The sequence below is a fragment of the Rhipicephalus microplus genome, chromosome 8 (genome assembly GCF_043290135.1).
Source record: "Rhipicephalus microplus isolate Deutch F79 chromosome 8, USDA_Rmic, whole genome shotgun sequence".
NCBI classification, from domain to species: domain Eukaryota; kingdom Metazoa; phylum Arthropoda; class Arachnida; order Ixodida; family Ixodidae; genus Rhipicephalus; species Rhipicephalus microplus.
In genome coordinates, this window is record NC_134707.1 from 73,043,379 (window position 1) to 73,115,467 (window position 72,089).

At 44.1% G+C, this 72,089-nt stretch overlaps 1 protein-coding gene and 1 long non-coding RNA gene across 2 annotated transcripts; one reads left to right on the plus strand and one right to left on the minus strand.

Moving 5' to 3' along the window:
• Window positions 1–4,460: 4,460 nt before the first annotated feature.
• On the minus strand, window positions 4,461–11,478 carry LOC142768604 (uncharacterized). The gene is made up of 3 exons (XR_012885354.1): window positions 11,235–11,478; window positions 9,387–9,464; window positions 4,461–4,697 (listed from the first exon to the last, which is right to left on the minus strand). It is a non-coding gene; the product is annotated as an uncharacterized LOC142768604 (long non-coding RNA).
• A 10,470-nt stretch (window positions 11,479–21,948) lies between these two features.
• LOC142768605 (carbohydrate sulfotransferase 11-like) lies at window positions 21,949–52,068 on the plus strand. Its single transcript, XM_075870618.1, has 3 exons — window positions 21,949–22,167; window positions 26,864–27,510; window positions 51,420–52,068. The coding sequence occupies exons 1-3, from the start codon at window positions 22,066–22,068 to the stop codon at window positions 51,667–51,669; spliced, it is 999 nt and encodes a 332-aa protein (XP_075726733.1). The 5' UTR covers window positions 21,949–22,065; the 3' UTR covers window positions 51,670–52,068.
• Window positions 52,069–72,089: the final 20,021 nt, after the last annotated feature.

The following is a 72,089-nucleotide window of genomic DNA, read 5'->3' on the forward strand; positions in this document are numbered from 1 at the left end:
ACCCGCCACGCCAAACAGCAGCCAAGCACTGTGCATACCAAAGCTGCGCTCCAGACCACAAAGGTTGGTGATAAGCAGTGAGCTGGTAAGCCACTAAAATCCCTAGTATCACTTGTGTTATTCTACACTGGGAAACCAAAACAGCACCAGTGACTGCAGTCATTTTCAATGACAAAACGGAAGTAAACTTACACCTTGCTTCACTGCCGGCAAATAGTGACCACTATAATGAAAGTCGGTATAAGCAATGAAGCAGCCACATGGTCGCAAATCTACTGCCAATAGAATGTGAATACCTAATGAATACGTGCGGATAAGTCATAGATGTTGCAGTGCTGAAACATATAATGCATGACTAACAGTGCATTTTTTAGCCACAAATGGTCGTAATTCTTGCAGTATGATCACTGCTTTTTTGAAGTGATCTCTCTTGACCTGTAGGACAATAAAGTGTTGATGAAGTGAGCCTATGTGCATATGCGTAAAACTGTAACAATGAAATAAGGAATGGCAACTTTATACACACATTGTTCCTTGTGCATAGGTTGGTTTTAAATTGTTACCTTAAACTCAATCTCTGTAAGGCCTAACATTCTTTGCATCCGACTCTATTGAGTAATGTCCTTAATGAAGAAAGCGGTAACTAATTTTTTAACGTCATATTGTGTTCTGGATGAAAATGTTCACAAATTTCCTTCCGAGGCCTTTTGATGCAGTGTGCAAGCATTACGAGGAAAAACATCACAGCATCAACATACCCAAATAAGCTACCAGATAACGAAGGCAAGGGAAGTGTAAAAGAATTTAGTTTTTATTTTCACACTGGAATCACTCTTTGAAGGTAGCTGAATCAAATCGTGCTGTCAAAACAACGTGCGCCTCGTGATGCCTGTACTGAAAAACTTCGAATATCATTCCGAATACTCAATTACTGAAGCGTGTGGAATTGTATGGTCCACTTTAGTAAGTATTCCCTTATTTTGCACTACTTGTCATACAAGCCCGAGCCCTGTTTAGGTATGGTGGAGAATGTGGAACAATTTTTTTTTATTTTAGCTTGTGCCCCAAAGCAAGTCACACTTTGCAGCCTGGTAGCTGAAAAATAAACTCTCGAAATATACCTGGCGGCATATAGGCAGCTATCACAAGAGCCTTACAATGAAAGACTTTGGACTGGTAATACAATGGATGTCGTCGACTTGTTCCCCACCATTAAGTTGCTCGTAATCAACATTTGCTCATTTGCGTCGACGCATTGCTACGGCCTGGAGAAGCAAATCATGAACTATATCGTGCTTTCGTGCTCTCTTTAAATCCTTTTTTATTGGCATCCCCCTATGAGTTGTCCACTTCTGTACGCTTTAAAGGGTAAGGTCAATTGAAGTCTGAGCTGACCTGTCCAGTAAGGAAGGTTTGGTTCAGTTCTGTTGTTGCTGATATCATCAACAACATCTCGTAGCTCTTCATACGCGGATGAGCCGTGTTTCCAGAAAAAGCAAGAGCTGAGTCGTTCACGGGTGATTCGTTCATTAAGAATTCGTTACAGATGACATCCGCAATTTTGACACTTAATGTATTCGTGTAAGATGTTTCTTCACAGAGATGCCATGCAGTCGTAATCTTCAGGTAGACGAAGCGGCTGTTGAATGTGGTGCAAAGCTTGCACAGCCAGCAACAGCTACTTCAAATCGCCAAATTTTATATATATATATATATATATATATATATATATATATATATATATATATATATATATATATATATATATATATATATATATTGTTACGCACAAGGAGGACCAGGACGCATACGGCTGAAGGGGGCCGTTTATTTTGGTCGCGAAGAGAAGCGCCGGAGCGGCCAACAGGTTGATGATCGCAGTGTCGTCGTCCTCTTTTCTTTATATATATATATATATATAATATATATATATATATATATATATATATATATATATATATATATATATATATATATATATATATATATATATATATGAAGGTATGGGATATGGCACAACGGGAGCGTTGTCAACAAGGATAAATATATTTATTTCCCAACAGTTTCGGGAGGGGACCTCCCTTCATCAGGGGATGAGTTATATATATATATATTTCGAGCGAAAGTCTTTCCACCTTCACAAAATTATGGAGAAAAACGTCAGGTAACTTTTGCAAATTAAATAATTTTGGGTTCAAATTGTTCACAGAATCTATATTCGCAAGAAGTGGTCCGTGTAAGCTACTGCCGAGGCCACAACAAAATGGAAGAACTTACCACAAAACAAGCAAAAAGATTACATCATACAAGCGCGAGCTTCATTTAGTACAACTTTTAAGAGAATAGCGCTGTGAGTGCATTCAGGATTCCTTGTAATATATAGCTATGAACGTGTGCTCAACGTTATTCAGGGCAAAATTGTAGGCCAATATTTCAAAACTGTACTTATTACAGATAAAAATGCATCTATTCATGGCAATACAATCTTAACACAAAAGCAGTGTCTGTTCGATTGAGTACTATACCATGTTTCGGGTGCCCGGAACATAAAAAGTTACGACTACTATGACTACTAATATTATTCGTTCAGTTGTGAGTTTGCTCGTTAGATATACATCAATCGGAACGTTCAATTGTTAAAAGTCACGAGATTTCAAAAAGAATGTTCGGTAATAGTATAGAATAAAGATTGAAACGACGAAAACGACAAAAAATTACTGGTGTTCTTTTCCCAGAGCTATTCAGACTTACTCTAGAGGCACCATTACGAAATTCCTCATTTAGATGCAGTTAGGTGGCTTAGTAAAGTGCCCTAACATTTTGTGTTTGATTTTAGCTGAGTAACGTGCATTGCTTGGCCCTTTGTCAAACTGCAAAATTCAGTGTGATGAGCGCAGTATTGTAGTTAGCCTCAATTAAACGACACGCGTGGACAAACAGGCCAGAATTTCGGGTGAATAACGTCGGATATAGGCCATACAAAACCATGCAAAGTCATCAGGTGCTTAGTCAACATGATGGTACTTACTATTGTATCCGGCCGTAAGTGGAGGCTGAAAAGTTGGCGTGAGTGAGTGAGTGAGCGGATGGGTTTCCACAGCATGACAGTGTGTCTAGCTAACGTTTTATTCTGAGCGGTAATCAAGAAAAAGATAAGCGTGCAAAGTGTCCCAGAAGAGCTCGGCTAGTGAAGGTAGAAGGACGAAATGAATTGGTATACTTGAGATTATTTCTAATAGTTATTATTAACATACTGTAGCAGTTACGAGCATGTAGCAGCCACTTTTTGGAAGACCTTGTAGCATTTACATAAATAAATTGACTTATGCCCAACGTATCTACGTGGTGGTCAATCGTAACAAATGAACAAATAAAATCGCAGCTTTTGTTCCAATAATTGTGGCCCTTTTTTCTGTTGAAACAGTCTGAATATGGCGCATTTTTTTCAAACTTTCGAAACTCCTGGAAAACCACCATATTGAAGACATGCATTGAGCTGCACAGGCATGCGCATAATGCAACCTTTTGTTGGTTTCGCGTAGCTCGTTATAGATGGCCAATATGGCTGTGAATAGTTTTGGAGTTAAGGTCACGCATCTAAAACCTCTCATACCAAAAAAACTGGCGAAAACCTTGAAAATGCATCTTTTAAGCAAAATAGAGAGCTTTATCAATGAGAACACAGGCATAACTATAAAACCAGTTTGGAAAACGTTTTTTTTTTTTTTACATTCGCACTCATCTTGGCAAATTCTTACTTTTTAGTTCTCATAATAGTGCCGCGTATATGCCGTCATGTATGTAGCTATTATGGATAATTTCAATATCACTTTTCGTTCTGTTGGTACAAAAAGCTGTTGAGCGAATTCGGGGTCATCTTCTACAGAAAATTTCAGCAACAAGATGCTCCTTTTTTTTTTCAATTCACTACATGATATCCCACGTTCCATATTTTTCAGCGTGAAAAAAAAAACACTTTCGTATTGCATACGAGCCTCACTTTTAAAATGTACCGTCTGAGAGGGTTTCCTGCATGATGAATACGTCCGACTTTGCTGCTGAATTCGAGCAAGGCACTCACGTATTCAAGTTTTTTTTATTATTCATTGTTCTTTGCTCTTCTCAGTGAGAGGAAAAGGCAGTGCAGAAATGTTATTTTTTTTTCTAACACGGCGCAACCTATCGCCAACCGGCATTATTTTCGACTTGATAAATGGAAAAAAATGAAAACTACCGTGTCAGTGGAAATGGAAACTAGACGTTCTTTGTGATACGCGAGTGCACTACATCGCAGTTAAGCCACTGATTAGAACATCTGAAAAAAAATGCTGCCTGAGTTTGCAGCAATCCGAGCAAGCATCTTTACAGCAGAATAGGAAGATTTTCAACACTAATCTATTTCTATATAAGTTTATAAAGTTGTGTTTATGTTCCTTCTAGGTCGTCGCTAGGCTTTGACCTGAGATGCCAGTTGTTTTTCGTTTATTTTTAGCCCAGAGAGATTCGAGTCAAACCACAGACAGTCCCACACATGGCACATGCACGTCATAGTTGCTGTAGACATTCCCTCGTTTCAGCTTCTTCTAGCAGCTGCCTCGGTCGTCCCGACTTGTCTAGTATTCCCACGGTGTACAAATTCAGGGTCATGTTGTACATATACGGGGCTGTCACTTCCCACTACATGACGGGTCGCAGACCTGCAAAATTTGCAATTAGAAGAATAAAAAATGTACAATATATTGTGAACTGGTTTGGACAGAAGTCACATGACTTGGCATATACAAGACAGAATGTGGTCATTTGTACATAACTAGCCTACCGTTTTTTATACTATATTGAAGAAGATTTTGTTGGTTCTCTAGTGTTTTGAAGGAATGACGTCGCGCACTGCTTAAAGACAAATACTCACTAACTTAGGACACAGGGGCGCAGCTCTTGCAACGTTTGTAGAAATGTCCTAGTATATCCATTGCCCTAGTATATCCATTGCCAAGTCAACACCCACTCATCTCTCGACCCCACCTGCCCCTGCCTTCTAGCTAAGCAACGTGATTTTGCCAAAGCCGCTTTTATCCTTCGCACAGCCATGCGCCGAGCCACTCAGCCTTTGCCATCCTCCTCTTCAGCGCATAAGTTCCTTTCCCTTCCCGCAACCTCACGCCCCGGGCTCCTACGCCGCTTAGGTGAAGGACACACCTCCTGTGTGCCCTTCTTCATCAAACGCACCTTCACCATATTTTGGTAACGAGAGTCGCTCCTTCAATCTGCGACTGGCTGTGTTGGAGCGTAACGAGCGAGAGCAACAGTGCGCCTCAGATGAGCTACAACAGAAAATACTCGAAGTGACGCAGACACACGCAACTACCGCAACCTCACTTACCTCTCAACTCACGGAGATAAATAATCAACTCGCCACACTCAGCCCCCCCCCCCCCCCAACCTTAGCTCCCATGAAACAAAATTGGCCGACATAGTCGAAACCACCACCACTGCGCATGAGACTCGTTTGGTCCAGCTGGAAAATTCAATTGTCCGCAATTTTACGACCCTCGAAACCCAATCCATGCAACTGGAATCCTTCACCTATATGCTTAACTCTCTGCAAGAGTCGCTTTCCCTGGCAAAAAAGGAGGAACGCGCATGCGCAGGCGTCTTCTCTTTTTCAAAGACCTAGATGGCACGTGAAAATTACCTCGAGAATTTGCAGTGGAAATGCCGCAACTTTCGTCATAATAGGACGCCTCTCCACCAATATCTTGTCACCAGCCCAACATTACCCCATTCTCTTGTTATACAGGAGACTCTGACGGCCCTTACCGTCCCGGACTACCATGCATATAAGCTACGACGGGAACGCCACTTGCGTTCATTTATGTACGCAATGACGTTTTCGTTCAACCACTAGACACACCCTTCGCCCTCATGAAATATTTAGTTGGTGTGGTCTATTACCGACCATATAACCGTATTTCTCGCTCTGATGTCCTTTTACAACCCACCTGTCACATCTTCTTTGTTTAGTGCTCTTAGCAAATTCCTCCACTCCCTTTCAATGACCACCCATATCCTCCTTGGGGTGAGGGTGACTTTAATACTCCCCATAGGCTCTAGAATTACCCCCAAACACTCAAATCAGGTTGCCGTCTACACTGCCTCACCCTGGAACACCATATCTCCCTTCATAATACCCCTGACACCCCTACTTGAGCGGGCACAGTTTCACAGCGCTCTACTACACCTGATCTCACTTCCTCTCGGAGTTCCCTTCATTTTCACGGGCAGGCATCAGATGAAAGCCTTTTCAGTGATCACTTTCCCATACACATCACCACCCACCTTTCCGACAGCAGGCGGAAACAACGAGCCGCTCACAATGACTAGGAAGCATTCCGTAATTACATTTCTTCTCACTCCTTTGAAACTTACGACGACTGAACGTCGCGGATTTCCGCAGCAATGACATCCTGTAGTCACTGCGCTCGTTTTCGACTCCCCATTCCTGACCCCGATCCTCACTTCATCTGTTTATAGCGACGTCATCAACGTCTGAAACGCTCCCTCAGCTCCTAGCCACATAACGTCCAACTTTCTTCCCGCAACGATGCTCTGTGGGCTGAAATCATCGCTTACGGCACTTCCCTCGAGCATTCTCGCTCAAACACGCTGTGTGACGGGCTTGTATATGCACTGCTCTCGCGCTTTACATGGTCTTTGTTTAAGTCTCTTTTAGGTACGAAGCGTGCCTTTGCATCGACCCTAGCTAAAGCTCTCATTCAAGGGACTCCATCTGATGTTTTTGACAATTATATCTCCGTTTCTTCCACCACCCGTCACACCTTCCTACCCAGATTACTGTGGCGAGCTAACCCGTACCTGTACCGGGCATTCACGCTCAGGGAGTTGGAAGCTGCCCTAGCCACCCAATCTACCCACTCGGCTCTCCGCCGGGATGAGATAACCTACACTACGTAATCTCCCCGACAACGCGAAAGATATCCTCGTAGACGCATTAAACAAAGCACGGAACAGCGGCTCTCGTTCAAGGTCTTGGACATCCTCTCTAATTTGCATGATTTCGGAACCGGGCAAGCCTCCATCTCTCTCTAACCTTCGCGCTATCTCTTTGACGTCGTGCGTTGGCAAGGCTCCTGATCGAATGGCCTTGACTCGACTGTCTGATTTAATTGAGGTGAAAGAGTTTTTCCCTCCTTCTCTTATTGGCTTCCGACGCCACGTATGTGCGTAGGACATGCTCCTTGTTCTTCAGCACACTTTTCTTTCGCCTACTCGTAGTCAGATCCATACTCTTGTAACCGTCGATATGCGGAAGGCTTTCGATGGCGTCAGTCATGACCACATACTCGCTTTGCTCTCCTCTCTGTCATGTGGCTGCTGCATGTATTCTTACATCCGGTCCTTTCTTTTCAGTCGAGTTGCTCGCTTTGGAGCTGATACTCCTTTGTCTAACCCACACTCCATCACCCAAGGTACTCCTCAAGATGACATAGTATCTCTTACTCAACTTATCTGGATATGCCCCCCTTGCCTCCCAACTGTCCCAAATGCCTGACCTCCACCATATTTTTATGCAGACGACATCACTCTCTGGAGTACGTCGGGATGTTCCGGCGACGTTCAGAATATTTTGCAACGTGGTCTACACGTTATCGTTTCCTTTCTCGCTATTGCTGGCCTGTCTCCTGCACCAAGGAAATCTGAGCTACATTTCCTAAACCGCTCCTTGTACCAGCGCTCCCACAACACCTTCATCTCCCTAAATCTTTCTAGCTCTCTCATCCCACTGTTCTGAAATGCAAAGTTCTTGGGTTCCCATTGCACGCGACAGAGAGCGCGTAGGCCCTACATCACGCTGTGAGGACTTGCCACTAAGTGACTCATCTCCTGCGACGCGTTTTCACTCTACAGTCGTGGCTCCACGAGGCTCATGCGTGCCGGGTTGCACATGCGCTCGTCCTTAACAAGTTCTTGTGTTTTGTACCCTACATTCAGTTCACCCAAACGCAACTCAACATACTCGAAAGAACTCTATTAGGCCACTACAAGGTAGCTCTAAACCTCCCTGTCACTACCTCCACCACTATGCTCGTTGCCCCAGGCCTCTTCCATCCATTACATTCTTTTATTTCTCTACACAATGACTCTCAGATGCTTCTAACCTTCGCATCCTTCCCCTCACATCTAATATGCCTCCCGTTCTTCACGCCGGCTGGCGTCATGCAGCAGCAAAACAACATTCTCCTCCTCTTTCTACACAGGGAGGTGCCTACACGGATGCTTCATACATGGCTCTTTGGGGCTCGTGGGGCTACGTTATCTACCATCCTCAGCGTTCGGCACCTGACATGCACACCAGCAGGCCATAATTGCACCATACAAATGTACTTTCGCTCGAGGTCCGTTCCATGGTCCACGCCATGCAGTCATTTTCTTCCCGGCCTCCTCTCCCTGAGTACACGATTTACTCTGACTCTCACGCCGCCATCCTTCACATACAGAACAACACGTTGCCCCCTGCTCTTCAATGGGAGGTCGAGCGAGCGGTCTATGCTCTTCAATCCTCCACTGTTTTCCTCCGCTGCGATTCTGGGCTGTCGGATATTAGCGTAAGTGAGCTTGCTCATCAGCTTGCTTGCGATATATTGCACCGGGTACCGTTCATTCCTTGGCCCACACCTTCGGCAGACAGGGAGAGCTCCGCGAATAACAATGGGCTGATCTCCTTGTGTCACACTTTCAAGAAGTTATATTTCTAGCTCCGGCTCAACAAGCGTCTCTACCCTCCCCCTGATTGATCAGTCACTGCACTCGAAGCTCGAACTCTACAGCACATCCAAATGAATTGCTTGATAACTTCCTCTCGTCTTTTCCTTTTTAAATATACGTCTAAACCCTGCTGCCTCAATTGCCCCTCCCCATATTCCGACCCGTCACACTGCCTGTTGTACTACCCAAGTGCTCAGCAGTCTAGCTGTTACCCTCCCCTATCCCTTTCAATCACCTCCTGGCTCGACTGAATCGCTGCCGAAGGGGAAGAATAACAGCGTCGACTGGTCGTACACGCGGTCGAAATGCTGGGCCTGTAAATTGCGGCGGAATAAAAGTCTATTACTACAACTACTATCTGCGTGTATGGTTCACAACGAAAGCTCTACAAAGTTGCGTTATACGCATTTCATTTGATACGTTTTCAGGCAGTAGGTACGGAGTTATGCATGGCTTAGTCGGAATTCACGTTCTTGTGTTAGCTGCATGCGGTGTGTTGCGCCTATAAGTGAGACGGTTGCTGGTGGGACACATTTACGCGCACTCCTCGTTACCTTGTGGTCAACACTGTGAAACTGAAAAAACAAAACAAAAATACAAACCGTGAGAAGACTTCGGAAGAGGACGCTGATTTGGCCTACCTCGAGCTTGTCCAACAACATAGAAGGCTGGCCCATACCCTAACGGCGAACGAAGTAAGAGTAAGCTCAGTGAGGCAATGCAAAATTTTCCTGAGACACATTTATTATTATTTGTTCAATATACTGCATTGTGTTTGTTCACAGTACTGAAATAAGTAGATTTTATGCATACCAAGTTTGACAGCTATTCTTAAATTCGTAACAATTCTTGGCGAATGCCGGGCATTTTGGCTGTTTCTATCTCTCTATATAGCCGCGTAACTCTGAACTATATTTTTGTCGTCTTCTAATCTTGAAACACACGAACTTTGCATCGCAGGGCATCAGCATGTGTTGAACATGATAAGACTAGTGGGAGATATTTGTCGCGTGTTTCACGCGGCTCTTTTCTTCATGCACGCGTGGCACATGTCTACAAACCATGGCTAAATGATTGCGGCTATATAAGCCACAGGTCATAGGCATTTTTAACAAAATGGGGGGTGGCGATAACAAGCCTCTTTTAAGGACATTTACGCAATTGCATTATGAACCTTTTATCGCAGTCATGGCAGTTGTCGGCAGGGCTCTTGGTGACAGAAAACGTAAAGGAATGGACACAAAATAAATGGCGGTGAACCTGAAGAATTTAGAGTTGTGCGGACTTTTCTGTTCTTTATTTGCTTCCCTTTTCTTTCCTCCCTTCTTTTTTGTTCTTATTTCAATTTTTCTAGTGTTTGTTCGTCTTACCAGTAATGACTCCTCTTGTTCTTGTTCTTTCCTATCTTTAGGTTTCTATTTGCATTTATTTTGTATTTTTTGGCTATTTCTTTTTTGCTATTGCTTACTTGCCCTAGCCTCTAAAGTGAAATTCATGTATTAAGATCATAAAAGCACTCGAAAAACAAGACAAAAAACGACCCTTTCACATCACGACGCACCGTTGTATATGCCATACGTGGTTCCCCTGCGTTAAGATAATCATCCAGGCACTCGCAAAAAAAAAAACACGAAGTAGACTTGCTTCAATATCATCGCCAAGGTGCTTGAAGGACAAGAGAAAAAAAGTTTTTTTTTTTGCGACAACCGCTTGCTTAATATAGTACAGATAGCTACTTGGGGTTTTTCTCGCGGTACGCTATTAGACGACGACACTTTATAATCACAAAATACGACACTATGTGACATCATATGACAGCCTGGCTTCCTTAAGTACCCCTCGATTGAAATGCCTCAGTGGAAAAAGAATATGCTAATATTCAGCAATATAAAGCCTTTTATTACCACGGTAACTTGGGCGTAGATTAAATACCGACTTATGTTGGCCTTTACAAAATATTTCTTATTCTACCTAGTGTCATACCACAATTATTCCTAACGTAGAATATTTAGTGACAAATGCTTTTTGAAAAAGCAAAAAAAAATTTTTCCAGCCTTCAACTCTGCGATGATTTGGCGGAGCATCAAGCACACCATCATGCGACAAGGCGTTTCACGCCATTTAAAACGCACAACTAAGGGCTTAATTGCCACATCCGCAAACGTTTCACCATTACGAAGATTCTTTGCCATTTGTCACTGACAGAAAGAGCCTTCATGTCGAATAATACGAACATATAACAAAAGTGAAGCACTTTCCGCGTTTCCATCTTTAGTACAAGATGGTTTCATAACACAGTACCCGAAACAACAACAAAAGCGCACTGTTGCTCTCGTGAGGGCGCAAACGTTCCGACTCATATTGCGCCTGATGCAGCCTATATTCAGACTGGAGCATATTCTGCTTGCAGAAAATTGAGGATTTCAAGCGTGCGGCAGAAAAATACTTACCCCCTCGACCATTGCGATTCAACGCAACTACATTCACGGGAAGTTCTAACATTGACAGTAGGCAGAATAAACCTTGAAGGAATAAAATTCTCTGGTTAAAGACCTGCATCACAATTTTCTCATTAAAGACGTGGTGGCATTCGCTTGCTTGAGCAACCTTTTACGTGTTGAGGACAACTCCAAAAAAAAGGCGGACTAAAAAAGGAGTTAGCGAGTGCCTGCTAAAAACTTCGGTTCAATATTCACAAAGTGTGCACCTGCAATAACAGCTACTTGGAACATGCATGCTCTTACCTTCGTTTATACATTTCTGTATGCCCAGACAAAGGCAAGAATGCACGATACAAGAACGAAGCCTTTTTTGTTACTTGTTCTTCAGGCGTGTTCAATCTGAAGCTATTTTTGATGCTACATGAGTAAGATGTGACTATAATCTGTGCGGCACTACTTTACGCATTTATGTATGAATAAAGAAAACTGGCTAACCTCCCTGTCCTTTCGTTTTCTTTCCCTTATGCATTGATGAAGTATTAAAAGACAAATATTTCTGCGCTATTGTTCAGGCTTGCTTTTTGTTTTGATGCATGACTTCCATTGTTGCCAATCGTGAAGTACAGTGTGCTTTGTTTAGAGTAACGGAGTTATACTTCCCCTATCAGGCTTGTAAGTTGTATGCAAATCGTATAACATTGTTGACGAAAGTGTAACTTCATAATTTCATAAGTCCCTCCTTGAAATCTCTCCCTGAGCATAAAGCAACAGCGATAGCGGCTGCTTACAGCACGGGCTTTATTTCAGCAACATCAATACATAATAACAATATGATAATAGCAATCTCATAACTACTCAATAAAGATCCGAAGAATTCATGCAGTTTTCACACTTTTCTCAGAGTGCTGGAAAACACGCATAGGCAGTTTGCTTTGAAATATTCTGCAATGTCTTTCTTACTGTTGTAAGCAACATTTTACGGTCGTAAGCAAAGTCTACATTACGTATACAATCCTCCGCAGTGCAGCCGCTATCATAAAAAAACTGCTTGCGAACATATACATGCAACACTAACACTGTGGTGCATTTACTTATAAAATATGTATGCCAGTACATACCCACCAAATTGCGCAATTACACACTCACGTATAGAGGTTGATGGACGCCCGGATACTACCATTTGCTTCAATGTGGCAAGATGTTTTTGGCCATGTGAGAATAAGATGAGTGTATTATTTTGTCATCAATATTATATCTAATATTATTGTTATATCATTATTAATTTTCCTATTATTATTTATAATGTTGTTGTCATCGTATCTCGCAAAACGTCCTATGTGTCAATTCTATACTCTGTTAATACTGTGCCGTTATGTAAGGTTTATGATATCAGTAATCTTGGTGTTCTTTTTGATAGCACACAAAATTTTCCTACTCGCATCAAATGTGCTGCCAAGCGAGCCCTTAGTTCTCTCTATGTTGGCTGAATCTCTCTCGAGAATTCAGTTCTCCTACAGGCTTCTGCAGATCATACACCGCGATATGTCTTGCTCAACTTGAGTATATATACATATCTGATCTGGAATGGCCTTGGCGAGTCCAGCACTAACACCACTTAGCAAGTCCGTGAAAAATTCATAAACACTTACACCCATCATTTCACGGAAAGGACTGTGGGTCGCTTTTCAACACTGCTATAATATTATCCTTGCCGTCGCTTAACTGCCAACGAAATCGCGCTGAGCTGCTATTTTTTCACAAGTTGTTCAGGGTAAGATAATTTGCCCTCCTCGGTCGTAATCATTTTCGAATTCTACGTAAGTTATCCAGAGAGAATCAACCATTGCATGCACCTGCCAGCTTCTTCAAACACTCTATCCTTAACGGAATACCGAGTCTTTCTAACGTCATTTTCTTGATTTGTTGTGTTTTTATAGTCAAGAGTCATTTTTTTATTAGTGAGGTTTCCTCACTAATAAAACGTTTTACACAGGTACACACAGGTATAGTTTTACACAGGTATAGATTCTTACCTTTCCCGTCTTTCAGGAAGTCTTCCACAATGTTGTGTATATTCCACATTATTCTTCAGTCCGGTTCCATGAATATCTTCTGTTTTATTTATTGTTCCTATTGTCCATTTATCTATTTTTGTTTGTGCGTTTTCACTCTTCTTCTTGACTTCCTTTTTTGTAGACAGCCTATAATCTACTGTTTTTCATTGCCGTTTCTTGTTTGCGTGCGCCAGCATAAAAGACTTTATGGTTGTGCCTGGATACGTTAAATAATTGATTGATTCACGATTGGTTGATTGAAGATCCTTATTATTAAAACGCTAGAAAAATAAGGTAAAATTCTGACTGGAATGCGCCTTGGTAGCCAAAGTACATAAAGCAGTAATTGCAGCGTTACCGAATGCCTGTCTCAAAGGTGATCCACCTGCAGGTTTCTGGGTCTACGGGGACACTTTGAGCTTTATTCTCCCAAAAACGTCTCCTGACCCCACTGAAGTTGTTTGCAAGTTTGCAAAAGATGCGCATAGTGAAGATTTTACAAGGGCGTCTGTCGGAGGGGTGAAAATTTCGAGGAACGTATTTTGCATACAACAGTTGGTCGACGCAGCAGACAACAAAGCGTGCCAAGAAAGCAGACAAGAAAGCAGACAAGAAAGCGGGCCCAGAAAAATGTGCATTTTGTGCTTTTCTACATTTCCTAAAAAATATTGATGTCAAATTGTTTTGTATTCCCTCCTTTTAACACTTGAGGAATTACCAAAAATAAATTGCGACTTGTGCAATTACAAATGAAAAACAGTTGAATATCTCTATCTCCAAGGGTGTCATGAGATTTATGAGCCCGCGTTTTAATTTGTCTTTCTTCGCCGACTTTTCTCATGTTGTTATGATTGCGCGTGTTTTTATAAGGACACGCAGTGCGAATTTTCTGCTAGTTTGGTTCTTCAAAGTAGGGCGCATTCCTCACGGATCAATAAAGGAACAACCTAAATGTAGCCCATAATTTTTTTTCCACCATCTACATCTAGGCTAATATATGTGTAATTTCGACTGGAATGCTTTCATCAGAACCAACATTATTGTTACAGATGTTGCAAAATCGTGTGGTTAAAATTAAGGAACTGCACATACCCGTTTAAAAAGTTACACAAAATAATGTGATGTCGCGTTTTATTCAGTGAGCACTGCACATGTTTTTCTGCAAACCTACAAATTAAACTCGGCTAATGCATGAGGGCATGTTATGTGTAAAAAAAAAACTAAGGCACCGTTAGGCTCTGCTTTTCAGAGTTGAACGCAATAGCAATATTCTGTCCCTTTTGCGTAAAATAATCACTCAGTGTGAACTTATTATTGTGTGAAGCTACTTCAACAATTTCAATTGTTGAACACTACTGTGTAATTGAAAAATTTGAAAGTTTTTTGTCTCAGCGAAGGTTTCGCACATGGCTGCATTCTGTGTAAACAAGGGCAGGACAGTTTGAACTACAAGTGACACTATGTTTCTTAAATGAGTTGCGGAAAAAAGTTGAAGTACAAAAGGAAGACACCTGGACGCAACGCACTCTAACAACTAAAACCTCCTTGAATAAAACAGACATATACATATATATGCTTACAAAAACATGTGCGGTGAAAGAAAATGATTTTACGAGCAGACATATGGTAAAAATGAATCGCTTCCAGAAAAGAGGTAGGTGGTTAACGCACCGATCTATGTGGCCAACACTGTGCAGTGCCAGCCACTAAACGTACTTGAGACAACACTGCCGTAGACGTACACGCCAACCGCAGGCTCGTTGACAAGCCTTCCTACAGAGATGGTCTCGCCAAGAAACTCCCGTGCACCTCGGAGCAAGCTCCTCTATCTTCGTTCGCTTCGTAAACACGGTGGTGATTTTTCCCTTTAATGCAAGTGTCAGTCAAACATAGGGCTTAACCGTACCTAAATATGTGAAGCTGGTACCGAGTTCACTTTGGTCTAATAATATTAGAGGCAGTGCCGGCGAATAGTTTCTTCCTGCGTGAGATACGAGCTACACAGTATGTTAGTATTTGTTAATACTTTATGACCAGAGATACCGTTCTTTATGCTGGCTGTGGGTTTGCCGAGTGGACTAAAGGATGGTGCACACCGGCTACTAGCAGCGTTCGCGCGACCACTTGCGACTGGTCGCAAACAGTCGCGAACTGTCGCAAACGTTCGCAAAGCGACTGCTTTGGATCGTCGCTCCCTGACCGATTTTTCAGTCGCGCGATTGTGGTCGCAAAGCTGCTGGAACCAATCAGTGATGCTCAATTTTCTTTGTTTGTTTTTATCTTTGCGCTGGCGAAAACGGATAAAAACAACAAATGCGGCGCACAGGGTTTGCTCCGCTCGCTCAGCTGGCGGCGATAAGCTGATCGGCGCTGGCCTCAAGAGTTCTCACTTATAACGAGATCCGGACGTGACTATCCGCTATTGCGACTTCTGGTCACCCGCATGCAGCCTCTGCTGGGGTTAACATCAGTCGCTTTTTGGTCGCCAAACACAAATGGTCGCGCAACCGCTGCTAGTCGGCGGTGTGCACCATCCCTAATGCTGTGTGATCAGCAGGCATTTAAACATTTAAATTTGAAATTTTTGTCTACTCGAGTGAGCCGTTATGGTTCTTGACTGCTGACAAGGAGACCAACAATGAGCGCTGGCGGTGGTTGTCGCATTTCGATGAAGCTGAAATCCACCAAACTCGTGTATCTATAGTTAGGGGGATCCCAAAGGCGCTGAAGTTGTCGCAATACCTATAGCCCTCAACTGCAGCATCACTGATAGCAACTTCGTGGTTTTGACGTGGGAAACCCGGACAACTAATATTACTATTATTTAGTGTGCAAATAAAATTGTTCGTTTTTCTTAATTGGCAACCTAAAATATGGCCTAAGACATATTAAGAAAAAATACCGCATAAGACAGAATGGGTTGACTGACGTTTAAATTACAACTACGTGACCACGTATGGGAAATTAGCTCGAATAAAGGTGTCGTGACCACTTCAGTAAGTTTTATGAAAATGACCGTCGACACCGATGAACTTGGGTTGTACTACTTCAAACTGAAATGACAGTGTCCTGCTTGGGGGGGAGGGGGGTACGAGAAAGTGAAGCTTTCTGCTATACTGACTTCCCCAACCACACAGCTTCGCTGGTCACCCAACAGAGCAAATTGGCTGTGATGTTTTCTGTCTCGAAAGCGGAATACGTAACTCTGCTTTCTGTGTAGGCCGCAATCGGCATTGTTGACGCGCTGGGGCATCAAAAAAACTCATCGTGCAGCCACGCACACAAAACACCTCGAAATAAGTCGGCGAAGCATTTTGTGCCCTAGTCAGCAATTCAGCTGCCTCAGCATTTACTAGTTTTCGTTTAGGAAACAAATACTGTTGCACTTGCGAAAAAAGCTGACAGTCAGGAACTCTCAGTGGAGCTCATGTTCGACCTAACTAACTTTTGCTGCTAATGCCGAGCTTTTCCTGGAGCTGGCGAGTTGCCCAGTTTTTGCTTGTAATACTATATATGCCCACACTTACATATACTTGCCTAGACTTGTTACGTGACTGCCTGTTGCCTACGTTGCTTTTCGTTGAACGAGCCTAGCTGTCACGTGGGTAATGGCGAAAACCTGTCACAGGAAGCGCTATTACGCGACTGAGCGTAAATTTACTGGGCTTCCCTGAAACTGCAGACTGAACAAGTTGGTTCATCTTAAGATATAATTATCAGTGCAAAAATACAAAACACTCAAGAAGAAACAAAGACACAGTGCTGAACCCACAACCTATTTGCTACTTCGAACGCAAGGCCTTCTTTATGGCACACATTGAAGCAACAAAAAATAATGATAAAAAGATGTGAAGAAAAGTTTTGTGCCAACTTAATACGAAAAACAATATAATCAAGAAAAGCTGACGAATTTCGGTTACTTCATTGCGTGCCATGAAAAGGGTCTTGCGTTCAAAAAAATAAATGAATCGTGAGTTCAGTTCTGTGTCTAATTCTTCTTAAGAATATCGTCTTTTTACCCTGGTAGCTATATTTTTAGTTTATTAGAGGGACTAAGGGTGAGGGCATTTGTAGCCACGAGACTAGTTATTGCAGATTTTCAGTCACGGGAATAGTTATGGTGATGTGTATTCGCGTGCCTGTTTGTTACGTGATTTGAGTCTTGCGACTAGATGTTGTGAAATTTATATCACGAGAGTTACGTGATGGTAATCGATAGTTAGGTATGCTTAATTGTTACGCAATGTGATCTGATTTTCAATCTTTTAAAAGACTCATCGGTCACGTATTTGTATTCCACGCTGGACAAATCAGAAAAAAGTATCGGCGAAGCCAAGCGGAATTTGATAGGCACAAATCAAGTGCGTGCCAGTTTAAGACAACAATCTTGATGGGAATACGAGCAGAATCAAATCAACCAGAAGAAGCCAAGATAACAAAAATAAGACAAAAACAGGAGAGGTATTACCCCCAAGATGATGTACCAACTTTCCCGAAAAGCCACCCTGTTAAAAATTTATTTTTTCACTTCCCGTAGCTATGAAGCGCTTAAGGAGCTCCGATCAGAGGGTTCAGGAATTATTGTGCTGAGCATGTGTACCAACATGAACATTATTGTTTATGCTGCTGTTTAAAGAGTCAAAACATTTATTTAGCTTGTTTTAGAGCCTTTCGGCAGAGGACGGGTTGTAAACAGAGCTATCAGTCACACCATGCGCGTCAGGCACACATGAGGGACGTCGATGCCGCGCGTAGGCGTGCAATTTCGGAGTGCATAAGCGCCGACTGTGAACTGATATTGTTGATTTTTTAACCAGTGTTTGAGAACTGATATTGTTGATCTTTAAGCCATAGGGTGCCTGTCATGGCAAGCAACAAGAGGGCAAAGAAAAGAGGACACATAAGCGCTCTGTCTGGTCTCTTGGATCCTTGTTGGTCGTGCTCATAGGAACGCTTTCATACGTTTCTTGAGTATCAGAATACTAATAAGGTGTCGTACAGTAGATGTTCATTGAACTGTCTGCCCAAATAGGTACTTTCGGAAACATTTAGAAACGACACTGCTTTACGTATTGACTGTAAAGATGGCGTCCTTCAGACAAAACATTATATTGTTTTATAATATCATGTAGTAGTATGCTTGAGAGCAGGTTTTTTAGATAAAAAAAAGCAATGATAATAATAATGAATTATTATTAATATTATTATTATTATTATTATTATTATTATTATTATTATTATTATTATTATTATTATTATTATTATTATTATTATTATTATTATTATTATTATTATTATTATTATTATTATTATTATTATTATTATTATTATTATTATTATTATTTAACGTGCCCTGTAACATCCGTAAGGTCTCAGTGCAGGCACACGCGAAAATAGAACAGTATAAAAACAATGAAATACACTCTTCAGAAAAATGAAACAAACAGTGAAAACATGCAGAAAAAAATCTGCGTAAAATGGGAAGAATAAACAGACAATATTAAAATCATAGAAAGGAAGGGAAAAAAAAGAGTGGTGAATACACACAACTATGTTGAAACCTTCCTGGAAGACGGAAACATGAAAGACTCTGTACATTGTGAAGAACTATTTAAAGCAGTGCAAAGATGAGATAAAGCCCCGCCGCGGTGGTTTAGTTGCTAAGGTATTCGGCTGCTGAAACGCACGTCGCGGGATCAAATTCTTGCTGTGGCTTCTGCATTTCTGATGGAGGTGGAAATTTTGCAGGCCCATGTGCTCAGATTTGGGTGCACTCTAAATAACCGAAGGTTGTCAAAACTTCCGTAGCCCTCTACTATGGCATATCTCATAATCGTATGGTAGTTTTGGGACGTTAAACCTCACATATCAATCACCAATCAAGCTCAGCTAAAAACAATGATAGTAGACAGTGAAAAGCATCAAGATCATGAGAGTTAACGTTAAAGAAATTTTGTGTTCTATCAATAATAGAACATGTAAAGAAATTTGCACGTACACAAAATGGTCAATTCTCCCTGATTGACTTACGTGCAATTCGATATTTTACACAGCTGAGAAGCAAAGGGTTAGATATCATACCGCCAACTACTTTGTAAACATATAAATTCAGCGCGATTTATGGACAGTGATCTGATATCAATGATAATATTGTGGCAGTGTTGATACACTATGCAGAGTAATCTTTAGCAAGACGATGGGGGTAAATCCTTATGAATTCTTTCTGGGCTTGCTCAATGGCGTCACTGCTAGAATTCACGGCGTTATTCCAGGCCACAGAAACTTATTAAAAGAGGAAGACATATGGCAGCACTCAAATTCCGGAAAGCTGTAGGAGAACTGAATTTTAGAGAAATTCTGCAAACGCGACCCAGAGACGGAAGATCTCGTGGGGCAGTACGTTTAGCATGAGCAAAAAAGTACAGGATGCTTTCTAAAATAACAGCTAAATCACTGAATTCATAAGCCTTATATACTGACATAGAACTGACAAAATATCAAAATGACACGATAGATGTTTTGTGAGATATACTCATAAACTTGGCCTTTGAAGTACTCTGAGAAAGGTTATTATTGTTACACCATTAAGACAAAGAACACTAATCTCACTGCAGCAAGCGACAGTGGTTAAGTGCGTGAATTTTCCTAAATATCTTTATGTAATATGCATAGAAGAGAAAAGAAGAATAACGAATTGCAAAATGAACATTGTTAACATGAATTAAAAATACAAGCGGGTCTAATACCGACTCTTCAGGGACCCCACCAGTAACTTTGTACAAGGGAGACGTCTGGTTGTTTACATAACGTGATTTATTCAGCAGATAGCTGTGAAAGATATTCACAACAGACGAGTCAACATTACAGATTGCATTGAAAATGGGTGGCGAAACAGTCAGCAACACCATTCATTTCGACACCGTCTTTCGTCCAGTCCAGTTCAGTAGCCTGAAGGACCTGTCACTTCGGTGAGACCGTTTGCCTACATACTTCCAATACTCGGCTTGCCAGTCGGACGCGTTTCATTTCTTGTAGTTCAATGTATGACGAAAGAATGACATATTATGTGGTTGCCTGCTGACACGTCCTCCCACACCCCCATGCCCAACATCAATGGAGAGGTCCATCGCGAAGCTTGGGGTCTCACGTTCTGTGCCTTCGTAGAGAGGTCCTCTTCAGACGATCGGCATCCCGTGGAGGGCTGGACAGAGAGGAACAAAATGACCCGATATTGCGAAATTACGAAATTTTATAAAAAATTGGGCATATTTATTCACCATGCACCCAAAACTCGACAGATCCGAAGCGGGAGTACGGAGGCATATGCAAACCCAGGCCCTCCCCAACCCCATTTATTATAAGAAGACATACCCAGATATCTATTCAGATGATACTTCCGAATTTCGCGACTGGAGCCTCGCCACGGTGGTCTAGTGGCTAAGGTACTCGGCTGCTGACCCGCAGGTCGCGGGATCAAATCCCGGCTGTGGCGGCTGCATTTCCGATGGAGGCGGAAATGTTGTAGGCCCGTGTATTCAGATTTGGGTGCACGTTAAAAAACCCCAGGTGGTCAAAATTTCCGGAGTCTTCCACTACGGCGTCTCTCATAATCATGCGGTGGTTTTGGGACGTTAAACCCCACAAATCAATCAATCAATCGAATTTCGCGGCTGGACCTACGCATCACTTAAGCACATTCTCTGGGATTGTGGAGTTTTAGCAGGTGAAAACAGTCTCTCAGCTGAATGAGGCTGCGGCATGGTGTGCGACTGCGCTCCAACCTTCAAGATCCACTGTGGCCCATTCAGCAAGTCCGTGAGGTGGTGAGGAGACCAGGTCTCTGGTCCTCCTCGAGGGAGGCCTACGCTCAGGCCACGAATTGGCCGGAATGAACTTGTTACCACCACCAACTCTTGTTCCGTTTGTATAGGCGTTTAGAGTGAGTTCGGCAGAAACTGAACTTTTCCTTTTCTTGCTGAATGAAAAATATTAAGCCTTCTTGTGTGCGCGATCTTTATACTTCAGAGAACTTGTAAGTTCAGGGGAGAACCAGTTAGCATATTTACAATGGTAACAACAACAACAACAACAACAACAATAATAGTAATATTATTATCATTATTATTATTATTATTATTATTATTATTATTATTATTATTATTATTATTATTATTATTATTATTATTATTATTATTATTATTATTATTATTATTATTATTATTATTATTATTATTACGAATACCACTGTATGATTACGAGAGTCGCTGTAGTGGACGGCTGCAAAAATTTTGACTATCTGGCGTTGCTTAACGCAGTGGAGCATTGTGAGGCGTTTAGATACAGAAGAAAAAGAAGACGCCTATTTATCTCTACAGCAGCCATTTCCGTGGATCAACTTTTATCATCTCACAAAAAAGTGTGGCAGTTTTTTATGGTTTTTTTTATTTCCCAAGACTGCAAGGCATAACTGACAGCGCTCGCATCGCTATTTGTAGTGACGCACCTGACCTCAAAAAGACGTGACGCTTTCGAAGGAACACATATTTCCTCAAATACGCCACGTGCGTGGCAGCTGGCGTATTTTGCGAACGGCGCTTTGCAGAAAGAAGAAGACCAATAAAAAATATTAACGCGAAGCATGCACATTTCACCCCGCAACAGCATTCGAAGCCGCGAGCGCTTCACAACGGTGCCAATCAACGACTCGCACAAGACTTCCACAGTATGCTAGCATTTTACCGGCCGAGCGACACACTCCGAGCTTGCTCAAACCCGGGGTTTTCTCCATGGCGACACCGTCAACTAAATCACTGGTAATAGCACTTGTCGTGGCCGCCGTCATGCTCGTTCAACTGGCATTCGTCGGAAGGCATCGAATGTTCTCTCAGGTGTGTTATAACTGCGCAGAATGTTATTAGGTTCCAAATGTTTTCCGCTTTATTACCAGCTGCTCAAGTGATATTAGCAAATGTCGGGGTGGCGAAAAAACTGCTAGATGAGAGAAGGCTACCTGTTTCTTTATAGCTGCCTTTAAGAGTGTGTGGCTCTCTATGCTATCTGTAACCACAAATATGGCGTCCTCAATTACCACTGCTTGTAGCGGTAATTGGTCTGACATTATCACTCCTAGTGTTCATCATCATCATCAGCCTGACTACGTCCACAGCAGGACAAAGACCTCTCCCATGTTCCGCCAGTTAACTCGGTCTTGTGCTTGCTGCTCCAGTTTATATCCGCAAACTTCATAATCTCATCTGCCCACCTAACCTTCTGTCTTCCCCTAACCCACTTGCCTTCTCTGGAAATCCAGTTAGTTACCCTTAATGACCAGCGGTTATCCTGTATACGCGCTACATTCCCGGTCCATGTCCATTTCCTCTTCTTGATTTCAACTATGATATCCTTAACACCCGTTTGTTCTCTAATCCACTCTGCTCTCTTCTTGCTCTTAAGGTTACACCTACCATTTTTTTCCATTGCTCGCTGCGTCGTCCTCAATTTAAGTAAGCTGAACCCTCTTTTTAAGTCTCCAGGTTTCTGCTCTGTAGCCAAGTACCGGCAAGATACAGCTGTTATATACCTTCTTCTTGAGGGATAGTGGCAATCTACCTGTCATAATTTGAGAATGCTTGCCAAGTATGCTCCACCCCATTCTTATTCTTCTAGTTACTTCAATCTCGTGGTTAGGCTCTGCGGTTATTACCTGCCCTAAGTAGACATAGTCTTTTACAACTTCAAGTGCACTATTACCTATCTCGAAGCGCTGCTCCTTTCCGAGGTTGTTGTACATTACTTTCGTTTTCTGCAGATTAATTTTAAGACCCACCTTTCTACTCTCCTTGTCTAACTCCGTAATCATGAGTTGCAATTCGTCCCCTGAGTTACTCAGCAATGCAATGTCATCGGCGAAGCGCAGGTTACTAAGGTATTCTCCATTAACTCTTATCCCTAACTGTTCCTATTCTAGGCTTCTGAAAACCTCCTGTAAGCACGCGGTAAATAACATTGGGGAGATTAGGTCCCCCTGCCTTACACCCTTATTGATTGGTATACTGTTGCTTTCTTTAAGAAGCACTATGGCAGCAGTTGATCCCCTGTAAATTTCTTCCAGGATGTTTATATATACTTCATCGACGCCCTGATTCCGCAGTGTCTGCATGAAGACTAATATTTCTACTGAATCAAACGTCTTCTTGTAATCTATGAAGGCTATGTATAGTGGTTGGTTATATACTGAGCATTTCTCTATTACATGATTGATAGTATGAATGTGGTCGAATGTTGAGTAGCCTGTTCGAAATCCTTCTTGTTCCTTTGGTTGATTGAATTCTAATGTTTTCTTTACCCTGCTTGCAGTTACCTTTGTAAATAGCTTGTATACTACAAAGAGCAAGCTGATCAGCCTGTAATTTTTCATGTCCTTGTCATCTCCTTTCTTATGTATCAAGATGATGTTAGCGTTCTTCCAAGACTCTGGTACTCTTGCAGTCAGGAGACACCTCGTAAACAGGGTGGCTAGTTTTTCTAACACAATCTGTCCTCCATTTTTCAGCAGATCTGATGTTACCTGATCCTCACCAGCAGCTTTGCCTCTTTCCATGCTTTCCAAAGCTTTTCCTACTTCTATCATTACTGGTGGGGTGTCATCGGGGTTACTGCCAATTCTTATGGTATTATGGTTGTGGTTTTCCCGGCTACTGTACAGATAACTCCAATTATGAAGTGCGAAAAAAATAAAGCAGCCCCACTTCCCGGTCACCGGTTAAACAGAGGATCTGGGGGCGTCTCTTTCGTTATGCCAATGAAGTCGTATGTTTTGCCAACCTTTCGGATTATTGTTTTATCACTGCTCTTTATTAAACACTTTTTGTTCGGCTCCGAAACGCTAGTACAGTAATGTTGCATCTTGATCGCACCATTTATACACAGAAGTTTACAAAGAAGCTCTAGCATAAGACGCTCCGTTTCGTTGTATTATTGCAATGTCCTAAACGCTTTTGATTAAGTTTTGAGGTAATAGTATATCCACCACCTTTTGCAACCACAAAGTATAACGTGACATTGGTGGGACTGTGGTAACACGCACCCCATTTGTAGAGTAGAGTAGATCGTTGCAACGGTGACACACATCCACGTTGTGAGATTCACCGAGAACCAGCTGACTGTGGTGGTGCTCCTTTTCAGTGCGAGTTTTAAGTAGTGAAATATCGCCAATTTTCGGAGCACAAACGTATTCAATATGATGAAAAGTTTTCTCTTGGCCACACACGTTTTTTCTGAAACATACCCATTTTTTGGGCTAACTGTTGCCTTCATTTTTAGTGGAGTAGGGGTGACTAGCGAGACTCACCCAGTGTCAGTGGTGCACACAGGATTGCGCTGCCCTCAAGGCTTGGCATGAATCCTGGACATGAAAGGCTCGACAAACAAAAAAACTATTATGTCACACTTACTGCAAACAGAAAATACCCAGGTTCCGGAGTGGTTGTCCTTGTTTGTTTCGTTGCCGTATTTCATGTGTGTAGTTTTGTGTGCGCGCCAATGGTGTATTATGTTGTCGATTATTTTAGCTATGAAAAATAGCAATTTGGAACACACGTAACGAAATGAAGATATTATTTGATGCGTAGAGCTTGAAGGAAAGTTTCTAACTCTTGATTAATTTTGATATCCTTGAATAACTCGGCTAACTTTACATTTAGCTCCCACTGACATAGCGTGGCCGTAGCTCAGCATTAAACTCCCGCTCCCAAGCTAGCCGACTCAATAGATTAGTCGTTGAGCTACCACAGTTTCTCATTGCACCTGGAAGGATACAAGTGAAATAACACCTCCTCGTCAAGGTGTTCATAGAAGCACTGTCACACACTGGTGACACTCACTACTACAACGAGCTTTTTTTGTCGCTCTGCTCGTTTTTTACAACGCAAGGAGGACCCGAGAAAAAACTTCAATCTTTCTTAACCTAATGCTGGTGGTCATTCCTGCTATTCAACATGAGATTTTGTCTGAATCAAGCCGTGGTAGGAGCCACTAACAGAATACACCTTTCGTCTCGTGACGAGCAGCTATGAGGACTAAAAGTTTCTTTTGTGAGGTGCGAATGTGAACAGTGAGCGTTAACGTATTGAAAAACAATTACGACGACTAACAGCAGACATCCCCGTGCAGTGTATGGGAACGTTAAGGTAGAAACTTCAGGACGTCTGCACAGGGACCTGTAGTTAATCAGGCGGAATTCGTATCAACCAGCTTTCACGGTTATGGGAGCTTCCTCAACCTCCGAAGAGATTATCACCGAGTCCTTTGAACTCACTTTTGCTTTGAAAGAAGGCAGGAAAAGCGTAGCATCTCGTCCTTCATTAGCAGCTGTTTTAAGCACAATACGCAGTTAAGAGCCGCCTAAATTGAAACTAAACGTTGTGACATGCACTACTCCTGCTGCTCAGTCCTGTCAAAGAATGTGCGAGAGGTGTTTAGGCAGTGATACACCCCTTTTCGTCTGCGGAATCGAGTACAACAATTCTGTTCGCGTCGTTTGCTCGAAAACAATCTTTGATACGGCCAATCGCAGCCAGCGCCAGTCAATCTACTTGTTTGTTTGTATGAATGTTTGTTTCTTTGGCTGATTGTTTGGTTTTTGTCTTTCGGCCCCTATTTTGTCTGCCCTTAAGTGAGTAATCACTATTATTTATGTCAACTCACCAGATTCATTTCTGATTTCAGGTTATCCAGTGTCGGCACTCTTATCACATAGAAGCCACACAAGTTTAAATTACTTTGCCTTATTTTTATTGTAGTTTTCGTAGCACACAGTCTCCAAGACAGCACCATCGTAGAGGACAATGTCGTGACATGTCAACGTGCTTTACTAGGTCCACTATGCTGCCTAAGAAGTAGGAATCACTGTCAATTTCCCTGCAAAGCTATTCACAAATTGTTTCCACGAACTCCGCGTGACTGACATCGAATTGACAGCTGTTGATAGTATGTCACCAGTTGCAGTCTTCCCGTGACGTTAGATTTGTGTTAACATGCCACAGCAAAGCTGCTGCTTCAATACGGAAACCGTAATTGCAATTTTGAATGTCTGGGTATTGAATCATATTTAATGTATTCGAAAGCACTAAGACCCGTTTTGGGGGCTTTTTGACACTCGCAATCCATTTTTCGACAGGAACTTTTAAATTTCTGTTTGTGTCAGTATATATATTAGGTTGGGGAAGCCAAGTCACTGTTGTGCGAATGCCTGTGACTTGTAGTTTAGTCCAAGACGCTTGGCTTCTTTACCTGCCTTTTTTTTCGATTTTTCCTCTTTGTCTTTCTTTTTTATCATCTACTTGCCGACCGAATGTTCAGGTAACTCGCTAACCATTGTGCCAGCAGAATACATTCTAGGCTTCAAACAGCCGATGTTGCCAGTTGAGACATTCGTTTTATTGCGGCATGGTTCAGGTGTTTATTTAGCGAAGCCATGTTAGCAATCGAGAAGGCGATAATGCAGTCGGCGCCCTAATACGTCATCGTTTTGTACTCTTGAAGGCGAGACTCAAGCGTCTCTAATTTTTGTTTCTTGTGACGCAGCTTGCGCAGTGTGACTGCCATACGTCAGACTATCAAGAATCCACTGAAGCCAAAATGCCGAGCGTCACCGACGATCTTGACGAAAGGCTCCGAAGGATCAATACATACTGCGAAAAATACGTTGACGTATTGCAGGAGTACGAACGATGGGACGATTCGCTCATCAAGAGCAGCGTGAGTTGCGCGGGCGGTCCGCGCTCCCTGTACCTTGTGGACAATCGCCGCTTCGCCTTCTGCGCCGTCCCCAAGGCAGCGACGTCGAGCATCAAAGCGCTCATCTTGCTGGCCCAAAACGCCTCTGCGAAGTTCACCGACGCTGATAGCATCTACAACACCTTCTTTCACAGGTTCCGCTTACTGTGTCCGAGTGAATACGTGCGACACCATGTAGTCACCAACTACACTCGAGTGATAATTGTACGACACCCGTTTGAGAGACTCGTGTCGGCGTACGTTAACAAGGTTCGAACAAGCAGGCCGAAGCTGTCTGCGGTCAAGCACCTTTACAAAGGTGGATTTAGTGGACGTGGACCGAATGGGACTTACACGTTCGCCGAGTTTGTAAAGATCATACTGAACATGCCTGTGCAGAAGTGGGACTCACACTGGGCGCCCTACACTACTCGGTGCAGGCCCTGTACCATGAGGTGCGTAGTTTTTTATATCTTCGCACTACTATCTTTAGAAATAATATTACAGTATGTTTATGATATCACAGATGTGTGATTGTGCGCAATGTGTGAAAGAACAGACATTGGTCGGCAAAACTATTCAGTGTACTAACTCAGGCTATTTAGAAGTATTAGTAGAATAGGAATACAATGTACCATTTGTGCTATCATGCGCATTGTGAACACGAACGTGCATAGCTCTGCAAATTGACTCATTCGACTCACTCAGGCTCGCCCAGGCTCCTATTAAGCCACGAGTCTGACTAGGGATGATTCCAGCTGAGTAATACCTTGGTGAAGCTAATAATGATAATCAGTGAGGTTTTACGTCCCGAAACGCGGCTTCGTTATGAGAGGCGCTACAACGTATGGCTTTTGGTGAAACTGAGTTAGAATTAGTCGGGTTGAAAGAAAACAGTAGCAAGACTGCGCCGAGAGAGTTTGGTAAAAAAAAAAAACTTCTTCTACACTCTAAGCCACAAAAAAGAAAGTGGGTTCGTCTTTTTGGGGGTAACTGCATTGCCACAACTATTATTTCCCAAAGGATGAACGATTCGTTTTTTCGAGAGTGACTGTGAGGGGATGAACTGTTTAGTCCTCGGTAGTTTTGAGAGGTGAAATGAGAAGAAGTAAACGTTACCCCTGTATGGGAGGAAGTGACTGCGTAGGGACAAACTGTTAGTCCCATCAGTTGCTCCTTCTAAAAAAAAATCAACTTATTACAATTTTTGGTTGAACTACCGAGAACTGAGAGTTCAATGAATGCATGTGATGACATATGGAATACACAAGAAGTAAATTTAGAAACGAGCTACAGAACATTCGCGACAAATACACAGGATTCAAACTAGTGACCATTGCATCAGCAGTCGCATACGCTAACCACGATACCAAACCCCAGACCACAGATGAGTGAGAATCACAAGGGCATATGTACAGGGACCATCTGGACGCTGCACGTTCTGCCATGCTGCTCAAACTATAGAACATATCGTATATTGGACCTAATTAAGCCTTTAGTGTTTGCAGGCAACTATTCGGTGATCACGTTCGTTATTATGTGAAATGCGTTGTATATGTATTCTTGCGTGTGTGGTTTGAGCGCATTTGTGTGCTTGATGAGTGTATTGGAAGATTATTTAAACTCCAACCAAAAATTTTTGATAGATCCCATGAGTGTATATCTTCATAAATACATGATACATACATAAATGGAACCTGAACTTGGCAACGTTTAACGCTAGAACCTTATCTAGTGAGGGAAGTCTAGCTGTACTATTCAGTAAGCTAGAGGGTGTTAAATGGGATATAACAGGGCTCAGTGAGGTTAGGAGGACAAATGAGGCCTATAGGGTGCTACAGAATGGGCACGTCCTTTGCTATCGGGGCTTGGCAGACATAAGCGAACTGGGAGTGGGGTTCATAATTCACAGAAACACAGCTGGCAACATAGAGGAATATTATAGCATTATTGAAAGGGTGGTAGGTATCGTAATTAAACTCAATAGGAGATACAAGATGAAGGTGGTACAGGCTTACGCGCCTACATCCAGCCATGATGACGCTTCAGTTGAAAGCTTCTATGAAGACGTGGAATCGGCAATGAGTAAGGTAAACACACAGTATACAATACTGATGGGAGACGTTAATGCAAAGGTAGGGAAGAAGCAGGCTGGAGACCAGGCAGTAGGAGATTATGGCATCGGTACTAGAAACGCCAGAGGAGAACTAGTAGTAGAATTCACAGAACGCAATAATTTACGGATTTTGAATACCTTCTACCGAAAACGAGGAAACTGCAAGTGAACATGGAGAAGCCCTAATGGCAAAAATAAGAACAGAATAGACTTTATAATGAGTGCACACCCAGGCATCGTGCAGGATGTGGAAGTGGTTGGCAAGGTACGATGCGGTGACCATAGAATGGTGCGGTCTCGAATTCGCCTAGGCTTGAGAAAGGAACGACAGAAACTGATACGCAAGAAGTCAATCAATGAGCTAGCTCTGAGAGGGAAAGTACAGGAATTCAGAGTCTCGCTTCAGAACAGGTACTCGGCTGTTAATGAGGAAACCAACCTTAGCATAGATACAATGAATAAGAATCTGACGAGTATCATTACGGAGTGTGCAATGGAAGTTGGAGGCAGGGTAGTTAGACAGGACACTGGCAAGCTTACCCAGGAAACGAAGAATATCATTAAGAAGCGTCAAATCTTGAAAGTCTCAAGTGCAACAGACAAAATAGAACTGACAGAGCTTTCCAAGTTGATTTATAGGCGTAAGGTATCCGATGTAAGGAGGTATAACATGGAGAGAATTGAACACGCTCTGAAAAACGGAGGAAACGTCAAAGCAGTGAAGAGGAAACTTGGAATAGGCAAAAATCGGATGTATGCACTAAGGGACAAAGAAGGCAAAATAACTACCAATATGGATAAGATAGTTAAAATAGCGGAGGAGTTTTACAGAGATCTGTACAGTAGCCGGGACAACCACAACCTTAATACCATAAGAATTTGCAGTAACCCAGATGACACCACACCAGTAATGATAGAAGAAGTAAGAAAAGCTTTGGAGAGCATGCAAAGAGGTAAAGCTGCTGGTGAGGATCAAGTAACATCAGATCTGCTGAAAGATGGAGGACAGATTGTGTTAGAAAAACTAGCCACCCTGTTTACGAGGTGTCTCCTGACGGGAAGAGTACCACAGTCTTGGAAGAACGCTAACATCATTCTAATACATAAGAAAGGAGATGACAAGGACTTGAAGAATTACAGGCCGATTAGCTTGCTCTCTGTAGTATACAAGCTATTTACAAAGGTGATTGCTAACAGAGTAAAGAAAACATTAGAATTCAATCAACCAAAGGAACAAGCAGAATTTCGAACAGGCTACTCAGCAATCGACCACATTAATACTATCAACCAGGTAATAGAGAAATGCTCAGAATATAACCAACCACTATACATAGCCTTCATAGATTAGGTGAAGGTGTTTGATTCAGTAGAAATATCAGCCGTCATGCAGACACTGCGGAATCAGGGCGTCGATGAAGTATATATAAACATCCTGGAATAAATCTACAGGGGATCAACTGCTACCATAGTGCTTCATAAAGAAAGCAACAGAATACCAATCAAGAAGGGTGTAAGGCAGGGAGACACAATCTCCCCAATGCTATTTACCGCGTGCTTACAGGAGGTTTTCAGGTGCCTAGAATGGGAACAGTTAGGAACAGTTAATGGAGAGTACCTTAGTAACCTGCGCTTCGCCGATGACAATGCATTGCTGAGTAACTCAGGGGACGAATTGCAACTCATGATTACGGAGTTAGACAAGGAGAGCCGAAAGGTGGGTCTTAAAATAAATCTGCAGAAAACGAAAGTAATGTACAACCTCGGAAAATAGTAGCGCTTCGAGATAGGTAATAGTGCACTTCAAGTTGTAAAAGACTATGTCTACTTAGGGCAAGTAATAACCGCGGAGCCGAACCACGAGATTGAAGTAACTAGAAGAATAAGAATGGGGTGGAGCACATTTGACAAGCACTCTCAAATTATGACAGGTAGATTGCCACTATCTCTCAAAAGGAAGGTATATAACAGTTGTATCTTGCCGGTACTTAGCTACGGAGCAGAAACCTGGAGACTTACAAAGATTGTTCAGCTTAAATTGAGGACGACGCCGAAAGCAATGGAAAAAAGTGGTAGGTGTAACCTTAAGAGACAAGAAGAGAGCAGAGTGGATTAGCGAACAAATGGGGGTTAAGGATATCATAGCTGAAATCAAGAAGAAGAAATGGACATGGGCCGGGCATATAGCGCGTAGACAGGATAACCGCTGGCCGTTAAGGGTAACTAACTGGATTCCCAGAGAAGGCAAGCGGGTTATGGGGAGACAGAAGGTTAGGTGGGCAGATGAGATTAAGAAGTTTGCGGGTATAAATTAGCAGCAGCAAGCACAGGACCGGGTTAACTGGCGGAACATGGGAGGGGCCTTTGTCCTGCAGTGGACGTAGTCAGGCTGATGATGATGATGATGATGATGATGATGACTTAAATACGTACATGATTGCATGTATTTATAAATGTTCCCGTGTGTGTTGCCGTCGCTATGTCAAGCTTGCTTTTTTCTTCGAGTACAAAGTGCGGCTGGCAATGGCATTCAGCGAAAATGTCTGTTTAATGACAAAAAAACGATAACGTTTAAACAAACAACCAAGTTTATTACGAGACCCGTGTCAATTTTCCTACATGATGCACACACATCAATTGAGCAACTTTTAAGAGGACAAAATATATGATAGGTTTCCTGCACTTTAAGGAGAGACAATAAAAGAAACAATGTTTCATTTGAATAGATGCCGTCTAACCGACTTCCAGACGTGCAACCACCCCATCGACAGCTGCTGAGAACGTGTTTGCAACTGCAAGATATTGACATTCCTCGGAAAGTGCAACGCTTTTAGTCATCAATTTTTTGAAAAAGCGATTTCAGAAGCATTCATTATTTCAGACTGAGCACTTGCACTTGCACTTGTAGTTACGTCCAATTGCGTAAACATAGATGATACCTGCTTTTTCACAGAACCCGTCGTAATGCAATTGAACAGTTCAGAACGTTTTATGAAGTTCAAGAAGCCTGTTCTCGGGCTTGGCGCTTCAAGCTTTCACTGCGATACGCTTGTGGGTCCACCTATTTATCATTGAAGCTTGCGCTTCATTTTAGAGATATAAAACTAAAACATACCTTGCATAGCTACAAATAAGCGAAATCACCGATGTGGTCACCGACTGCCTGTGTTAGCGGCGTGAAACCAAGCTAGACATGTAATGTTAACATGTTATCCTAAATTTCAATAGTTGTTCAATGCTTATTCCTGCTTCACTGAAAGCAAAACAATTTATGAACAGCTGTACTTGCTACAGCTAATGGCTACCACAATTCGATGGCCTAGCCTTCACATTTGTATTTCTATAGCAGATGGGACAGCACTCGAAACGCAGTGTAGCACAAGTTCATTAACCATGCGAGTTTTGTTCGTGAAGAATTTCAGTGTTAAACCAAATGAGCTTGTTACATATCAACAGCACAGAGGTAAACTCGTGCAGCGATGGCAGTCTTGTTTGCACTCACTTTTCAGGCGATATTTAAGTCGGCGCGTAGCATTTAGATAGCTTAGCACTTCATTACAGTAGCAGATCATGGTTCCTACAGCACAGAGATGATTCAGGGCACTACAAGAGAGATGATTCACCAGCACGTAACAATAACGCATCCACAACACAGTGGCACACGAACGAAGGTTAGCTTGCCGAGAACACGACGCCATGCAATAATACAGCTTTGGCACTTTAGCGCTTTTTAAATGCGAAGCATTTCTTAGCAAACTTCGGCGACTTTGAGCGCATCTATCTATCTATCTATCTATCTATCTATCTATCTATCTATCTATCTATCTATCTATCTATCTATCTATCTATCTATCTATCTATCTATCTATCTAGCCACCTACGACTTTTTGCTCTCCGGGCCATTTCAATAATGGTATCGACACAAACTTGGTATGGCATAACATGACTGTATGAAGAACATATTTGACTAGTCATAACATGAAAATCATGACACGTATGTCATGTATTTCATGATTTACATTTCATGGTCCGGCAGCTATTTTGGTGGTTTTGTTCGTATGGCATGCTGCAAAACTGGTATGGTACGGCAAAAATGCACGGCGAAAACAAGCGACAGACCCTAAGATGAAATTATTGACATGCGTGTCATGTAACAACATCACTACATGCCTCGCTCATGATGCGCTCGCGGTCGTTTCGCTAGCGTCACATATACCAATTTTGGTATTGCAGTACGTGAAAGAATGACGAAGGTATGTGAGTGAGGCAAACATGATAATCATGAGATGCGAGTCGTGCAACAACATGTCTACATGCCATGGTCATCGTGCGCCGGCGGCCGTCTCGCTAGCTTCACTTATACCACATTTGGTATTACGGGACATGAATGGACGACGAAGGTATGATACAGGGGCAAGCATGATAAACTTGAGATGCATGTCATATAACAACATGACTACATGTTACGCTCATGATACGCTCGTGGCCGTTTCGCTAGCTTCACATATACCAAGCTCGGTATTACGCGACGCGAACAAACGACATAGGTAAATGACACATCCAAATATGATAATCAGGACATCCGTGCATGAAACAACATGACTACATTCCATACTGATGATTCTCTCGTGGCCGTTTCGCTAGCTTCACATATGCCAAATTTGGTATTACGCGACGCCAATGGATGACGAATGTATGTGACTGGTGCAAGCATGATAATCATTAGATGCGTGTCATGTGAGAACAGGAGTACATGCCACAGTCAAGACGCCAATACATTTTGACGTGACCCGATGCGCGTGCTCGCCGGCGTTCATTTCTTCGCGTAACGCCGGCGTTGCTATTCCAGGCGTCCGGCCTGCCATTTACTCGCAGGCGCGTGCGGCGCTGCGTTGCTTTGACGCCGGCGCGTTTCAGCTCGTCCAGCGTCCCTCGGTCACGAAAAGAGGGAGACGCAGTGTTTTCTGGATAACGCATCAGCGCCAAATGCAGAATGTAGCATTTCGCGCCGGTTGCCGTCAGGTCACGCCAAAGGACGCTGGTCGCACCTGGCGTCACACTATAGAGTGCTCGTGTTTCGCTAATGTAGCCTCGCTGTGCCCTGCGTGCACGCGCTGCAACGCTACAATGGAGTATATTGGGCCCTTCATGATGCGCTTGCGGCCTTTTTGCATGCTCCACATATACCGAATTCGGTGTTACGTGACGTCAGTGGATGACAAAATATATGACTGGTGCAAACATGATAATCCTCACACGCGCGTCAAGTAAGAACGTGACGGCATACCACAATCATAGCGTGCTCGCGAATGTTACTCTTGCTCCACATATACCAAATTTGGTATCACGTTACTTCAATAGATGTCGAAGCTAAACAACACATGGAATGATGATATTCATGACACGGAAGTCTTTTACGGCATCATTCAACTCCACCTCGTAACCTTCTCTGATTTTAAAGGGACATACCAACATTTCTCCTTCGTGCTTCGCATATCATCGATTCCCACTGTACATGGGATCTGCCAATTTTTTTAAGGACGGGGTCTTACACATTTGTTTACATGTATTCTATGTAGCGATACACAGTCGCACTAGGCAGGAGTGTCAGCCATCTTCTTTATTTCTTAACCCTTCCTCTTCGTCTTTCTCCAACCCTGCCTAACGTCCACGTACACTCCCCCTCTTTGAAGACTCATCCCTCCTGGGGTAATACATGAAGACGCTTCCAATAGTCGCAAGCTCCAGCACTCCGTCATCGTTGGTGTAACCAACCCTTTTGAAAACGCCCTGTTGCATTGCGATCTGCACCATGCGATAAGTTCCCATGTACACCTGCTTTGTGCCGGAAAGGCCTTTTCTGACGAGCACCAGCTCGTTCAGTTGTATCTGATGTATCCGCGTGTTGTGGTGGTGGTAACATTTCCTCTTCAAAGTTCCTTTTCTCGGTATCGCTGGTAGGCTTCCGAAGTTTTTCGTTTTTCGCACAATCTCAGGTGGTCTGAAATGCCAAGTTCGTGATCAGCAGGAAGAGCAGGTACCTTTCCGAAAGATGAAAAATATGGTCTACAGTCGATGCTCGCAGTGTGCGACCGATTGTGATGAGCAACAGCTGCCTCCAAGCAGATTTCCATCCGCCCTGAAAACCTGGGCACATTGAAATGAACTGCTTCAAAATCCGAATGCTTCTTTCAGCCATGCCATTTCCTGCAGGATGGTACGGAGCACCGCGTCGAAATACAATTCCTCCTTCCTTCACCAAATCTTGCAAGCGCTGACTGAGAAACGCTGGTCCATTATCTGATATTACTATTTTCGTATTCTTTAACATTTCTCAAGTCAAATGAGCGATCAAAATATTTGCATCTTCGCTCCGAGCAGTGCAGCCACAATTCTTGTGCACTGGTCTGTTGCCACTAGAAAAGACTGCGTTTTTCTTACTTCTGGAGCCTTCTTCTGAAGCTCTGCAAAATCCAGATGAATGAATTCAAAAAGTACGGCGGAATGTTGAGGCAAAACCATCTCGTCTGTTCTCTGAAAGTACTTGGCTTTGTGAACTTGACATTGATGACAAGAATGAGCATACCGTTGAACATCCTCTTTTATGTGTTTCCACAGGAAACGCTGACGAATCTTTTGATTTGTCTTCCAAAAGCCGTCATGTCCACCTAAGTGCGGGGAGTCGTGATAGAGTTCCAAAATTTGAGGCACCGTTGTTTCTAGGACTGTGAACTTTCCTTTGTAGAACTTAAGTTCTTCAGTTCCCTCCCACAACAATGTCCGCCAGCTGTAGCAAGCGCCTTTTCTCATAGCTGAGTGCTGAGTTCAGATCAGACCTGTAATTGAACGTGATCGCTCTGTCTCACAGCAACACCTTGTTCTCACTGAAAGAGCTCAGAAAGCTTGCTTTCCACTCTATCCATGACTTGTTGCTGTGAGCGTTGACACGCCATTCGTACAAACTGTTGGCTCTGCCTGATAAGAATAATCGCATGTTTTTCACTTTATCGTCGTCGCTGTGCAAGTAGTTTTCATTGCATGCATACTCGTGAAACGTGAGCCAGGACCCGGGACTACTAGACTCTCCGTCAAACATGTCTGGCTTCACGTGTTCGCGACTTGGTCTGCTCAATCTTTCTATCGCGTTAACAAGCAAGCACATTAAATCATTTTGCTGCCTATTCTGTTCTTGGTGCAGTTCAAGAAACTTGTTGATCAGCTCGACGGAACTTTCATGCGAAGCAGTGGTAGCAGGCTTCACGCCGTTTCTCACTGGAGTCAGCACGAAATTCTCATAGTCCTGAAGTTTGATGTTGATCCTCACCGTTCTTTTAGCAAGTAAACAGTCTGGAGTGAGCTTCATTTTAGCACTTATATAGGAAACAAATCTGCCAGGGCTCACTGCTTTCGAAAGAGCTAGTTCCTCTTCACCTTGAGTCGTTGCAGTCAAGATTCGGATGCCACGGCGTTGATTTGCTCCAATAGTGAAGTCCACCCCTGTCTTGAATGTCCGCACAGAAAGTATACGCGGCTGCGCCAATTTGTAATGAAACACATTTGCACTAGGCTGCGGTGTCAGCAATCTTCTTTATTTCTAACATCTTCTTTATCTTCGTCTCTCTCCAAACCTGCCTAACGCCCACGTACATTCTATATAAACAATTTTACTTTGCTCCTGACGTGGTTTCCGTAGTTGTCATGACCATTTACACTAACTCAAACTGTTAAACTGCTTAGTACTTTTGGGGACTATTTGCTTCGCGCACGCTGAGAAAGGTGCATGAAAGTAAAGGTTACTCCGCATGGTACAACAGTTTCTCCCTTTGTTTGCACACAGCATTCTCGTTTCGCAGTTAATCTGTCCACGGACTAAATGTTGGTCGTAGGCACGAGATGCAGCACTTACTCCCATTTCGCTCCCTTTTAGCTCCTTTGTGGCTTTGAGTGTGAGTGATTCGAGCCTAAAAAAGATTTGTGAGCATAGATTCAGGTGAGGCATAGGATAAACTTATATGTGCTGGACGTCACGGAGCGGTTTCCTGAGGATACAGACTTCGCACTCTCTCCGAAGAAGTCGGAGATCTTACTTTTTCCGAAGGCGTGCCAGGGCTTGCAGAACCTTAAACCTTTGGATACCCTGCCGGTCAAGCTGCAGTCTCGGGAAGGAACGATGTGCCGACAGTGGAGTTTATGAGGATCCTGTGCCTGGGATTTGACGCGTTATACTGTAATGAAGAGGCCATTGAGTGACTAAAGTGTTATTGATTGATTGATTGATTGATTGATTGATTGATTGATTGATTGATTGATTGATTGATTGATTGGTTGATTGATTAATATGTGGGGATTAACGTCCCAAAACTACCATATGATTATGAGAGACGCCATAGTGGAGGGCTCCGAAAAATTTTGACCACCTGGGGTTCTTCAACGTGCACCCAAATCTGAGCACACGGGCATACAACATTTCCGCCTCCATCGGAAATGCAGCAGCCGCAGCCGGTATTCGAACCCGCAAACTGTGGGTCCGCAGCCGAGTACTTAGCACTAGACCACCGCGGCGGGGAAAGGGGTCAGGTGAGCAACATCCTGCGCCTAATCTCTTGAATTACGAGTAAGCCTGGTGGTTTGAAAGAGGTTCTTCTCATACAGCTTTCGATGCGTTCTTTATTAGTCATGTTAAATGTATGGTTTCGTATTTACTATGGATTGTAACAAAGATGAAGAAGATTTATACGCTGATCAGGGTTGTGCTCAAGATGATTCTGGGAATTCAACTGACTACCAGCACTGAGCGGCTTATGAAGCTTAGTTTGTGCAAGGTTGAGCTGACTCATGGGCACTTTGCAGCACAGGTGGCATGTCTGTCCAGTGCCAAGATTTGTTTGAGGATCTTATATGAAGTTGGCATTGCGGCTTCAAGAGTAGTGGTGTCTCAAGGAGTCCAGCTCACACGTGAATAGCGACATGGTATCACTGTGCATCCTATACTGACCAAGCGCAACATTCATCCGGTGCACCATACAGGCCACCGTGTAATTCAAGCTTGGGCAGTTTTTCAAAAAATAGGTAGTAATACTAAAGAGGTTCTTTTTGTGGATGCTCTGCAGTAGAGTACGTGGCGTGCATTTGGGGTGTCAGTCATTGACAGTAAAGGGCAGCCAGTGTCCCGGGCCTCAGTCTGTACAGAGCAGGTGACAGTTGCAAAGGAGGTCGCTATTGTGTTAGCTCTTCAAGCAGCAGAGGTGCCTTGTGTGGTTTACTCGGATTCAAGACCAGTCGTTCAGGCCATCTCCGCGGGTTTGATTTTGCATTAGGTGGCCATGCTCATTCGGAGTGTTCGCTGACAGACCAGATGGGTTGACCGTCACAATATATCTTGCTTTCGAGCACGCGTAGAGGCCATTGATCAGGTTAATTTTCATATCAGTGCTCACATCCTTCACGTGAATTCAATAACCGTGTGGGAGATCGTGAAACTTGTGGGGAGAGGGGGAACATTGACCTCAGAAATGATCATTCGACAACAATTGTTGTAGTGCGAGATCAGAATGACGAAAAAGAGACAAAAAGAAGACAAGCGCTCGTCTTCTTCTTGCCCATTTGTCGACGTTGTGATCTCACACTATATCAGTTGTCATGCCATACCAACTAGCCCAAACTGCCCCACCCGTTTGACAACGTTTCCCGAGATTACGTCTAGCTACAACCTGAAGCGGAGGTGTTTTACTGTCCCTATTTCTAGGCTAAACAGAGCCCATGGAATCACTTTTCAATTCCCACAGTCGGGTGCATATCTCTGCCCACGAACATATTGCTGAAAATACAGGCTTTCTTGACGAGTGTCTTCGTTGTGGCCTCGAGAGCTGCTCGCTTAGCCACTTGCAATGGCAGTGTCCTGTGAATGTTAACGATCATTTTTGTGACGAAAACTTATGGCGGTAAAGCTTACACAGCCCTGATTTGGGTTTACAACTACCTTCTGTCCCAAGCGCCCTGGTCATTGCGGAGTGTTTTCACTTTCTTGCTCCAACCTGCGTGGAGCCGCCGACAAGTTGAGGTGCTCTTAGGACTTCATTCATATAGTCCTTTTATTTGAACTTTATTCAACTAGCCCCTTTATTCTAAATAAAAGTTCTTTGTGTGCATGTATGTGTGAATTTATACAACATTAGTAAAATGAACGCCACTTTGATTAACGTTGACCATCTAAAGTCTTTGAAGCAAATTCTAATCTCAGCACATGAATGTGTTTGTATATAAAATTTTTGTATAATGTCAAAATTGCCAATGGCACTATTATTATCGTGTTATTTTATTTCCTGTTATTTTTGAGGGACGATTTAGGTACCGAAGCGCGAGAACTTACTAGATACACTCATTTCACTGTTGTGGCACCAGGATCATAGAAGAAATGGTTATCTCAAGACCAAATAATCTTGTTATATAAACGATAGCAACAGCGATCCAGTTGGTCGCTTAATGCGTTATAGTAAAACTTCCTTTATCACTGTTTACCCAAAACGCTGTAGTCACACAGTATTCAAAACTCTTCATATATGCTACGATGCAATTGCACATTACGAAGGGCCTTGACACACAAATTTTCCTGGCTAACGGAAACTTTGGCGATGATATTCACGAAAGCCCACAAACGGATGGTACTGCATTGCATATACAGCCGAGTAAAGCCAAATGTGTCTGTACACTGCGCAAGCTAAACGTACAAACAGTTATAATTACGCTAACATAGCATGAAAAAACCGGCTTTTGAGGGTGACCATTCGACGTAGGCGCAAATGGTGTAGCCTCACGTGGCTAGGAGATGACGCAGGGAGGAATTCATTATAGGCGCACGCCGGACAGTGACGTCCAGGCGGCGACTCTACTGGATATCAGGGTGAATCTGAACACGTGCGCCCTGCGCGCATGTTTCAATGGCGATGCCTGAGGTTAACAAGTCTTCAGGGAGTTCCCAAGCCATTTTATGCTTGTGCTTCAATATATAGTTTTCCATCGTTTTTCATTTTATTTGGCGGAACATGGAAAGGTAGGCTACGTTAGAGCTGGCTATCCAAACATCATACCAGTATTGGACTATATAAACACACAAAGAGCAAAATTAGAAATAAAATAAGAAAAACTCATTGATTTGATTGATATAATTTCTATGTGTAATTTAACGTCCCAAAACCACCGTATGATTATGAGAAACGACGTAGTGGAGGGCTCCGGAAATTTCGACCACCAGGGGTTCTTTAACATGTGCCCAAATCTGCGCTGTAAGCAAAAACTATCCGAGTTTGGGGTTTTTGCGGCTCATGACCTCTGAAAACTCTCTCGTGTTTAAAATTACTACCTTGTGTAGGAGTAGAAGATGGTACATGACATATTTTTACCACCACCTTTCAGGCAAATAGTAAAACGATGTCAAAATCCAGTTTTACCACATAGGGAGTTTTCTTTCACGTGTTTTGTAACCTGCGTTTCAGAGTTTATTACCACGTGACTGCAAGGTGCAGCTGCTTCGGTGGCTTTTGCCCCATACCCCCCATTGTGACACTCTCAGTGAATCCTCAAGGTACGCGAGGACCAGAGATCTTTTTTTTTGGAATCGCCGTGCCTCAGGACTGACCTCGAGTCAACGCACTTTCACTGGAACTGCGGACAGCATAAGCACAACAAGCGAGAACAGCATTCTGTGAACGAAAAAGAAAAAAATACTGAAGGGGGGGAATCTCAAAAAAAGTAAAAAAAGAAAGAAAACCTGCTGTGAAAAGTTGTCCTGCATATTTTTGCAAATTGTTGGCTTTTTTTGGCGGTGGCCTTGGAGACAGACAGTGCAAGAAGCTTGTTTTCTGTGTGGTTGGTTGGGCTGATGGACCTCACGTGTTTCCTACATCATCGAGCAACCGTGCGCTTCTGAGCGCCTCCGAACCTGCATGTCGCGGATATCTTGCTTCCGAGCCAAATTGTGAAGATCTGCCAGTGGTAACAAAATTAATCTGGTGTCATCGTCAGTGCTTGCCTAATGAAGAAGCAATAAGCGAAATGCTTCACTCTGTCGTCGGCACCGAGCCGCGGCCGCCAGTGACCAGTGGGAGTGTGTTGCCGGGGCAGGAGAAAGAAGCATCGCATATATTTTGTTCCACAGTGCGCGATGTCTGCATGAGTAAAGTGCTGCCCGAATTGCCCACCTCATGCACCAACTGTTCTCAAACATGTAGCGCGAAGCCGATACGAGGCAGACGGAACCAACAAGCGGCTGCCGGTGAGCAAGAAGAGAACCCGCACGGTGGACTTTCGTTGGAAGTATGCATACATCGCCCCGTCCCCATAAGATAGCGGTCACGTGTTCATTTGTGTTTGAAATGACGACAAAATTCGCACAGGATATGTGTTTTATGATCGCCAGCTGTGTTTCATCCGATAGCCGTGCTCCTCGAAAAGGCCTAGTACGCCGTCGGTAAGAAGCTTGTGTGCAGGCGTGCACCGCTCCTCTACACCCGTTGTGATGAAGACGTGCTGCTACTGTGTTTCTGCACCGTCGCTCAATGAAAATCATTGAGCTACCATGGTTTGTGCGTACTTAGGTATATTTTATGAGCTTGTGCATCAGCAGTGGTAACACGCGTGGGGCCATGAGCCCGGTGTGTCAAGTAATTATTAGATACTCACAAAGGTAAGATCGGGTAGATTTATAATAAAAGGTTGGTGTGACATTTAGTGCCCTGCAGCCCACCTTAAGTTTACGCTAGCACCATCAACCGTTGTTGTTAATCAATGCAAAAAAGCGCTCTCTTACCAGTACTACAGGGCTGGTCAAAAAGTCATGCCTATATATACCAGATTGTCAAAATACAGTTGACCAACGCGTGCAGTCTGTTCATTCTTTCGTCGGCAGTCACGCGCGTCGGACGCAATAATCATGTGCTCCATAGGAGCGGCGTTTCCGGCACATACTAGCCGTGGTAACAGGTTGAGCGAAGAGCAAGACGCAGGATACGAAGTAATTTTGCCACCACTGCCCAAGGGAAGCGTCGCGCAAAACACTCTATTTTTACACGTTTATGTGCGCGGCACACCATATCAAGTAGAAGATTTCCGAGACGTGCTCGGACCTACAGGACTGCTGCCGGAGGTGTTGGCACGGGGGGCCTACCAGATAAATCATATTTGGGCAGTCACCATGAACAACGCGGACGCTACGAGACGCTTGCTGGACGTGAAGGAACTGAAAGTCAAGGGTCAACGCTGCATCATCGTATACCCCCAGGATCAGCAGGTGCGGCTGCGTCTTCATTGGCTGCTGTATGGCGTCAACGATGAAGGCGTGCGAACGGCGTTGGCGGCTTATGGTAAGGTCGTACAAGTCACCAGGGAGAATTGGCTTGTTCAAGGAGTCAGCGACAAGGGGTCAACCACATGGACTGTGCTTCTTAAGCTCAAGAGTGGCGTGAAGGTTGAAGATCTCCCGCATCAAATCAGTGTGGCTGGTGAACTGGCCAGCCACCCTGGTCGGCCAATGCAGTGTCGGCGCTGCCAAGGTACCGGCCACGTTAGAAAAGAGTGTAAGGTACCCCGATGCTCGCGTTGTCGGCGGTTTGGCCACAGCGAAGACGCGTGCACGCGCACGTACGCATTGGCTATAAGATCAGCTGAAGGTGAAGACACAGCAGAGTTGGTGATGGACGTGACCGAGGCTGAAGACGCGGCGAAAGGCGCAGGCGACGTGGTGAACCCAGAAGCTTCAACAGGTACTGCCACACCGACTGGTGGTGATGAAACAACAGTCCAAGCAGACATAGAATCTGCGGAGGTTACTCAAGAGCCAGCCAGCCAAACCGAAGAAGGCTTCAAAAGCACCCCATCGAAGGAGCCTGAGCCGGTGGAACTAACCGAACTTCCAGTGTCATGCGAGAGTATCAGTGGTGGGGCGTCAAGCAAAAGACCCCGCGAGCAGACTGCAGGACGGCGTGAGGTGTCCAGTGAAAAGCATGAAGAGCGGCCACCTGCGAAGGCGACTTCGTTCAGACGCAGCAGCACAAGGCTGCGTCCCAACCCGATATTCGACAAACACTGGCCACCTTTGACCTCCAGTGTCACGAGTCCACCTGGAGGCTCCGAAGATGTCTAGCTCTATGCTAGACGCCGAAGGTTAGCATCATGCCCCGGGCTAACTTCTTCGTGGTGTAGACATGGCTTTTGCACCGAAACTTAGAGTGGCAACGTTAAATGTTCGAGGTCTTGCCGCCAAGCGGAAACAGACCCAAGTCTACAGGCTGCTCGTGGATCATGATCTGGATATACTAGCTGTACAAGAAACAAAAGTAGATGGTGAGGAGGAGACCCGGGGCATAATGCTGAGGTTTACGGCGCGTTAGTACGCAATTGTAAGTCAAGCAATAGGCACGTCTGCAGGCTGTGCTTTCTTCATTAAGAACTTACCGGGCTGGTAGTGCAAGATACCTTCTCTTGTCCGTCTGGTAGATTGGTTTCCTGTGATTTTGTATTCAATGAATGTCAGTGGCGTATAGTGTGTATGCACCAACCATTTGCGAGGAGCGATCACTTTTTTTTCAAGCCTAAAGCAGCACTTCACTTTGGAAAGGAAATATGTATTACTTGGTGATTTTAACTGCGTCCTCAACGGGCGAGATCGAGCAAACGGACGCACCATTTTTGATAAAAGTAGTAGGACGCTAGCGGACGTAGTTACTGAATTCGAGTTAGAAGACGGGAGCAGCTGTATGAAGGGAACGTGGGATGTGCGTTTCACACATTTTCTGGGGAATATCCATGGCGCCTTGATTGCATTTACGTGTCGCTTGAATTAATAGCCCACTGTAAGACATATGCTGTCTACCCCATACACTTCAGTGATCATTGTTTAGTTAAATGTGATATGGGAGAGAAAACAAAAGGTGGAACTTTCTCATGGGAGCTGTGGAAGATGAATTCCACTTTAATCACTGACGAATATTTCTTAGATCAGGTAATGAACTGTATCAATGAAATAAAAATAGATGATGAAGTTAAACTTTCAGAACAATGGGAAGAGTTCAAGCAGCGAATAAAAATAAAAGCTATTGGTCGTTCTTGCGCATTTAGTTACTAAAGGAAAAAGACAGAAAAAGAACTCCGAAAGACTTTGGAAAGACTAATAGACTTGGAGTGCAAACAACCGGGAAAGTATAAAATTGACATACGCAATATTAAGCAGAAACTTGCACTGCATGACGAGGAACGCTACCGCGGTCCACTCGTCCGTGCTAGGGCTGAGGCTTCAGCGGCTGGAGAGACGCCAACCAAAAAAGCGTTAGGGGTGGAGAAAACGAACGCTCGATGGAATCATATCGGAAAAATAGAGAAGGGTGGTCACGAAGTAACCGATACGGACAGCATTTTATCCGTATTTTCAAGTCATTTTGAAAAACTTTTTGCGTGTAGACAGGTAAACCTAGAAAGATTTAAAGAAGAATATTGAGGACACATGCCGCAAGTGAGTGAGGAAGTGAAAAACACTTTGGAATTATCTATATCTGCATCTGAAATTGAACGGGCGATTGATAAGTTAAATCCCGGGAAATCTCTAGGACCAGATAGTCTTCGTGTCAAGTGATACAAATGTTTTAAAAGTGAATTGTCTTCAATACTTGCGGGCGTTTTTAATGAGGCATATCAGGAAAACAAATTACCACCATCCTTCGGCGAATCGCGTACCGTTCTGATTCCGAAAACTGACGAGGTTGAAAAGCTCAGGCACGTCACAGCGTACAGGCCAATCGCACTGACAAACGTAGACTACAAGATATTAATGAAAATTATGGCGGCTAGACTTCAGTCAGTAAGAAAAGATATCGTCGGTCCACACCAAACGTGTGGAATCAAAGGTCAGTCTATAGTTACAAACGTTCATAAAATGCGATCCGTGCTCGAATGTGTTGACACCAGTCAAGCTCGTGTGGCCATACTCCAGCTGGATCTGGAGAAAGCGTTTGATTGCGTTGCCCACTCTCTTTTGTTTGCAGTATTGAAGCACATTAATGTTGGTAAGACAATTATTGACGGAGTAGCCATGACATATCGGAATGGTAGTACGAGACTAATTATCAACAAGACATTGGGCTTCCACCCCCATTAGAATTGAGCGCCCAGTGCGTCAAGGTTGCCATGTTAGTCCACTGTTGCTTTGCATCTATATTGAAACTTTATGTCGGTCGATATTGCAGAATGACATCATTATTGGGTTTAGAGTAAAATATTCAGAGGTCAAACTACTCGCATATGCTGATGATGTTGCGATTTGTAGCACTTCCTATGTCTGTATTGAAGAATCAATCAGAGTTTCTAAATTTTTCGCCGAAGTTACAAGAAGCCACATAAACTGGGGTAAATGCCTCGACTTCTGGCATAGATATTGGCCTTCAACACCAGAATTTTTCGCACTCATTAATTGGACAAGAACGCCAGTTAAATATCTCGGAGTACCGCTCGAGTCATACAAAACTACTGATGAATATTGGACACAGCAAACGAAAGAAATTAAAAAGAAAGCGAATAGGTGGAATGCAACTTATCTGTCCATGTTTGCTAGGGCTACTGCATGCAACTGGTTTTTTGTGTCGAAGCTGTGGTATGAGATGCAAGTGCTGTACTGTTCCCGGGTCAATGTGCAAAAATTACATCGGGTGTTTGCAATATTTGTGTGGGGGTCTAACTGGAAAAGGTGCAGTCGCACGAATTTGTTTAGACGGGTGAAATGTGGAGGCTTTGGGCTAGGACATCTGTTTATCAAGCAATAAGTAAATAGGTTTTTCTTTTTTAGTGAGACAAGAGATCCTTTCCTACTGACAGTGTGTCAAACAAGACTAAGTAGATTGTTGCCCGAGTTTGTTGTGAGCCCCCATGTCACCACAGGGGCTGTGCAAGAATACATGAAGGAAGTAGTGGCCAGCGTGCGGTTTTTGTGTGTTCGTTTTTCAATTGACTACCTGTGGTCTGTTGGAAAGAAAAAAACTGTACAAAGATTTATGTGACACGATGCTCCCCATCCCACTGTACAGAGCGCTATATACAGCACGCAAGTGTTAGAATGTACTTAAACGAGTTAAAAAATGCCAGCAGCTCCAAGTGCGCAAACGTTCTTTTTCAAATTACACACTGGAACACTTCCTGTAAGAACCTTCCTAGAGGAGCGTGGGTTTTATATGCCTTGGGGATCTCACTGTCTAATCTGTAAGAAACCGGAAACTATCGACCATGTTTTTCTGCACTGCTGGGAAGGAGTTTATTTTTGGGACGTATTACATAGGACAATCAAGAAAGAGTTCCCGTTACACCCCCATAGGATCAGGTATTTGGCAATAGAGAATGAGGATGGATTACCTTTCGATTTTATCATGATGACTGCCTTGCACAGTATATGGTGCTCTATAATGGCTGGATTTCATTGTGACCCAGACAGAAGACCAGCAAGAGAGTATTTTAAAGAAAGCATCTCAAGATTACTTGAGGTAGTAAGAACAGACAGATGTGTACCTTTATGGGTGGAAAGAGTATAGAAGCCCTACTGAGCATGAAGAAATTCCAGGACGTGATGTGTTATAGTAATGCTTGACGGGCTTAGTTATTTTTAGGTTTTTTGTATTGAATTGTAATATATTTGTCTTTGAAACCCGTTTGTGAAGTTTACCGGAAATAAAGAAAAAAAACGCGTGCAGTCTGTTCGAGTGGTGTATTATTCTGCATTTGTGTGTGTGCGTGTTTGTCTTCATGTGAATCTATGCATCACCAATTCTACCGTTTAATAAATTTAATCAATTCTGCTATTTAATAAATTTGTCGACTTCGGGCGAATGCACCCATCAATTTTTATTTGTTTTCACCACCGGAAATAAGTCTCAGAAATCACCTCAAAAACCTTGTGAAGGCAGTAAAAATTTACTCTCTCTATACTCGCTGAAAACCTCACTGGGGTAAATAATTACTACTCTCCCTACGTTCAAAAACTCAGTTAGCACGAGATTACGTTGATAGTAGGTGGTAAAAAAAAACATGAAAGGTAGTGCGCTAGAGGACAAATGGTTTACCTAGTTTTTGAGGTTATTTCAGGTCATTTTCATTTAGTGTGTAAGCACACAGGCCTACAACATTTCCGCCTCCATCGGAAATGCAGCCGCTGCAGTCGGGATTCCATCCCGTGACCTGCGGGTCAGCAGCCGAGTACCTTAGCAACTAGACCACCGCAGCTGGGCAAAAACAAAAAACTCATCAAAGGCTATATGTACAATATCATGTACATTATAAGACATATAATGCAATAATAATCACAGTATGTATGGTCACCGTCCAGTTAATATATCGGGATCATATTGCGCATAGAGTTCGTACAGATAGCGGCAATTTATGATATAACTAAAGACAGTTTATCATATTTGTATTTATTAAAATCGCGGAAGGCGCTCAATGCGCGCCTTTGATTATCTGAATGTGGCCACGGTTCAGGTATTTTTGTAATTGCGAATGGTCGTCTGTCAAGTCGGTTCAAGTGATCCCTCAGTTAGGCACGTTGTTGATCGTATTGTGAACATTCTAAAAGAATATGCTCCTCTGACGCATCGACTTGATCACAGTGGTCGCAGTGCAAGGACGTTCTTCTATTTATCCGGCATAAAAAGTTACGTCTGTGTGAAACACCTAATCCTAGACAGTGCAATAGCGTGTCGAATGTTCTATTTATGACTTGATGACTTGATTCTGGGAAAATCGGAGAGACGGATCTGTTTGATCTAAGAGCCAAAATTATGCGCATTATCTGATCGTTCAGTTTGTTTGCTAGAATTCGATGCACGCGTGCTTTTGAAGTTTTTGGATGTGCTAGGACTTCTGAGCACAAAAGCTTCTGCTTTTTGTATGCTTGCCATCATTTAAAAAGTTAAAATTAGTATACGGAGCTTGTTCTTCATCTGTGTGGCTCTTAGTCGGCATCGCCACGCCAGCTTTTTTAAGGGTGCATCAGTTACAGCTCACCCGCAACTTCACATGACTGCCCAGTGTAATACATATCTACTCGCTAACGTTCAGTTTGAACCAAGACAGTTCAAAATAACAGTTTAGTTGGTGCCACATAATATTAAACGTCTATGGTTGCTTTGTGAAAATATAGAGTTATACCGACGTTCACAAAAAAATGCCAATATTTATACTCATAAAAAAGTTGTGTGCATGATTTTTTGTATCTTCAGGCATGGCGTTCTTCATATATTTGTACCATGTAACCTAAAATGTCGGTAACCTTTGCATTTGTGTGTTAGACCAAAAAGGTAACTTACCATCTTTTTAATTCTTCCAAGGTTCTGTTTTTATACTTCTGGTTTGAATTAATGCTTCGCCAGTCACGGACGGAACTGCAAAAATACGAGCGCCACAGCAAAACAAAAAAAAAACCAAAAGAAAGCAAAATATTCTCGCAATTCAGTGGCTGCGTTCTTTGCGTATGTTTTGTATTTTTCTTCGTCAGTTTACACTGTGGTTTTTATAATATGGTTTTCAAAGGCAACTTCAATGACACAAAATAAATATCAAAGGAGACTTGTCGACACAACACTTGATGCGACAGGATATTTTACGTGCAACCAAGTTATGAAACTTGAAGTATAGAAACCTTTCACAGTTCCTTTTAAAAAGATTTGTAATTGTTTGAGGTCAAAAACTCATGCCATTGCCTGAAAATTCGCCATCGCAATTCATTCTGATGTTTATGAACTTGAGCTGTCACGCTAATATAGACGCCCTCTTCAAACAAGTAACATGGTTTGCTTCGTTACTGCTTTTAAATAAACAAGTAGGGCTCACGTCAAGGAAGATGTACCGCTAAATTGTTGATGCCTCTCTAAAAATGCACGTAGTCATTGTCTCTATTTACAAACCTGAAAATTGCACAGCTTATAATTAACGAAATTAACTGTCGGCAGTACTTGGTGTGTGCTGATTTGGATGGAAATTTTACTGCCTAGTCAGAAAATTTATGTTACGCTTCTGGCACAGTATTTCAAAAATTTGTTCCTAATTATGGGGTTAAAGGTCCTGGTGCAAAATTAGTCATGGGCATCACTTCGTCAGCCTTCGAAACTTTGGAACACAGAATTGTGCCTATGAATATCCGCAAAAAGTGAAAGTGACTTGGTACATCAAAAGTTATACAAAAAACCTGCTATCCTCCTGCCCCACCTCGCTCTCTTTGTTAGCCTTTTGCTTCAATTCGAGAAACAAAGTGCTCGGAGTACCAGCAATAACACCTTCGGAAACTACAAAAAAGTGATGATATTCCACACCTTTTACACAAAAATATTCTGTGAACTTTTACACATCGTCCAAAGCATTACCTTCTGCTATCATCAGCATGACTAATAGCATCACAAGATGATCTTTCAATGCTGAGGAGGCTTGCGAGATTTCCAGCAGTAGAGGTCCTTTTGTGAGCAGATAGTTCATTTTTGTTTCCCGCCCACATTATGGTTTCTTTCTGTTTTTTACTGAGTGATAAATAAGCAGCAGTAGTGGCTTAGGGTTGAGTAGCTTGATCATGAGCCCGTAGATATGTTGTTCTACGCATGTGAGCCCTTTGTAATCTTAGCTTCATTGTTTTTCTTTTATTTGGAGCATCACGAAGCTTTACTCGTAAGCCCTTGCCCCGGGCACACGACAACATATGTGGTATCGTCAGCATAAAGGATGCATCTGACTGCATCCCTTATGCTGATGATACTACGATATTTTCTAGTGACAAAGATCTTAAGAATCTACTAGCAAAATTAAACACTGACGTCGCGAAACTTGTTTCATGGTGCAAAGGTAACTTGTTGAAAATCAACCCGGTTAAAACAATATGTTATTTCACTCGTCCCAAAAAAGCGTTGCGATTTCTCCCAAAATATACATTGATAACTGCGTCATCACCCCATCGAAGTTCACTACATTTCTAGGTGTCACATTAGACCTTTTCTAGGTGTCACATTAGACCATTAGACCCAAAAGCAGTCAAGAAGACTGCTTTTGGCATCCGCATACTCATTCGCACAAGGCATTGTTTTCAGCAACACATTTTAAAATCGCTTTACTATGCTTTCAATAACAGTCACCTAACCTACTGCATTTCATCCTGGGCCAATACCTACGCCACACACCTAACATCTCTCATTCACCTTCAGAAAACAGCAGTCCGAATTATCACACATAGTTCCTACACAGCATCAGCAGCACCCCTTTTTAGCACTCTCGAAATTCTACCGTTCATTTCTACCTTTCAACTCAAACTTGGAATTTTGTTATTGAGAAGTAGAGTCGGTGACATTCCCACTGACATACTTCCCCTCACACATCTCCACAATACTAATAACACACGGTTTTCTGAAAATAGTAACCTTCTGCTTCCAAAAGTAAGTACTAACTACGGCAAAATGACAGCCTTGTTTTCTGCAATTTCTTTCTGGAATTCACTACCATCAATTATTAAATCAAGCCCCTCATTACTTTGTTCCCGGTGGCATCTAAAACAGTTCTTACTAACAACATGCGACACTTGAATATATGTATGTATATATATATATATATATATATATATATATATATATATATATATATATATATATATATGTATATATATATATATATATATATATATATATATATATATATATATATGTGTGTGTGTATGTATGTGTGTGTGTGTGTGTGTTTAAATACGGTTGCATGCATTTATGTGTATGTGTATAGGTTCTGAAGTGACACTGTATTAGTTGGTGATATGTATGTGTTATGTTATAGTCATTTATACCAATTAGATATCTCCTGTTTTATCACTTACATGTAAATATTTTGAACTACCATAAGTTTTAATAACAATTTTCATTACGTTCATTTTGTTTTAATCGCTTGCTGTTTTTTCCTTAGTTGCCAATCTTTGTTCTATATTTTTATACATGAATTCACAGGAGGTCCCCCTGACAGTTTTTAGTTTGGGACCTCCTTCTGTATTATATCAACTTTTTACTTGCACTGTATTTTACTGAAACAAGAGCTTTAACTTAAGCAGACAAAACACGGCTGTGAGACGTTCGAAGTTAACCATTTGGCTGACTGAACTTCTTTCGTAGCCTCCACAAGGTTCTTAAATATAATGAAGGAGAGCAATTTTTACATTTTACGCTGCTGAGTTATAACAGCCACAACATTTATTCCACTTTTCAGGTACAACTTGATTGTGAAAGTGGAAACGCTTGACCGAGACCTGCAGTTCCTCCTACCGATTATTGGGTTAGCTGGCTGGTCGTTTCCAAAAATGAATGCAAAGGAAGCTTACAATGGAACTGATGAAGGTTCCAAAGAATACTTTGCGGAACTCACGCGGCAACAAGTGCTCCAGTTGTACGCCATCTACATGTATGACTTCGAGTTTTTTGGCTATACACTTAAACACTATGCGACTCCTGTGCTCTAAGACATTTCGAAGGGTGATTATTAATTGAGAAAATTTACAACGCTGACTGTAAAATAGGAGGTCGCCCTCCCCTGTTAGTGAGAGAACAACTTTTTCTGGAGAACAGACTAGGCCGCCGACTCTTCTAGCGCTTCACAATTTGTGTGACTCTGAAATATACACTGACTACTGTGAACATAAGTGTAAGTCAACATTATATAAGTCAGTTGTGTCACACAATGAATGTTCCACTTGTAAATGTGTTTAATTCCTTGTGGCAGCCGCTTTAGTTCAACGTACTTCGACCTATTGCGATACCTTCATCCACCACTAACGTGGCGCAATTAGTCACACTATTCTAGGACGACGTACACAACGAAGCACTGCGCCGCCCTACATTCACGCCCACAAGCCCTAGAACTGATTGCGTGTTTTTGTTTCTTTTGCAATATTTTGCTTTCTTCTTGTGTCTCAGTCTGCGTCTTTTCATCCCCAATTTAGTTAGCCACACACAGCAGCAAGTCAGCAATTTCTGCACGCCGGCTAAATTATCTGCCTTTTTATAAAGGCTCATCTCTAGGTCATACAATGTTGCTTTGAAGTGTGCCTTGAAGTAAGGTATATTATGTTTGAAGAATCAGTGCTACGTTATCCAGGCCAAAATGGCAACAGGCAACGTGTGATTCCGTCTCTTTGATGAGTGCTAGGTCGACCCGACAGATGCGCTTCACCACTCCTATGCCAAGTTCAACCATTATTTTACAATTAGACGAAACTGCAGCTGTAGCTGTTGTCTATTTACGCTTTTTGTAAAAAAAACATATCGTACCTCCTGTATACGGCAGTGTCAGTGTTGCTTATGTCTTCACAGATTCTCTTAACGAGCATTTTAAACGCGGGGTATACGTTTGGGGCATGGGTTGTCGTCTAGCGCAGCCGCTTGTTGTCATGCTCAAAAGAAATCTTGTCAAAAGAAGGTGCTGAGGATCGAATTAGTACCGCAATAAGCCAAAAGAATGGATGACTCATCAAAGCTGAGAATAAAAGGCTGGGTCAAAGCAAAAAGCAGGTGTACGCTCTAAAAAAGAAGGAAGGCCGACACTACCAGTACAGATCGGATAGTTGAAGCACGAGGAGGTATTATACACGTATGTAAGCAGTAGCCGGGACAGTCAGGATGACAGTGTAAAGAATTGTAGCAGCCCAGAGGAAGTAGGTATCCTCCCAGTAATGACAGAGAAAGTAAAAGAGCCTTGGAGGCAATGCAAATAAGAAAAGCCACGCATGAGGATCAGGTGACATAAGAGCTGTTCAAAAATGATTAATACATTGCATTTTAACAGCTGGTATACGAAGTGTCTCTTGACTGTGAGAGTACCAGAATCTTAGGGGTACGCTAATATTGTCACAATGCAGAAACAGCAGCAGTCGAATCCAGCGAACTCACTTTATTGTATTAGAATAATGGCAAACTGATCGGAAGAGAACCTCGTCTTCTTCACTCGCTGCGCGTGTTCTTCGTTGTTCTCTTCGTGCTGCATATTTATAGTGGCATTTGCCTCCCTCCAGAGAGCAGCGTCCCGATGCTCTTCTACAAAAGACGGTGTAGTAGATGTATGGTGTAAATCAGTCCGAAAATTAGGGCTTCATTCGCACAACGTGCACGATTTCTGGTTTTTGCTGGCGAGTTGTCGAGGGGTTGTCAGGAACGACCACGTAATTAACGTCGCTCAGGCGTTTTAAAACTGTGTAGAGGCCAAAATACTTCTTCAGCAATTTTTCAGGCAGTCCCCGGCGGCGGATAGGACTCCATACCCAGACTTTGTCGTCGGCCCGATACACGACATGTCAGTGTCGCAGATTATAACGTTGGGCGTCATAATTTTGCTGCTGGGTGATTTGGACGCGCGCAAGCTGCCTCGCTTCTTCTGCTCGTTGGATAAAAGATGCAGCGTCCAAATCGAGGTCATTGCAGTCGTGCAGTAACAAGGCGTCAAGCATCGTCGTCACTTCACGGCCATGAAGGAGACTGAACGGCGTTCTTCGTGTAGTTTCTTGCTGCGCAGTATTATAGGCGAACGTGATGTACGGTAGAATGTCATCCCAGTTCTTGTCATCCACGTCACCGTACATACTCAACATGTCGGCAATAGTCTTGTTGAGGTGTTCTGTTAAGCCGTTGGTTTGTGGATGATAGGAAGTGATTTTCCGATGGGCGGTTCCACCGAGCTCAAGCACTGTCTTCAGGAGCGCGGCCATGAAAGCGGCACCTCGATCCGTTATTATGATTGTTGGAGCACCGTGCCTCAGGACGATATTTTCTACGAAGAATCGTGCGGTTTCAACGGTGGTGCCACTTGACAAAGCCTTTGTTTCAACATAGCGCGTAGGATAATAAGTGGCGACTATTATCCACTTCTTGCCAGCATGGGAAGTCGGATATGGTCCAAGGAGATCCATTCAAATTTGAGCAAAAGGTACCGTGGGCACTTGAATTGGTTGTAATAGCCCAGCTGGTTTTAACGGTGGCGATTTTCGTCGTTGGCAATTGAAGCACGTGCGCACGCAATGCTTCACAATAGCTGGAAGTCTTGGCCAGTAGTATTTCTGTTGGATTCTGGCCAATGTGCGTGTTTATTCGAGATGACCAGACGTTGGCTCATCATGGCAAGCACAAAGTATCTCCTCACGAAGTGACGTCGGAACGACAAGTAGGTGGGTGCTTCCTCTGGGAGAAAAGTTCTTTTTATAGAGAACACCACTACGTAAGCAGAATGACGGCAGGCTCCTTGCAAATCTTCTAGGGACGGTTGTTGTCCGGCCATTCAAAAATTGAATAAGAGGAAGCAACTCACTGTCTTCTTTCTGCTTGCATGAAATCGTAGTGGTGTCAACGACTCCTACAAACGCCATGCTGTCATCTTCTGTGTCATCGTCGCGCTTTATCGGTGACCTTGATAAGCAATCGGCGTCGGCGTGCTGCCGTCCGGACTTATACCCGACCGTCATATCGAACTCTTGGAGGCGTAAGCTCCACCGTGCGAGCCGACCAGACGGGTCTTTCAAGTTGGTCAGCCAGCAGAGGGAATGATGGTCGCTGACTACGTGGAAGGAACGACCATAGAGGTACGGACGAAACTTCATAACCGCCCTTGCGACAGCAAGACACTCTTTCCGTTGTGGAGTAGTTGGACTCGGCGTGGGAAAGCGTCCTACTAGCATATGCGATCACACGCTCGGCTGAGTCTTGCCACTGGACGAGTACAGCGCCTAAACCCACGTTGCTGGCATCTGTATGGACCATGGTAGGAGCATCCTCATCAAAGTGAGCAAGCACAGGCGGAGTCTGCAGGCGTTGTCGGAGATCGTCAAATGCCACCTGTTGATCGTCGCCCCATGTGAAAGAAACGTCTTCTCTTGTGAGTCGTGTTAACGGCGAGGCTATGTGGGAGAAATTGGCAATAAACCTTCGGTAGTATGCGCATAGGCCAAGGAAACGCCTGACTGCTTTCTTGTCTTTTGGTACCGGAAATTTTCTGACGGCCACAATCTTATCGGGATCAGGTCGAACACCTTGATGGCTCACCACATGGCCTAAAAATTGAAGCTCCTCGAAACCGAAATGACACTTCTCGGGTTTCAGTGTCAGGCCGGCAGACCTTATTGCCCTGAATACCGATAGCAGCCTGCTCAGGTGTTCCTCAAAGGTTTTTAAAAAAACAATGACGTCGTCCAGATAGACCAGACATGTCTGCCACTTAAGGCCTCACAGAACGGTATCCATCAGTCTCTGAAATGTTGCGGGGGCTGAGCACAATCCGAATGGCAAGACTTTAAATTCATGAAGCCCGTCAGGCGTTACAAAAGCCGTTTTTTTCTCTTTCTCGCTCATCGACGTCAATTTGCCAATACCCACTTTTGAGGTCCATTGACGAAAAGTAGCGAGCATACCTCAGCCTGTCGAATGAATCATCGATGCGCGGTAATGGGTACACGTCTTTTTTTGTCACACGGTTCAGCTTGTGGTAGTCGACACAAAATCGCAAGCTTCCATCTTTCTTTTTAACCAGCACTACCGGCGATGCCCAAGGACTTCTTGACGGCTGGATAACGTCATCATCGAGCATTTTCTTCACTTGTTCCTGGATTGCTTCACGCTCTTTCGGTCCTACGCGGTATGGGTTCTGTCGTATGGGCCCTTGCCGTCTCCTCCGTTATTATCTGATGCTTGGTCAGTGGCGTTTGACTGACCCTCGAGGTCGATGAAAAACAGTCTTTGAACTGGTGAAGAAGATCTACTAGACGCTGTCTCTGCGCTGGTGACAAATCCGAGCTTACGTCAATAGGTGGTGGGGCTGAGGTGGCTTGCGGCTCGTCCTGTTGTACTACACAGCACTCGCGGATTTCGGTGATCTCGTCGAAGTAGGCAACTGTAGTGCCTTGTGTAATGTGTCGTCGCTCGTTGGTAAAATTCTTTAACAGAACCTCTGCTTCACCGCACACAACGTTGACGATACTTCTGGCAATTGCAACACCGCGAGAGAGTAGGGGCGTCAATACTTGTTCAGCGATTCCTTCCCCAGTATTGTGCTCGCTGCAAGTGGCTGAAACAAGGCGGCACGATAACGGAGGTACGATCACATCGTCAATGACTCGTAGGGATTTTCGGTGTAGCGCTGCGCTTTGATCCACTGAAAAGGTCATTACACCGTCCGGAATATTGATGATGGCGCCATATTCACGCAAGAAATCCATCCCCAAGATTACCTGTTTGCAACACTCAGAAAGGATAACAAAAGTTGCGACGAACGATGCATCACCTATCTTCATTCTTGGGGTGCACTTTCCGGTAGGTGTGAGTAGCTGCCCTCCAGCTCCTCTAATCTGCGGTCCTGTCCATTCCATTCTAACCTTCCTGAGCGTGTCTGCCAGACTCTCACTCATTATTGAGAAGTCCGCGCCAGTGTCGACCAATGCCATGACGTCATGTCCGTCAATCGTAATTGCAACTTCGGCAGTAACAACCCCATCTTTCGTCGATTCATTGAAAATGTGTCTCTCTTCGCTCGGCAGTAATGGGGGATTTTCAGCACTTCGACGATTCGCAACCTTCCCCCCTGAGGTCGCTGCTTTCAGTTTCCCCGGCGTGGACTAGGAGATCTCCCTCTTGGCATGTCAGTGGTGCTCCGTCTAGAGGATGGAGAATAACGCCCAGGAGAGGGTGAGCGTGACCGAAACCCAGGAGGAATGTCCCGCGGGGTCATGACACTCGTGTCGACGTCAGATGTTCCGTTGAAATGGCGCCGAGGAACCGTAGAAGGAAACCCTTGGTACCCTGCGGCGCGATACGGGCAATACCGAACGATGTGGCCTGCTTCCCCACAGTGAAAGCACAGGGGCCTATGATCAGGGGTACGCCAGATGTCAGTTTTGCGAAGTGGTGGCCGCCTCGGCATCGAAGTTTCTCTGTAGTACCAAGGCGCTGTCGGCGGATGTTGCTGGTGGTACTGGTCTGGTGTCGGCACGTTCGCTGGCTGTCGGCGGACTACGTCTGCATAGCTTGCCCTGGGAGTGCTCGTGTTCGGCTCAGGAAGCGATAGCGCTTGCCTGATCTCCTGGCGTACAACTTCCGTTACTGAGGCGATCGCGCAGTCATTCGGTTTGGCGACGAGTTTCTTGACCTCTTCTTGTACAATTTCTCGTATTAGTTGGCGCAAAGAACCTTTGTCGGGTGTTGTTGCTGTGGTAGAGGCTGCCACGCTGATCGGTGCACTGTGGGTTGGGCGGTCATACTGGCGATAACGTAGATGCAGTGCGCGTTCGATAGATGTCGCCTCCTTGGAGAATTCATCCACACTTGTAGGTGGGTTTCGTACGAGGCCAGTGAACAGCTGCTCCTTAACGCCCCGCATGAGGTGGCTAACCTTTTTGGCTTCGGGCATATTAGGATCTGCTCGACGAAATAGCCGCGCCATGTCCTCAACAAACATTGTAACGGATTCATTTGGTTTCTGAATCCGTGACTCGAGAAGACGCTGTTCGATTTCTCGTCTTTCAGTGCTCGCGAACGTGTCGAGAAACTTCTGCCGGAACTCGTCCCAAGACAACCACACGCGATTCGTGAACCACGTTCGGGCTCCGTCTTGAAGCGGAAAATAAACGTAGCCCAATTTCTGTGTGGTGTTAACCGTTAACATTCGCTGTGTGCTCGAATTCTTCGAGCCAGTCATGTGCATCCTCATATGCGTTTTCGTGGAAGTCAACCGGAAGTCGAGGGTTCAAAACAGTCACCTGTGTCGTGCTTGGGCTGGACATGTTGGGGCCAGTGCTTCCAGGCGCCGTCATGCTTTCTGGCACAGTCACGCTTTCCGGCAATGGACCAAACTCCGGGCTGAGGCCTAACAGGCGCCAGCTGCTGCGGTGAACGGGGGTGTCGATGCGCGGAAGTCTTTCTTGACCAGATGCGGGGCTGTTGTCAGGCGTCCCGAACATGTACCCAGTGCCTCCACCAGTGTCACAATGCAGAAACAGCAGCAGTCGAATCCAGCGAACTCACTTTAATTGTATTAGAATACTGGCAAACTTATCGGAAGAGAACCTCGTCTTCTTCACTCGCTGCGCGTGTTCTTCGTTGTTCTCTTCGTGCTGCATATTCAATGTGGCAATATTATGTTCATTTGTTAGAAAGAGGGTGCCACAGCATAAAAGAAAAACATTCTCTGTTTTGCAAAGGATGCCTAGCAGGCTGCGGGATTTTCGTGAATGCCAATGTTGCGGAAGGGCTAATTCGTCTGTCTACTGGCCTGAGCCAGTGAAGTGGAAGCTAAAGGCCAGCGTCATGAGTTACGCACAGATATATAGAACAGAGAGGTGGTCATGAATGGCCTGGTAAACTTAAGTTTTGGAGAACTCCGTTCTAAGGCAAGAGTCAATGAAGGCTAGAGAACGCGCTGCTTCAACTATACAGATGGCAAGCCAAGCATTAACAGAGACGTGTGAACTCTCAAATCTGATCCGAAATTTCTACACTTTTTAACGTGTAGAAGTGGATGTTTCTTTTTTGCAGTTAGTTCGCCCTATATTGTCATCTACCTTTGTTGTGTTTCATAAGAATGTTCCTAGATAAGTCATCCATGCTGAACCTTACTGTCAGAAGCAGTGGCGCATGTTTTTTCTCGACAAAGACATGGAATCATATCAGATGCGTTCGTGTGCTAGTGCTAATATTAAGCCAATCAATAAGACTGGTATTGTGAACCTCAACCGCTTCTTTTCCCGATGTTATGAACTACACATTTCATGGACATACAGTTTTTGTTTGGCTAGAATACAATTCTTAATTTGAAAGTTGCTATTAATAGTGTATTTACCGATTGCCTTCTTCACTATTCTTCATTTATGTGTAGGATGTCTCATATCTAATGTCACTGCAAATAAAGGCTTGTGTCAGTTTTAAGGTGTTATGCTCCTCGGATCGGCTTCTATGTGCTTTATATTTCATGGGATGTGTAACCTCTTCAATTATTTTTTAACCAACCGTGATGAGACAAGCACCACTCCACGTGCTTTTGCACTCTAAGGCAAAAGGATGTTAAACGGGTGTGGGGTTCGTTGTTTTGGGGATTAGGCGGCTGCCAAAACCATTATTCCGTTCAAGGACTAACGGCACCGGGTCTAACAGTTAGTCCACATAGACTAGCACAACAGACTAACAATTACTCAGATTCACACTCTAATGGGTAACCATTAGTCCTACAAATTACGTCAAATAACTGATATTTAGTCCTCACACTCTACACCTTACCGTGAAAACGCTAGTCCTCGCAGTTGCATCTTGCTGCACGAACGGTTGGTGCTCATCAAATTCTCCAATTGAATGAACTTTTTATTGACAGTTCAAATATTGTTTTTACATTCACTCTCCGCCAGTCGTAAAACTTTTTTTGCCTATTTTTCTGCGTAGTGAGCAACAAATGGTGAGTAAAAGAACACGCAAAAAATTATTTAGCCATCTGTGTGTCACTGCTTTGACTGCAACAACAAAAGACAAAAATTAGACATTTAAGTCTTTTACTTTTCTATATACACATGGAATTTCTCTAATATTTAGGTGCATTCATGATGAATTGTACAAGACCAGTCCAGCCACGTTGTCACATCTTGTAAAGTCCTCTTTGACAACCTGCTTCGACGGAAGCGATAGATGACAGGTATTTCAGACGCCAGCGCACACAGCCTTCTGCATGATGTCTGCCCACGGCTGTACGATAAGACTGTAAAACTAGTTATTCACACGTGACAGAAGGTAAAAATTGACGCATACAACAAATACTTGAGTGTTGATATAAAAACGTACGCGTAGAATATAACAACAAAACAACTTTACCTTCACATCTCGCATAGTTTTTCTGAAGCTGCTCTGACCAAAGTGATAGATTACAGGCATTGCAGACGCCAGCGCACACTGCCACAGCCTTCTGCATCATGTGTGCTCACGGCTGCACAATAAATTGTAAAGATAGTTAGTCACAGGTGATAGAGAATGAACATGGAAGCATATGACAAATGTAAGCAAGGGGAAAAAACATACGTCTAAAATATGACATGAAAATATTTCCTCTCTGAGGTGACACATCATCGAAGACGCAGTCCATCTGCGTAGCTCAACAGCTTAAATGCGGTGGCCGCAGCCATAACAGCGAGGCGCCGCGAACCACCGTGCTGCGAACAAGTCGGCGAGTTCTAAGCGAGCACCGTCGTTCAGCTCGAGCAAGCGAACGCGAGACCAAACATGGCGTTGCACGCCGAGCGTCTGCCGCCAGCGAACATCGAACAGGACACTGAGCGTACGCTGGGCCGCCACCACGAACAGCGCCCACCTGGTTTGGAGCGAGCACCGAAGAAACTGAGGGTAATGCGGCCCTTTTCCACAAACTCAGGTAATGCTAATGCAGCTAGCAAACGCGAGTCCGCCGCCGCGGCCACCACCAACGTGTGGCGCCAAGCTGCTTGCGAACGATTGACGGGAAAGCCAACCGTAATGGCGACCAATTTTCACCGAGTTCCGATGCTAGCGAAAGCCCTGCCAGCCTGAGCCGGTGTACTTACAGCGTGTGACGTGCTACAACCAAGCTTGTAACAAGCAAGCGCAACTTGTTTTGAATGACTTGCAACACAGCGACGAGGTCTCCGCCCAATGTCCTGAGCCCGGAGCTCATCACGGCGGTGAACACAAGGCGAGCACTCGATGAGTGAGCGTCCGGGTGACCGACGGCAATTGCGGCCAATTTCCAGGTAGTCACAAAGCACAGGCGAACAGCAGAAGCCCAAGCCAACCTTCGCGGTGCATTTCGTGCGTGCGATATACAACACGACCAAGCCCGTTGCCGACAAGCGAGATTCGTATCGCACACGGGACAAGTACGGCAGAGTAAAGAATAATCATCTACTTGTGAAAGAATTCAGCGCCGATTTCTGCCCTGAGTCCGACTGAAATAATGTATCCGATAGGCCTGCTGTCTTCTCGGCCGCCATGTTGGCCTTCTTTCCCAACCGTTGATCTCTTGAACTGGCCGTGACCATATCGAATATACAGCGCGGTGTGGCGACGTGTCGAGACGGGCTCCCGATTACATGGGTGCGGCAAAACATAAAAGCAGCAACGCACTCGCATCCAAGCGTACACAAAAAGAACCCGGCAAGATTCCTAGATCGCCGATCTCTCAGCGCGACACAACGCTGTCACTAGCAAAAAAAAAAGGCGGAAGACTGAGCCAGGAGAGAGGAGGACGGCTAGCGTCCTTGACAATGGTTTGCGCATGGTCCGTATCGCGCGCGTGGTTTATCTTTTTGGATACTAAGTGGTTTGCACGCGGCACCCATCCCTCTGTAATTACTCCTCGACGGTCCATTCGTTTATCGCGCGCACCTACTGGGCTCCGTTACTCAATATTCGGGCGATTGTGCCTTAGAGTGTGTAATACCAACCAAGCAATACGGAGCGTATCGTTTCTTCAAACGTGTGTTGTGGATGCAATGAAGTTGGCGTGCTCTTGGTCTTTCTGTTCAGCATAAAAAATCGCAATACTGAGTGCCAAACGAAGGACCACAACACACCAATTGTAATTCAGCTTTTTCCGCTGTCTTCTGTAAGCTTCTTTGGGTGTGATATTCAAAATGTCATTTTGTTAACGTCGTCTGCATGGAGGTTGTGTCAATGTCCTTACACCTCAAAATTTGTTCAGTACGGTACTCATTCATGGAAACTGTCAATAGTAGCGTTGCTAAGAAGAAAGGACAATAAAAATTTTGTTACCATAGTAGCTGTCATGTACATATATTGCTGCATATCAAAAAAAAGCATTCCTTACCAAACATGTACGAAACTATTTTTCGTCATCCCTCAGCCTATTTTTTATGTTTTCTCGTGAAGGTAAGCCATCATGTTAAATTCACGGGTTCATTACTAATAACTACATGAGGGGTTTATCCTACGTATTTACCCAGACGAATTGGTGTATTCGACGTAGCTGCTGCTTCACTGTTCCTGCAAGAAATTCCCATTAAAATAATGTTGCTTTTAAGCCAATGAAGGCGAGTAAAAAGCAATTAGCCTAGCTTGCGCTGAAGTATCCATGCCAAAGAGACAGCGAAGCTGATGGGCAGCTATACTCGGTGACAACTTTCTGTGGCAGCACAGCCAAAGCTACGCGTACACAAGTGTTACTATGCCAATAATCAATTTGCATGCGATTTCAGTTTGGCAAGCGCATTCAACACGTACTTTTTCGCGCGACCACCACGCAATAAATCTTATTTGGGAGCAAATGAATAAAATGTTCATTTTTAAGAGAAAGATCATGAAGCTTCTTTGAAGCGTTGTGACTCAATTGAGGAAGAAAAAAGGTAAAGCTGAGCAGGTACTGGGCAACGAACAACGCAAGTCCAAGAAATCCATTCCTAAATTTTATTGCATACTTGGTCGGTGTCACTGTATTCCTTCTTTTAGAGAAGCAAAGACTTTAAGGAGATGCTCACATTATTTTTTAGGGAACGCGAAGGCAACAATGGAAAGCCGAAATCTTGGCACCGAACCATCATGAGCGGCCGTATGACGTTCGTAAACCCAAGTGAGTGAACCGCCATCTTTACTCAGCCAAGAACGCTGTTTTGTACAGTCAACAGGGTAATAAACAAAAACGCATCTGTTACCCAGGCGAAGCGCTAGGAACGACTCCCTCCATAGACGCCGACGGGAGCGGTGTTACGGTACGCGATCTTCACAATTATCCTATCAACATTAGGAAGCCGGAACATCGACCCCATATGCATCACAATTTAGAAAAATGTTCATTGGTTTTAAGATCAGCAGCCAATAAACAAGAAAATATTAGCAACTTGTTAAATCTGTTCTATTTTAAGTTCGATATCATCATGCTAACAGAAACATGGTATCAGGACAGCAATTCTCGGCTGTACCTAGATGGCTATGCTGATTACGTTTTAAATCGAATTGATAAACGTGGAGGTGGCGTTGCAATTTATATTGCATCAGGACAAAAATATGAACTCTTAGCAGATTTTTGTAAAACAACTTGCGACTATGAAATGTTAACACTTCAACATTTGTCTGACATAATTTCGGTGGTGTATCGCCCGCCTAATGGAAATGTTTTCAAATTTATGAGTTTCTTTGATAATTTACTGGAATATGTTGCTGCTAACGAATTTAGACTTGTATGCGGGGGAGACACTAACATAAATTTTCTTGTAAACAGTGCTGTCTCAGTAGATTTTACACATAGACTTAGTTCTGGTGGCTTTGTCAACCTAATTAACACCCCAACTCGTGTAACACTGTCTTCGTCTACATGTCTTGACATTCTGATTACGAATATTGACACTGTAGTAGAGCATACTGGAACAGTGACATCAGACGTCAGTGATCATTGCCCTGTATTTATGACGTATTGTGCGAATGCTAAAAAAACTTTTTCTAAATCAAATGTGTTCGCAGTACAAGATTTAAGCGAGAAAAACATGGATCTTTTTAAGCATGATATTTCCAATTATGACTGGTCTTTCTTATATGAAATAAGTGATGTAAATGTCGCGTATTCGAAGTTTCTTTCTGCGTTCCTGCAAATTTACAATCTACATTTTCCTTTCAAGAAATTGAGACAGACTAGAAAGATAAGAAAACCCTGGATTACGCAAGAACTTTTTAAAATGATAAAACACAAAGATAAATTGTACCATAGTTTTCTTGCTACACGTTCGCCTGAGGTGCTGATAATGTTTAAAAAGTATCGAAACAAACTGAATGCGCAACTCAGGCGTGCCAGGATTGCTTATCATGAGCGTATGTTTACAGACGCCACGGGTAAACATCCTGATATCTTGTGGAACATAATAAATAAGGTTCTTGGTCGCGAGAAACATTCTGCCGCGCCGGAGAAGTTAATCCACAATAAAACCGAAATCTCTGGTTTAGCACTTGCTAATCACTTTAATGAGTACTTTGCAAGCATAAGCGCGGTACAACAGCCACAACAAGCTCCACCAAATACATCATCGTTTCTTTCCACTCCTAATAGCTTATTTTTAAATCCCACTAATGAATATGAAGTATTTACCACATTTAAGAATCTTAAGAATAGTAAAGCTCTCGATATAGATGACATACAGATAAAGCCTGTGAAGTATGTATTAGAATACATTGCTCCAGCTTTAACACACATCTTTAATTTGGCTTTACAGTATGGAATTTTCCCAGAAAAAATGAAAATGAGTAGGGTAACTGTTATTTTTAAAGGAGGTGACAGAAATGATACGTCAAATTATCGACCAATTTCAATAATTCCAGTATTTTCCAAAGGCTTAGAAAAGATTATTTTTTCGCGTGTTTCAAGTTTTTTTGACAGACACAGTGTTCTATCTGATGCCCAGTTCGGCTTCCGTAAAGGCAGGTCAACGGAAACCGCTTTGCTCACACTCAAGGAATTTGTACTGAAAAATATTGAGAGAAATCTTTTCACCTTGGCGCTCTTCATTGATTTTAGTAAAGCCTTCGATTGCATAAATCACAAAATTCTACTGTGGAAATTATCACAGAATGGCCTAAGAGGTATTCCATTAACATTATTCGAGTCTTATTTAACTGATCGCAAACAATCTGTTTGCATAAGAGACGAAAAATCATGTTTTCTTCCCATAATAAACGGTGTACCACAGGGTAGTGTATTAGGTCCGCTGCTCTTTAATGTCTATGTTAATGACATTACTAATATTACCACCTCTGTTCAATTTATCATATACGCGGATGACACTACACTTCTTGTTTCTGGTCCGGATTCACAGAAATTAATAAGACAATGCAACGATCTACTGGTTAAGTTATCTCAATGGTCGATTGCTAACTGCCTTAAAATAAATCCTACAAAAACTAAAGTAATGTTATTTCGCGCTAAAAACAAATCTCTGACTTGCCAACAAACGTTATTATTTGCTGGTAAAGAACTTCAAATTGTTGATGAACATAAATTACTAGGCGTTACTTTTTCTTCGCATCTTACTTGGGATAAACACGTAGAAAATATCTGTAAAAAACTATCAGCTATAACAGGTGCTTTATCTAGATGTAGGTATCTTCTTCCACCGAAAGCAAAACTTAACATTTATTATGCTCTATTCTTTTCTCATTTAAGTTATTGTAGCTTAGTCTGGGGGACTACTGGGAAAACAAACATTATGAAATTATTTTTACTGCAAAAAAGGATGATTCGGCACATTGACAATATGGGCTTCTTAGAGACAACACGGCCAGCTTTCCTAAATCATAGAATCATTAAAATAGAACATCTTTACACTTTTCGCCTACTTTATTCCTTTTATTTCTCTAAAAAATATCTTCATAATTTTCTTGCGTCTACTGCATCGTTGACACCTAGAATCACTTCCGCCAATACTAGAAACAGTGACATGTGGTATGTTCCTAGATTTCGCAATAATTATAGGCTACAATCATTAGAGCACAACTTGCCGCATATTTTAAATAAATACAAAGACGTCAAGTGCTTCTCAGCCAAGGAACTCAGGACTCTCTTTGTTAACATGTGATGACTTAACGTATTACTATTATTGTTTTCTATGTTTCACTTGTCAGAGCAAATTGTGTATGATTTCCTGTCTTCTTCTGCATTGAATTTTTGTTTTCATTGTTTTTCAATAATTTCAGATATTGTTGTGTACATATGCCACATATGCCTTGTAACGGACCATCGACCCCGTCAAGCTGTTTGACAACAGCTTTTAGTCGATGGTATCCGCCAGAATCTTTGTATTTCTGGAAAAAAAAAAAAAAAGTGAAGTTTCCAATCGCACTTTTTCTTCCAAGCTGCTGGTGTCGCTGAAGACTCGCAGATCACCGGTGTCACTTTCAAGGCGGCTATATTGATCAGAGTCCCACTTTGGCTGATGATCTCACTCACACACAAATTCTCAGTTATTGTATGGGCGGGAAACAGAATAGTGCAAGACTTACCACTGTCGTCGTTTTTCTCTCCTCGATGAAAACAGATCACCTCCCGAACACACACTCATGCTCACTCCCAGGGTTTGATGTGAACTTGCTGCGTGGGAGCGACGCCATCGTTGTTTATCGGGGCAGGGAAAATGTGAAATTGCACCAGAAAACTGGAAGCAGAAAAGAACGAAAAGGCTGCACAGATTATTTTTTCTAATAATAATGCAAACTATCTTGAACTTTTCTTTTTATAATTTTCATTATGCTACAAAATTTAGGAAACTTAGCGTTCGTGGGCTACATAGAGAAACATGACAAAGAAAGGGTTTGCTTGGGTTTCGTAGCCTTGGCTGTGCTGCCACAGAAAGTTGCCACCGAGTATAGACTAGAGCACGCAAATTTCGCACCCAGGCGCCTTTGGCGGTATACTCTCGCTCCGAAAGATGGCATAATTTGTTTGCAACTGCCAAGGCGCACCTCGCTAGCCTGGAATGTAAGGGCTCTCGGAATGTAAAATGCGAAAAAGCACCTGACCGCTTATGAAATGTCATCAGGGTACCACTGCGCTGTCACCTGATGCAACAACAACCAGCGCAATCGGAAGAGCTTGCTGAGCACTTACCTGTGAAGTTCACAGTGCCATGCAGGAATCGTGCCGTTGCAGTGTTTTGCAATGGCAGAGATTTCTGTTCACAACGAAAAAGGCAGAGCTCCGTCGTCTTAGGATATAATCGCAATCAGCAAGAAAAACTACGAGCCCAGTGAGGTGTACGAATAAGTATATTTACTGCGTTTATTCAAGCGCGCCTCCAGCTGTTTCACTGTACAGCAGCGATTTGCGTGCAGTATGCCTGTAGTATGAGTCACAAAACTGTTGCCGTACTCTTTCGCAGGCCGCATGCCAATAATAAAATATACGTATTACGACTCACGCGTGAATGCACTTACCGCGCATGTTTAGTACAACTCCAACAGCCTACTATTGCGATGCGTGAACGGCGCGGAAAGCATGACTTTCGCCTCGGTCGAACTGCGACCTGCCTTGACTGTCAGTAGGTGAATCTACATGTGCTTTCGGCCGGCGTCACCGTTTATTTTTTAAATCTTGTTTTGGCTGGCCTTTTTGCAGTGCGCGTGTGTTCCGAGGGCCCAGAAGGACTGAAAATTGATGCACATGCGGTGCATGAGCGTAAGTTAGAACGATATTCTACCGCTACCTCGACGCCGACTTGAAGCACAAATTCTGCCTTGTCAAAGTCAAGGCACGCCGCAGTTTGACTGAGTCAAAAGCAACGCTTTCCGCTGTTCGCCTTTCTTTAAATCGCAATAGTACGTACCTGATACACCTGCTTTTTTAATCTGCAATGCACGTACTGCAGACATTTCGAACGGTCGAGGAAGGTCTACTCGACGTTTTACACAAAATCAGCAGAAATTCCAGCCCAGGAAGAGCGAGGAACATGCTTACAGCCGGACTCGAGTTGTGAAGTTTCGCGTTTGACTTCCAGAGCGTCTGCTCGCCTGGCAGTTGAGAGCGTTGCTTCGCCGCATTCGCAACAGACAGCGCCACGCGCTTTCCAGTATTGCAGCAAGCACTGAGCTCGCTGTGTCCTGGTGAATAGACGAGAGCACGCCTATCTCGCCCTCAGGCGCCTTTGGCGGTATAACCTCGCTCCCAGAAACGCCGTAATTTGTTTGCAACTGCCAAGGCACGCCTCGCTAGCATTGCAAGCAGTAGCTCTCGGAATTAAAAATGCGAAAAAGCCCCTGTTCACCTTGTACCCGGTTATAAAATGTCATCTGGGTACCACTTCACTGTCATCTGATGCGACAACAATCAGCGCAATAGGAATAGATTGTTGAGCAAGGCCTGCGAATTTATCCGCGCCTTAGAATATTGCATGAGATGCCCTGGACACAGCTGCATAAATATACTTCAGCGGATGGCACTTAAAAACAATTATCGTTAACCGGATATAACGCATGTATTGTAGGAGGAAATACGTAATGTTTATAAAATTATATAGCCAGCCCAGATATCACAATTGACGCTTCACGGACATTCGAGTCTATTTAAATGTAGTTCTGACATCTGGTGTGGCTCTGTGGCAGCATACTTCATTTCCTTGCAGAATGCTTGGGTGTAGTTCCTGCTGGGATTGTGACATTTGCTTTCGCATTCATTGGGCCAACGTTGCCGACGCGAAATTTTCTTTCACGCTCCCGCGTTCGAATTTGTCATGTCTTTTCTCACCATTCTTGGGTAAAGATACAGTGCGAGTAACCTCGCACTGTATCTGCGAGGTTACTCGCACTGTGGCACCGACCTCGCACGTATGCAGTGCGAGGTCGGTGCCACACGTCTGGTGAAAAGGGTTTCAGGAGGTACGTGACGGGACTGTTACATTGCTTCAACACGACAGCGTTAAAGGGCTCGTTTCACGTAAATTCCAGTGTTGGTGTCAGTCTCGATGCCGTTGATTGCAAGTGAAGATTCATCATCTTATGCACGAACGAAAAGTCGAGAACCATGCAAATAGAATAAATAAATAATAAAAACCCTGGAGCAGACTGAGAACCCATTCAGGGTTGTTAGGGTCCAAATGGGAATGCAACCCGCGTCGTTTGCGTGACAAGCGGAAGGATGTTCTTCCACACAACCACGCCTCTGGTTTTCAAAACAGTGAAAAGAACTTCTTCTGCTTGGAAATGCAGTGAAACTAGCTTTAATGCTTCACAAACACACGCGTTCTGTAATATGCTTCTCAATGCAACATAAAATATTGCAGTAATAATGCGTTGTCAAGCGTCCATTGTCAACAGACATCGGAATATGCGATTATCACAAAAAGCACACAGGCTAGAGCGCCTATTTTTTGAAGGCCTCGTAGTGGGTGCATAGCAAATGCGAAAAAGTTTCATGCACTAAGGGTTGAAAGTACGCACTACGAACAGGTTGTCTCTATCGCGTTCAACTCCAAAAGGTGAAGCTTTAAGGTGCCATAATTATTATTGTTTTGACCAGAGAGTCTTATTCGTCAAGCCATCTTACCCTCCTATACTAATTACCTTGCATTAAGAGGGAGATCACGAGGGCACCTACACGTAAGAGGATATAGATAGATAGATAGATAGATAGATAGATAGATAGATAGATAGATAGATAGATAGATAGATAGATAGATAGATAGATAGATAGATAGATAGATAGATAGATAGATAGATAGATAGTGTTGGGCTCGAACTTCGTGCGTTCCCCGAATACCTTATGTTACCCACCCAGCGGCCGGCGACCCCTCGCCAACAAGGAAGCAGGGCCACCGGAATGCGGGACGACGACTGTCGGCTGGCCACAATAGACGCTACAACTCCCGTGCCGCTGTCGGGCTCAATTATGGCGCCTTACAGGAGACCAAGCCAGGCTGCAGGTGGCCGGTACACGTGGAAGGTACACGTGGAAGGTACACTTACGCGTCCGCCGGACAATCAGAATCAGCCGAGGCGACGGCATTGGCGCAGGGGCCAATTGTAATGATGGCCTGTCAACCCGGCATCGCGGGAACTTACTCGGAGGCGCTTTTCCACGACCTGGCAACACCCGTGGTCGACCATTCCGGGAACCGGTGTGAAAGAAACATGAGCGACAGCGGAGAACCGATGAGTGGTGGTGGTGGTAGTGGTTACAATGAAGAGGAAAAAGGCACCTAATTTCTGTCTGCCTTCAGGCGACACGGCGCAGTGCCTTGTAGAGTTGGGGGGAAGGAGGGATAAAAAGAATAGAAGGAAAATAGACGGAGAAGAAGACAGCCAACGAGAGGAAAAAGAAGGAGATAGGAAAGTGGGGATCCGGTCGAAGGAGTCCAAGGGCGGGGCACCACAATGCGAGAGCTGCACGGCTTCAGGAGACCGCGGAGGGCGAACCAGTCGGCGGGAGCTACGCTGAAGTCGGAGATCGCGAGGGCACAACCGTCCAGCTTGAAATCCTGCGAGCGAATCGATGAGTGGGCAAGGTGGTGGTAGTGGTTAGAAGATGAGAAAAGGCACCTAATTTCTGCAACCCGATCGGGAGCACGGCGCAGTGCCTGCGGGGAAGGGAAAAAGGGAGAAAAGTGGAAAGAAGAGGAAAGATTAATTGAGCAGTGGAGCGGTCATCATCAACAGAAGCAGCAGTCCAGAAGCAAAGGTAGGGGTGGCAGGGGCCCCATCCTCAGCGGTAGGCCACGATTCCCGTCTCGTCCAGGAACTCCACCAGGCTCCGGAGTGCTGGTAGATGGGGACGAGATGGGAACAGTAGGTGCTCTAGGGTGGTGGCAGGAAGGCCATGTCTCCGGTAGGCTGCGGTGACCCTCGAGCATTCCTGGGCCAAGGCAGGGCAGGCACAGAGGAGGTGCTCGAAAGTCTCGGGGTCGCCGCAGCGGCTGCAGGCTGGGGAGGCGCTGCATCCCTTGAGGTAGCGTCGGGCCGCAGTCCACACGCAGCCGGTTCGCAGCCGCAGCAGGTTGGCTCGTTCTCTCCTGGTTAGGCCTGCCTCAGGAAGGCGCCTGGGTCCCCGCCCATTGGCCACCCTCTGGTCTGGGTGGACTGAGGCGAGGAGCTTCTTCATGATGATAAGGGGCGCGAAAAAAACGACACACAACAGAGAAGTACACGGGACGACGCGCTACTAGCAACTAATAGCGCGTCGTCCCGTGTACTTCTTCTCTGTTGTGTGTCGTTTTTTTTCGCGCCCCTTATCATCATGAACCAGCACCAACTCGCCCAACTTTTTACTTTACTGAGGAGCTTCTTGATACGCGCCTGCGAGTAGTCTCTTACCGCCACGGTTTGGGTGATGGGGGTTCCCAGCTGATGTGCTGCCTTGGCCAGCGTGTCCGCCTCCTCGTTGCCAGCTATGCCCACGTGAGAGGGCAGCCAGTGGAAGGAGACGGACGTCCCGGCTGCTGCTAGGGCCCGATACTTCGTTGCCAGGAGACTCCCCGTGAGCCCGGCACGGCGATGGTTGGCCAGTGTCTGCAGGGCTGCCTTGCTGTCGCACAGGACTGCGACCGATTGAGCGGGAACGTCCTCGGCAAGCAGGTCCGCCACCAGGTGTGGCCCTGCCAGCTCCGCAGCCGTCGAGCTCGCCGGGAAGGGCAGTCGGCACTGCCTGCTGATGGCCCGGGATGGGATGACGCAGGCGGCCGCCGCTGAACCGTCTGGCATGACGGATCCGTCGGTGAAGACCTGGAGCCGTCCTGCCAGTTGCTGCTGGAGCTTGGAGACGGCGGCCTGTTGCAGTGCTGCAGCAGGTGTTCGGCGCTTGGTTACCCCGTCCAGGTGCAGGTGCACCTCAGGCGGCTGGTGGTGGGGTGGTGGAGGGGCCACCGGGACTGGCGGGTCCGGGACCATCTGGTGGTAGAGTGCACAGAGACCACCCATCCGTGACCTCGGCTGGCTGCGAAGTCGCTCCAGGAGGGTTCTGCCGTCAGCGGCACGGTGTAGGCGGTCTACGTGCCCCAGAGCACGCTGGAGCATGTGCAGAGACAGGGGCCAGTCTCCAGCCTCGGCCAGGGTCGCTGCCACGGGGGAGTACCTGGGGAGCCCCAGGATGGCCCTCACTGCTCTCCTGTGATGTCCCTCTAGGTCAAGTCTCCTGGCAGGCGTCAGGTCCACCAGTGGAAAGGCGTATAGCCGGACTGGGGACGCTGAAGCCTGGTTGAGTCGAAGCGCCAGCTTGGTCGAGCAGCCATGTCCACGCTGCTGCAGCTTGCTGATGGCTCCCTGGACTCGCCGTACTTGTGTGCAGGCGACCTTGGCAGCTGGGACCCAGGTGAGACGGTGGTCGATGGTGAGCCCCAGGTACTTCACTGTCAGCTTCCAAGGCAGGTTGCGGTTGCCCACTCTCAGCTGCTTCACGTAGCGTCGTGCTGCAGCCAGC

Excerpts from the sequence above, each read along its gene's own strand:
- LOC142768605 (XM_075870618.1), top strand. The coding sequence starts at position 22,066 with ATGGCGACACCGTCAACTAAATCACTGGTAATAGCACTTGTCGTGGCC. Across the intron at positions 22,168-26,863 it reads GGCATCGAATGTTCTCTCAG|CTTGCGCAGTGTGACTGCCA; the intron begins GTGTGTTATAAC and ends CTTGTGACGCAG. Across the intron at positions 27,511-51,419 it reads TGCAGGCCCTGTACCATGAG|GTACAACTTGATTGTGAAAG; the intron begins GTGCGTAGTTTT and ends TCCACTTTTCAG.